A 72,089-nucleotide genomic window follows, 5' to 3' on the forward strand; every position below is an offset into this window, starting at 1 on the left:
CATGGGTCTCTACGAGCCAGAACTGACTCAACTGCAGCTAACAACGAAAAACAACAGTATATGATGCAAATTATTTTATTTTAAATGAAAAGAATAGGATATTCTGCACTTTATGCTTTTTTATTTTTCCTTACTAAGAACTCAGACAAAAACAGCACTTTACACAATATAAGGGAATTACAAGACACTTAATAGTGCTCATGAAGAACCTGTACATAGATCAAGAGACAGTTATTCAAACAGAACACGTGGGTACTGTGTGGTTTAAAGTCAGAAAGGTGTGCATCAGGGTTGTAACCTTTTACCATACCTATTCAATCTGTACGCTGAGCAAATAATCAGAGAAGCTGGACTATATGAAGAACGGGGCATCAGGATTGGAGGAAGACACATTAACAACCTGTGTTACGCAGATGACACAACCTTGTTTGCTGAAAGTGAAGAGGACTTGAAGCACTTACTGATGAAGATCAAAGACCACAGCCTTCAGTATGGATTGCACCTCAACACAAAGAAAAAAAATTCTCACAACTGGACCAACAAGCAGCATCACGATAAACAGAAAAGATTCAAGTTGTTGGGGATTTCATTTTACTTGGATCCACAATCAACAGCTATGGAAGCAGCAGTCAAGAAATCAAAATATGCATTGCACTGGGCAAATCTGCTGCAAAGGACCTCTTTAAAGTGTTGAAAAGCAAAGATGTCACCATGAAGACTAAGGTACATCTGATTGAAGTCATGGTGTTTTCAATTGCCTCATATGCATGCAAAAGCTGGACGATGAATAAGGAAGACTGAAGAAGAACTGATGCCTTTGAATTACGGTGTTGGTGAAGAATATTGAATATACCATGGATTGCCAAAAGAACGAACAAATCTGTCTTGGAAGAAGTACGACCAGAATGCTCCTTAGAAGCAAGGATGGTGAGATTTCATCTTACATATTTTGGACATGTTATCAGGAGGGATCAGTCCCTGGAGAAGAACATCATGCTTGGTAAAGGAGAGGGTCAGCAAAGAAGAGGAAGACTCTCAACAAGATGGACTGACACAGTGGCTACAATGGGCTCAAACATGGCAATAATTGTGAGGATGGCACAGGACTGGGCAGTATTTTGTTCTGTTGTACATGGGTCGCTATGAGTTGGAACTGACTCGATGGCAATGGGTTTGGCTTTTTTTTTTTTTGGTATGGTCAGATGATCTTTGACAAGGGCCCAAAGTCCATTAAATGGGGAAAAGGCAGTCTCTTTAATAGTGCTGGCAAAACTAGATGTCCATATGTAAATAATTAAAACAGGACCCATACCTCACACCATACACAAAAACTCACAATGGATCAAAGACCTAAATATAAAACATAAAACGATAAAGATCACAGAGGAAAAAATAAGGACAATACTAGGGGCCCTAATACACAGCATAAAGAGAATAGAAACCATAACTAACAATGGATAAACACCAGAAAAGAAACTAGATAACTGGGAGCTCCTAAAAATTAAAAACATCAAAAGCCTTCACCAAAAGAATAATAAGAGAACCTACAGACTGGGAAAAAAATTTTGGCTACAACGTATCCGACAAGAGTCTAATCTCTAAAATCTATAGAATACTTCAACATCTCCATAACAAAAAGACAAGCAATTCAGTTGAAAAATGGGCAAAGGATACGCACAGACACTTCGCCAAAGAAGACATTCAGGCAGCTAACAGACACATGAGGAAATGCTCATGATTGTTAGCCATTAGAGAAATGCAAGTCAAAACTAACACGAGATACCATCTCACCCCAGTGTTACTGGCACTAAAAACAACAACAACAAAAAAAAAACAAAGTAACAAACGTTGGCGAGGATGCGGCAAAACTGGAAGTCTTATGCACTGCTGTTGGGAATATAAAGTGGCACAACACTATGGAAAACAATACGGTACCTCCTTGGAAAGCTAGAAATAGAAATATCATATGATCCAGCAATCCTACTTCTAGGAATATATTCTAGAGAAACAACAGCCATTTCATGAATACATATATGCACACTCATGTTCACTGCATTATTCACAATAGCAAAAAGATGGAAACAACCTAAGTGCTCATCAACAGATGAACGTACAAACTATGGTACATACACACAATCGAATACTATGCAATAATAAAGAACAATGAATCCGAGAAACATCTCATGACATGGATGAATCTGGAGGGTATTATGCTGAGTAAAATAAGTCAATCACAAAAGGACAAATTCTATATGAGACCACTATTACAAAAACTCAAGAAAAAGTTTACCAGAAAACCCAAATCCGTTGCAGTTGATTCCGACTCATAGTGACCCTATAGGACAGAGTAGAACTGCCCCACAGGGTTTCCAAGGAGTGGCTGGGTGGATTACGAGAGAGGGAAAAGGTGGGGAGGGGAAATCACTAACTAGGTAGCTGACAAGTGTCAACTTTGGTGAAGGGAAAGATAACACACAATATAGGGAAAGTCAGCACAACTTGAGCAAGGCAAAACCATAGAAACTTCCTAGACACATCCAAACACGTTGAGGAACCAAATTACAGGGGTTAAGGGCTGGAGACCATGCTCTTGGGGGACATCTAGGTCAACTGGCATAACATAGTTCATAAAGAAAATGTTCTACATCCTACTTTGTTGAGTAGCATCTGGGGTCTTAAAAGTTTGTGAGTGGCCATCTAAGATACATCTATTGGTCCCATTCCCTCCGGAGCAAAGGAGAATGAAAAAAAAAAAACAAAGACATAAGAAAATATTAGTCCAAAGGACTAATGGACCACATGAACCACAGCCTCCACCAGCCTGAGCCAGAAGAACTAGATGGTACCCAGCGGCTACCACCACAACTGCTCTGATAGGAATCACAATAGGTCTCAGGTAGGGTGGGAGAAAAATGTAGAACAACATTTAAATTCACAAGAAAAGACCAGACTTAATAGGCTGAGAGAGACTAGAGGAACACCCAAGACAATGGTCCCTGGACACCCTGCTAATCCAGAACTGAAGCCACTCCTGAAGTCCACCTCTCAGCCAAAGACCAGACAGACCTGGAAAACAAACAACAACACACCTAAGGAACATGCTTCTTAGTTCAATCAAGTATAGGAGATCAAATGGGCAACACCTTCCTAAAAGCAAAGAGGAGAAGGCAGGAAGGGAAAGGAAACTCGATGAATGGTAATGGGGAACCCAGGATGGAAAGGGAAAGAGGGCAAGTGCTGACACATTGTGGGGATTGCAACCCACGTCACAAAACAATTTGTGTATAAATTTTTGAATGAGAGACTAATTTGTGCTATAAACTTTCACCTAAAACACAATAAAATTGAAAAACTTAACAAAAAAACTTCAAGAGCCTAACAGGATGGCTCTCCCTTCTGTCAGCAATTCTGAGATCTCTCCAGCCTCCTCCCGTGGAGAACATCCTTGCCACCCAGATCATCTGAAAACTTGACCAATGTAAAGGTTATCTAATGGCAGATTGTGACCCATTTGCAGATCATGAAATCCATGCAATGCGTTATGGCTGAGTTTTTCACTGTAAATGAATAAAATAGAAGCAGATTCACAAATGAAGCTAATGGAGCTTAAGCTCCAGGGGCCCTTACTTATATAGACCATTTCCAAGTCATAAGTATCTTGTTGTTAGTTCATTCCAGCTCACGGCCACCCCATGTGTACAGAGTAGAACTGCTCCATAGGGTTTTCAAAGCTGTGACCTTTCGGAAGTAGATTGCCAGGCCCATCTTCCAAAGTGCCTCTGAGTGGGTTCAAACTGCCAACCTTTTGGCTAACAGTCAAGTGCTTAACTGTTTGTGCTACCCGGGAGTACCGATAAATATCTTACTGTAACAGTTTTTTTATAAAAACATGACCATCCATATATGGAACACAAAAGGGATGTCCATCTCTTTCCATTCCAACTTCCCCTCCACCATTGTTGTCCTTTCCTGTAGGCTGGTATTGATGTAACCGTAGGCTTTTTAGGGAACTCAGGGTGCTCTGAAGGGAGAACAACATTAGTTTGGATTTAGTGAGATGTGTATGTGATTTGTTGTCAAATTTGAGAAAATATCTATTGAGTTCTTTCATGTATGGGGTGTTCGGAATTTGGGAGGATTTTCCACAAACTTCTGTTGGAGTATTTGCATACAACCAGTGCTAAGTGTCTTAACACATGTGAGCTCAACTAGTAATAATAATTTAAAAAAATAAACAAAATGCAAAACATAAAATAATAAGTATCAGTTCTGCTCCTGTCCAAGATAAAGAGTAATAGGGGATGGATTTACCCCCCTGCAGGAAACAACCCAACTGAACCAAATTAAAATAAAAACACGACATAGCAAAATGTGTGGAACACAGCTAAAACAATATTTACTCAAAAGACATCAAAGCAATGTCCATGTGAAGACCTGTACATGAATGTTCATTGCCGCTTTATTTGTAATAACCCAAACTGAAAACAAACAAAAAACCCCCCCGCCATCAAGTCAATTCTGACTCATAGCGACCCCATAAGGCAGAGTAGAACTGCCCTATAGAGTTTCCAAGGAGTGCCTGGTAGATTCGAACTGCTGACCTTTTGTTAGCAGCTGTAGCACTTAACCACTACAGCACCAGGGTTTCCGAAAACTGGAAACAGCCAACAGGTAAATGAATAAACTGTGGTATATCCAGATGATGAAATACTGCTCAGCAATAAAATAAATGAACTATTGATATACATGACATGGATAAATGTCAAAATAATTATGATTAAAAAGGTCAGAAAAACAGAGTACATGTTATGTGATCTCATTTATAGAAAATCATAGATAATTCAACCAAACCTATACTGCTAGGAAGCAGATCGCCGGTTACCTGGGAGGCGGGGCAGAGCAGATGGGAGACATCACAGACATCCGTGAGGAAACTTTTCCGGCTGACATATATGTTCATTATCTTGACTGTGGTGATGGTTTCAGGAGTGAAACCATTTATCAACATTTATCAAATTTTACACTTTAAATATGCATAGCTTATTGTATGTGAATTATACCTTAATAAAGCTGGTAACAAAAGTTTTGGAGAATTCTAACCTCTACCTAGAAATTCAAACCTAGACACATTATAGTGAAATGGCAGAACACTAAACTGGATAGACAACGTGAAAAGAAGCCCAAGAGAATAGGAATATCATCTACAAGGGAAACTCAATGAGACTTCCGGATGACTGTTCACGTGCAGCAATGGAAAACAGGAGATGTTAGAGTAATATCTTCAAAGTATTGAAAGCCTAATTGTCACTAAAGAATTGGGAACCTTCAAATCTTTCCGGGATGAAAGTGAACTCTTCCCCTTCCCTTTAAAACATATTATTGCTGCCAACCTGCCTGTGTGCCCTCCTTTCTTCCTTCATCAGATAGCCACTAGGTGGATTCATATGAGGTGGGCAGCCAGCCTGAGGGCGGAAGGCAGGCCCAAACAGGGCTGGGAGATTGGTTACGTGTAATAAGCACTCAAATGCTAGCTATCGTTACTATTGCTAGGTTTACTGGTGAGTTTATCCAGGCAACTATCACACTGAGGTGACCTAGTTAGCAGTGCCTGTGACAATCCCAGGAACCCTGGTGGTGTAGTGGTTAAGGACTATGGCTGCTAACCAAAATATCGGCAGTGTGAATCCACCAGGTGATCCTTGGAAACTCTATAGGGCAGTTGTACTCTGTCCTATAGGGTCACTATGAGTTGGAATCAACTTGATGGCAATGGAATTTGGGTTTTGGTGACAATCCCAGCAGCCCCCGCCCACCCCCCACAAAGCCATCACAGCAGCATAAAATTTACAACGTTCAAGGGACTCAGCATCGGTCTACAATCAGCTATGTGAACATTTTGATTCCTCCTCAAGCTTACTACGGACAACATAAATATTAAAATGCTCTAGGGTCTCTTGAAGTCCCTGAATGGAGCAAATGGTTAATATTCTTGGCTGCTAACCAAAAGGTTAAAGTTTACCTAGGAGGCACCACAGAAGACAGACCTGGTGATTTACTTCCAAAAGGTCACAGTCACGAAAACCCTAAGGAGCACAACCTTACTGGGGCATACACGGGGTCGCCGTAAGTCAGAACGGACCTGATGGGAACCGGTATGGATCTCTTATTGAGTAGCTGGATGAAAATCTAGGAATTATATACAAATATTCAGAATATTAATTGAAAATAAACTGGTTATTTGTCTCATCTGTGACAAGATTACTTTGCTATATGCACTTATTTACGAAACATTTTATAGGCACCTTCCCTTCGCAGAGCCCGGAAACACTCCGGGTCTAGTGGGCTAGACCATCGATGGATAAAATAGAAGGTGATGAGCTGAATGACAGGGGGTACGTCCAATGTACAATGGGAACACTTAGGAGGGGCAACTACCTTGGGCTGGGGTGAGGAATGTGTGAACAATGATCTGAAATGTTTCCTGGAGGGAATGATGCTAACCACAATGCGGGGTCTAAAATATTCAGCTGGGTTAAAGGCAGGTTTGTGTTACTGTCAGGTCCATGCACTGACCAAGGGACCCTACCACGGAGGATGGGAGCCATGGCCAAATTCCTGTTACAGCAGGGCTCCACCACGTTCTGAAGGTGTTTCTATGACAACGTGGGGAATCCTCTCGAGATAAAACCTTGGTATTAAGAATGCCTCCTGCACAACTTTCGCAAAGACAGAGCTGACATTTAGCCTCTGGCTGGGGAAAAATGGAGTCCTGGTGGCACAGTGGCTAAAAGCTCAGCTGCTAACCAAAGGGTCGGCAGTTCCAATCCACCAGCCACTCCTTGGAAACCCTATGAGGCAGTTCTACTCTGTCCATAGAGTTGCTATGAGTCAGAATCAACTCCACGGCTATGGGTTTTGGGGAAAAATATTAAACGCTGGAAGTATTGGTTTTGCCACCTCAGGTGTTCACCGTCCTGAGTGTGTGCCTACAACCAAGGAGGATGCAATGGCTATGCACCAATCTCAAACCTCAGAAAGCCTGTTCCTATTACGAAGAAAGGGCACATCGAGGTTTTTTTTAAACAGTATTTGATGGCAAGTGGAAGAGCAGGGTTAAAGCAGAAGGAAGATAAAAAGTTTATACCATTTGCTCCGTTGTATTCAAGAAATTTTCAACCAGAGGCTCCCAAGAAAGACCAGTTTAGGACACGGGAAAGGAGACAAAAGCAGGGAGGTGTAGACACAAACCCAAGGCAGGCGAATCGGTGCCCATCAACGGGGCACAGATCCTCAACTAGGAAATAAAACGTTTGTCAATTGCTAGGCTTTAATACCAGCGCAGGGGGCTTAAAAACCTGCTTCTGACGCGTTTACTCCCAGGACCATTTTTAAAACTACTAATTTGACCAGTGAAGAAAAAAAGTGGATAATTCAAGATTGCCACTTATCTGGTTTTAAGGATCATGTATTTGCTGTGACCAAACAACTGAAGTTTTCATACAAACAATTCTACAAGCAACCAGGAACTGTCGGGGTAAGTTACTCATCATGCCCAACTCTTCAGGGGCTGTTCGTATCACCCAAACGTCGTCGTTGTTGTTAGGTGCCGTCGAGCGGGCTCCGACTCATAGCGACCCGATGCACGACAGAATGAAACCCTGCCCGGTCCTGAGCCATGCTTACAGTCGTTGTTATGCTGGAGCTCACTGTGTCTGTCAGGTGTGTCAGTTTGTTGTACTGTGGGGGCTTGTGTGTTGCTGTGATGCTGGAAGCTATGCCACCGGTATTCAGGTACCAGCAGGGTCACCCGTGGAGGGCAGGTTTCAGCTGAGCTGCCAGACTAAGACAGACTAGGAAGAGGGACCGGGCAGTCCACTTCTGAAAACAATTAGCCAGTGAAAACCTTACGAATAGCAGCGGAACATTGTCTGATTACCCAAATAGAAGGGCTGTATCTTCACTTTCATAAATGTAAAAGCTATTAATCATTCTCAAATTCCAAAACCTATCAATGAAACCCTGACTCAAAACAAAATATAGTACAAATTTATTGACTCCGTTCATTCTTAGTCAAGATGTAAGCAGACAATAGAATTGTGATACAAATAAAGACTGGATTAACATTAGATAAATAGAAATCCTATTTTACTGTGAGTTTTCCATCCAAAAAAGTGATTTCGAAATAAAATTGAACAATGATTTATTCTAAGGCATATGACTACAAAATATACACAATTATAAAACCACTCTTTATTTATTTTTTTTTAAACAAACCAAAATACCAAGCTCATGGTCATCCAGTCGATTCCAACTCATAGGGACTCTGTAGGGCAAAGGAGAACTGCCCCTGAGGGTTTCCAAGGTTGTATTCTTTGTGGAAGCAGATTGCCGCATCTTTCTCCCTCAGGGCCGCCGGTGGGTTTGAGCTGCTGATCTTTTGGTTAGCAGCCAGATGCTCAACCAGTGAGCATGTATTCAGTGAAAAGTTCTGAAATAGTTTTGGATTAATACCCATGAGAAATTATCACCTTTTGAGAGTTAACCAAGTACAACTTTGTGAGAAATCTGGACAGCACTAATAAATGACAAACAGCACCAAATTTAATAATTTTAAAGATTTACAGTAAAATACTTTGGTTTCCAAAAGACTGCCTCTGAAAAGAATTTTTTAGAAACCTGACATTTATCCATCTTGTTCTCCAAAATCCAAACACTGGCTTTCAGTTTTTCTCCCGTCACGTGGAAATGCCCTAAGCCAGAGAACATCAGAAGCACTGAACAAGGATATTAAATAAAAATTCTGCAAACATCAAACTTCTTAAAGTGCTAAAGCCACAAAACAGAAAAATCTAGTTTTAAAATTTAAAAAAGCTTAGTAGCTAGCGTTAAAGAACACTTACGAAAGGATAGTTATCAGCATCATTTAAATCAGTAATGCTTTTCACAATTATTGCAAAATACACTGATGAGGCATTAGAAATTGACAAATTTGAGTTGTAGTCCAAAATTAGCTAGTTAGATACAATTTATAAAGAAACCTGTTATGAATGACACCTGCTAATTTCTGTAGTAATAAGTGTCAAATAATTTTACTTCCTTAAGTTCCAGATTATAGCTGTATGTACAAACCTCAATTTGAGAGAAACAGAGGCCACCTTGAGACCCGTTAATTCTGACGGCAGGTGGGTGAATGCCTCGCCTCCTGCTCACCCGACCACCCAGCCGGCCTGCAGAGGGAGCCACTCCATGCCTCTAGCAAAGACCACATCTTCTCCTTGTCTCTCCAGCAGCAATGGGGGCTTTGTGTGGATCAGATAAATGCTGGGGCAGAATTATAAAAAGAACAGATGTTAACAATCCATCCTGGGACAGAAAACCAAGAACTGCTTCATCTTCCCAGGAGTGCAGATAACATCACTGTGAATTCTTAGTTGTATATTCTGAGAAAATTACAATGTATATTAACTCTAGTTCTAAAGATGAACATTCTAGCAATCTGGAAGTACTTTTAGTATTAAAAATGCACAATATTTGTTATCTCCATTAGTGGCAGCACTGGGGTTGGCGTCACCCAGTGCGGTAACTCATGCTGTCACCCCCTGCAGGGTGATGGGGCCAGCTGGTGAAGACCCCTGCCATGGGCAGAGTGGCCCTGCCTTGCCCCCATCAGCTCCTCCCCTCATTAGCCAAAGAGGGACGCCCCTCTCCACCCAGTGGTGGGTGCTGTAGCCCGGCCACCCGCACCCTGGTGGGTGATGGGGGGGTGGTGGAGTTACTGCATTGGGTGACACCAACCCTAGTGACTGGTGGGTGACAGGGGGTGATGAGTTACCACGCTGGGTGACAGGCAACATCAACCCTAGTGACAACACTGCCTTGGCGGCCCCTCCCCTAGCAGCACCAGCCTGCCCACTGCTACTGTGGACCCTGGGGTCATTTTGGTGTCACCCCCTCTGATAGTGTCAGGGGTGCGGTTTGCACTCCCCCAGTGACACCACTGATCTCCACTGCTTACTCTGAGTGACCGATAAAAACGTAAGCATATCTTAATCTTATGTTACTCCCCCCCACCCCAAGTAAAGAAAGTGATTCAATAACAAGTTTTCAGAGTAACAAAGAATATATTAAAACATTTTACATTCTTTCCACAACTGCATTAAAAAAGCAGGCATCCTGAATACTTACAAGGAATAATGAGCTTTCTACATTTTCAAAAATTAATTACAATCAGAAAAAACATTTACAAGAATATCTTTACTAGCTAATTAAGGAGTTGCAACAATGAAAGGTCAATTTGTTTGACACCAAATATTTGCCTACTGACTGAGATAAACATTCTTTAAAAAACTGTTCGCTGAATACAGCAATTAACATGTCTTTCGTTATTTTACTTCTTAACGTTTAAAATAGTTACATGAGCAGAAGCATATTTTATTTTTTACCACCAAAATAAACTCTTTCAGCCTAGTGCTCTTAAGATACAGTATAAAAAGTAATAGAAAAACCAGAACTGCGTTACAAACGTTTTTGGTTCAAAATTTTATTTGAAATCTTATGTTCCTTGCCTAGACAAAAATGTGAACGAATAAGACAAAACACTTGTTACTTTTTTTAACCTAACAGATATGCCAAACCTATATTTAGATCAAAAATACTTTTTGCTGATTAACGATATTATTAAAAATTTTTCAAAAATGTAGCATAAAGCTTCAAGTCCTGGGATACTAAGTTTAAGTGCCAAGACACTGTGTATCACGAAGTACGACAGATACTCCGGTAAGTGAGGATTACTCTGAGGGAAGCTGTCTTCTTTTGAAGACGTGAAAGCTACCACAATGTTCCGAGTACGAAGTACCACGTTATCAGGGAACGCACCGAATGAACAATAATCCATCCAGACATTCCACAGAAAATCCTACGCTTTAGTTTTGTCTTTAAAATGCATAGATTTCTTCAAGAAAATATGAAGATGGCAATGACCGGTAACTGCAACTTCATTTTATTTTCCTTTCTCCATCAAATTTAAGTAGGAATGAAATAGGATATAATCACTCGAATATTTTGGGGTTTTTCAAATGAAAGAATAAAAGGTAAAATTTCATATAGTTTCTATAATGTACAAGGATTTCCTAAAAATCCTTAGGATTTCCTAAAAATGGTTGTTTCCATAAAAAATAATGATTTTCCTACCACTAGTATGGACTGTGGACGATGAGACAGATAGGTACAAGTCCTAGCTGGCCAGAGCACAAATAAAAGTACTCAGCAAATTACTTGTTAGCACAGTAGTTGCTTTTTGTTTGTTTGAAAGAACTTGTAAAAAAGATATAAAGTCAATCTGGAGTTTTAACCCACCTCTCTACCTTAAAAGGATTTTGTAGTTTCAACAATACTTCCACTTTTATATATCTACTCTACCCCTCTCCAAATGAAATAAAGATTTCCCTTTTTAAACACCCCATTGAGCTTTGGATAAAACCTACTGAAAAGTTTTTAATGGTGACTTACTCACAGTAGGAAGAAAAAAAGAAGCTCAAACCCTATGGACCAAAGTAAGTCACTAATACAAATTTGGGGACTCCTGATAGTATTTTAACACATATCTATGAACTAGTAAGCTGCGACTTAAAATTGAAGAATGGTTTCATCATTGACATTTTACCACTAGAAGTACTATCAAGAGGGGGAAAAAAATTCTAACAGAAATCATCACAGAAGACAAAGAGGCAGGAAGGTTTGGGTCTCGTCTCTACTGTTCTTGAAAAGCCTGTAGAAACTGCAGCATGCTGTTCCCCTCTGCTCTGCAGACTCGGTAAGTCAGTGGTGATTCGGAATTCCAGAGGTGCTGCACCGCCTCCGAGTGTTGGGGATCTAGGGAAATGCACGCTCCAATCTTTTCTGTCCAATGAATGCTGCTAAGTTCAAAATTAGCGTCATACACGACCTTGCATTTTTGTCTCAAGTCCACTCTGATTTTCAACTCATGACAGCCTACACTAGAGGAAACCCAAACCCTCAGTCACTAAATGCTAGTCCATATTTAAAGTGGGGTGCCACTGACACACAACCCAGCTCCGCAGTTTTATTACCATGCCTATCACTCCTGAAGCGGGTATCAACCGACTGTAGAGGCCTTCCATAACTCATCTTCTCATTTCCCAAGTCTTAGAGTCTGACCATCATTAACATATATTGAATGACTGAGAGCAAGTTTTTTTTTACTATTTTATAAACATTTAAGTATTACTATTGCTGATTTAAAATTCTCACAATATTTATACAAAAAAAGTTCTACGTGACCACAAAATACCAAGTATTTATCTTTATCAAGTGTCAGGATAACTTATTAAAGTTGAGGTTTCTCATTTTTTATTGCTAAAGTATTCTAGTGTCTAAATCTATACTGCCAGCTACCCACTTCTGCCTGATACGTTTTGGACTTATGAACATGGCTAAGCATTAACTAGAACTTCGGTGTCTGATATAATCAAAAGGAGAAATACTTTCACAGTATTTCCTAATTTCAAATCAGTTAGAAAAATCAAACAAAACCTCAATTAAAAGATTATACTGACACCATGGAATGAGGAACCATGCAAACCACCAAGGCTAATCAAATTTCAACATTAATGAAATCAAATCATTCTGTTACTGTAAGGCCCAGAACCACAATTTTTTTTAGTTTTCCACAAGTTGAGCCAGGATGTTACTATTATCAGTTTGTCTCAAACATAAATTCAAGCATAATTTCCAACCTTTATTATTCTTTTTCAAAAAATATTTTGTTTCTTTTGATGCATTTCACAACGCAGGTTATCTGGACACCAGCTCCCATTTCCTAACAGGTCAAGAGTGCCGGTCTTTCAATTGTGGGTTTGTTCATGACTCCAAAGGCTAAATGCAGTCTTAAATGTCCTATGGCAGAGCTTACACATAAACTGTCTTTTAAATGTGATCGCTGAGAGGGGCGGAGCGTGGTAAAAAAGGGTGTCTGACTCTTGGGGTGCAAACAATTTCTCCGTGGCGGGAGTCGGATTCTCAGACTGACCAGTTGGGCTGTCAGGCTCCAAGGGCTGGATCTTGGGGAGTGGGGGTGGAGGCGGCAGGGGAGGCGGGGAGGGAGAGTTTGTTGGCGCGGGGCCCACTTCGGATTCTTTATGCACCGAGTCCTCGGTGGCCTGAGACATGTGGGACTGGAAGTGGCTCCAGAGCCGGAAATTCGTGCGGAACGCTTTGTTGCAAACGTGGCAGATGAAAGGTTTCACAGAACACAGAAGCTCCTGGTGGCGCTCCAGCTGCTTGTGCACCGTGAACATCTTCCCACATTTCTCGCAGGGCCACAGGCCGGCGTCTTTGCTGGGACCTGCCTCTTTCGGGGCCACACTGGTCTCGGGCACCTCTTCCTCTGCCTCTTCCACTGGCTCCTCTTTGACTTGGATTTTCAGCTGCTTAGAAAGACTGAGGTCTTCCGGGAGGCAAGAGGAGTCTTCAGAATCAAAGTTAATTTGTTCAGAAGAATCGCTGAACCCATGGTCATCTTTCGCTGCGATCACATGGTTGACCTTAGCTGGCTCAGACTGAGGCTGTGGCCTTGCAGAGCTGGTGACCTCGCCGTTGTGGTCAAGAACAGGCAGAGAGAAGTTTTCCGCTGGTACCATGGTGTTCTGGTTGTGGACCTCGACTTGGTGCCGCCAGATGCTGAAGGAGGACTTGAAGGTGCGCATGCACTCCAGACAGGTCAGCTTCTTGTACTCACATTTGCCCTCGTGCTCCCGCTTTAGCTCGGGCGAGAAAAACCTAAGGCTGCAGTAAGGGCAAACGGTGGCATTTCTGCATAACCTCTCGTGGTTGCCTTGTTCTAGAAGAGAAGAGAGCTTAGCATTACAGAGGCGGCACTGGTAAACCTCCTTGCTTTCTACTGGGCTTTCAAGAGGGACATGCTCTTTTGGCTTAGTGCCTCTATTTACTCCAACGGGCTTTTCTCCCGGGTGCATTTTTATGTGCTGTTTAAACTGAGAGAGGAAACGGTAGGCTTTTCCACAGTAAGCGCAAATGTACGCTCCTTTGGCTCTTGATCTTAAGTTCCTCTTGATGACTTGTTGTGCTTGGGCACTAGCCTGTCCCTGAAAACCAGGCTTGCCACGCCTTAACTTAATCATAAGGGCCTTTTTAATTTCCCTCTCTCTCACTATGTCAATCAGCTTTCTTTGGAATTTTTCATCCAAAACGGCATGAGAGCTAGAGGCCGGGGACGGATTTTTCACTATGCCGTGCTGTGTCTGACAGTGTGTCCAGACTTTAAAGTTTGTGTGAAATCGCTTGTGACAGATGTCACAGGCATAGGGCTTTTCGGGGTTATGGTATATGTTAACGTGGCGGTGAAGGCCTGCTGTCGACCTAAAGATCTTAAGGCAATGTTTGCATTTAAATTTTTTGTTCGGTCTCGTTCCCTCCAACTCACCAAATTCATCTTTATTCAAGTCAGAATCTGGGAAGTCGGCCTGGAGGAGAGCGGGACCGGGGCCCTCCTCACAGTTATCTTCTGACACAGGAGCTCCGTGCTCATTTACCTTCAGCTTCTTGAACGGCAACCTTCGGTCGGCCTGGAACCTCCTCTTGGCTGGGAGTCTGCTCGCTTCCTTTGGGTCGTCTTCTGTTTTCAGAGAAAAGTCTCTGGTGACTGCTGACAGCGAGGCTGCTGCCGTGGCTGCCGCTGCGTCCCCCACGGTGACTCTGATGATGTCCGAAGGGTCTGAGAGTGGGCTGCTGGGCTCGGTTTTTACACAGACCTCTGTGACGGGTGAGGCGGCCTCCCTGTCTGTGGACTGTGAAGCACTGAAGGACCTAAGGCGAGGTGATGGTAGGACAGCAGTTCTGTCGTCCAGGGCTGCTTTCTCACTACCATCTTTTAAAGATGATTTTTGAGATAAAGCACAGAGGACATTCCCTGGTACATCATTAGACATGGAAGATGAGCCCTGGGAAGACTTCAAATCTATGGAGGGTGAATACATCGGAACCTGGCTATCCATCGACAGTGACCGTCTGAGAAGACTCTTGACGAGTGGGCCACTTCTGTCAATGTTTTGGTTTCCAGAACCGGGCCCGCTGGAGGGGATCACTAGTCCCAGTTTTGAGTAGTACAGTAAGTTTCTATCTTCGCCTTGACCGCCTCCTGTGTTAGTCTCTTTCAAGAGATAGGGTGCCTCTGACGAGCTATGCAGAGTCAAAACGGGAGGCCGTGGTTTCTTCAAAGCCAGCTCTATGGCTTTTCCTTTTGGAAGCTGACCACTCACACCTGGTTTATCGTCTGCAGCTTCTCGGTCTTGTGGGGGCTTTGAAGGCAATACTGCATTTCTTTTCACCAAACTGCTTCTACTAGGATCCTCCAAAGAGCCAGGATGCTCAAGAGACTTTGCATATCCCACTGAAGTATCTCTCGGCCAACTCTTCTCAGTGAGTGACAGACCGTGAAGCGGGTCAATCGGTTTGGAGACATGTGGCTTATTGGTACCGGTCTTGATGGCAATGCTAGGCAAGGGTCTGGAAGTATGGCTTACATCGGGAGGGTTTTGACTGACAGTTTTTCCTTGTGCTTCATTTCTACTTTGACAGACAATGACACTTCTCTTTTGGGAACTGTTTTCATCATCTTCTATAAAAACTTTTTTTCTACTGGGACATGTCAGGAAGGGGGCTTGAGGTGTTTTAGAAACAATGTTAGTCAGGAAGGAAATCCCCAGGCTATAGCCAAGTTCTTGCACCGCAGCCAGGCTGCTCTTCTCAACAAACAAAGAGGAAGAATAGATGTAGTTTAAAACATTATCAAAAGCATCTGGCTCGCAAAAGTCAAGCTGAAATACAGTTTGTGACTCGTTCTCCTTATTTGTGAATAAACTCTGGAAGTATTCACTGCTGGCGGCCAAGACGTTCTTATGAGCTCGAAACTTCTGGTCTCCAACGATCAGGAGCACATCACAGAGCTGGCCTTTGAGGCGCTCCTCGTTGAGGGCACTCAGGAGAGAGATGGCATGTGCTGGGTTGATATAATGCAGTAATCCCTCCATTGTCTGGGTTTCTCTGCAAGACAAATGCAGAACTAGGATAAGCAGTACAAGGAAAAGCTCCCCACGAGCCTGAGGGCCCCTCAAGGGCAGGGAACACCAGTTATCTTTACCTAAGTGCCAATACTTAGCAAAAGAGTAAGCAGACAGAAGGTCTGGGGATGAATAACCTTACTCAAATAACACTGAAAACAGAAAGGGTGCAGCCTCATGGCTTAAGTAGGTCCCCGATCATTAAAATCAAAGAATTTTAGGAGCTTAAGACTGTCACATTGGCAGGTGCACACCATCAAGAAGACTGCTAGAAGGTGGCAGGTATGCAGGGAAGCAATGCTCGAAAATAAAAGGTTTATTATACAGGGTCTTTATCCATTTGATGCTTGGTTCTACTCCTGACTAGTTCAGAGTACAAATTCAGAAATAACTATGAATTATCAAAACTCCTCAAGTCTAAAATTCTGAAAGAAATTCAGTTTTATTACTGCATATGCTTAAAAGTAACAGGAACTGCTAACGATGGGTTACAAAGTAGAGATCATGCCAGACCTTTAAAAATATATAAGAATTTGGAAACAGAAAAAGCATTTGGTAGTCACTACTGAGTGTTTAACACAGGGCTTCAAACCGGTTTGTTTGGGTTCGAACTCCTGCTGAGAATTTGCATTTCCACCCCAGATATACTGAATCAGAATTTACAGCGTAACAAGATCTCCAGGTGATTCTTACGTATAATAAACTTTGAGAACGTGTGATCTACTAGTGGTTTTCACAACTGGTCCCTAACCAGAGGTATCAGCATCGCCTGGGAACTTGTCAGACATCCAAGTTCTCAGCAGGGGTAGGAACCTGAAAGAACCCTGTTCAAAGACCTGGTTTAAAACAAAGGACAAAAATGTTAAAGAATAAAGTTTGTTTTCATTCTCAGGCTACACATCTCTGCAATCTTTTGCATACTATTTCTTACCAAATCACATTTTGAACCATAGCACAAAGGAAACTTTAGCCCAGATCTAAACTTAAGTACAGGCGGCCCCTGGCTTTGAATGTCCAACTTATGTACAAACCATAAAGCCTATTATATTAAAAATCTGAGGGACAGGCAATGGTTTGTAATAACAAATGGGCACTACTTTGTGACATGCATCTAAACATTATTGTTATCAGCGTGTTATTATGTTAAGGATGCTTTAGTGTGTCCTGAAGTGTTTAATGTTTTTATGCATACAGAGGTACACTCTATACCTCATACTAAGACAAACACTTGAAACATCTGACTGACTGACATTAGATAAGATTCGTATCTAACTGTTCCGACTTAGGTACAAATATGACTTAAAGACAGATTTAGGAATGGACCTCATTTGTAATCCAGGGACTGCCTGTATTACCAATTATAAATTAAGAGGTTTGAACTGAGATTTTACTAAAATTCTCTTCCAATGTAAAAGCAAGACAAGAAAGCCTAATGGCTGAACATGCAGGTCTGATGCTTGAGGTGACTGACATGGCAGCTCTACCCGATGAGCTGACTGTCCCTGGGCATGTCTGTTAGCTTCTCTGTGTGCCAGGTAGTGAGAAATGGGAGGAAGAGCTGTGCCCCTTGCAGGCTTGCTGCACAGATTAGATGCGCTAGTGATTGATACACAGTAAGCATTCAATGAACGTTGTGCTACTTGTTTTCAGAAGTCACAGTTTTCATAGGTATTTAATTTAGTGTCAAAGAAAAAGGGTATAATTAAGCCCTGGTGGCTCAGTGGTTAAGAGCTCAGCTGCTCACCAAAAGGTCGGCATTTCGAATCCACCAGCGACTCCTTGGAAGCCCTATGGAGCAGTTCTACTCTGTACTATAGGGTCGCTATGAGTCGGGATTGACTTGACAGCAATGGGCATGCACTCGACGAAGGTAAAACTATTTCATACAGAAACACCGCTTGCCTTTCCATATTTGACCCTTCTCTTCGGCTGCTCTGCAGCCCTGGGGGCGCAGTGTTTAAGAGCTTGGCTGCTAACCAAAACAGCAGTTCCACTGCCACCCCTTGGATACCCTCCGGGGCAGTTCTACTCTGTCCGACAGGATCTCAGTGAGTTGGAATCTACTCCACGGCAACCGGTTTGGTTTAGTTTAGGCTTCTTTACTGAAAAGGTCCCAAACTTCTGTCCCGCAACGTATCTTTGGTTTGATTTTCTAAGGCCACCTTTTCTTTAAAATATCGTTGTGACAGTCATTTTCAATATTAAAAGGAACTCACAGTAAGAATATCTGTGGCTACTTGATCATTCCCTCAAGGACAAGCTGTACATGAACTCGGCACCCAGGAAGCACATTTGTAGGTTCTCTTCCAGGTCAAGGGTCAGCCTTGCTGGTCAGCCCAGCATGCAGGCTTTTCAGAGGAGCCCACACAGGACAATTTGTTGGCCACCAGTGTGGCATGACCAGAAATGGCAGGCAGTACCTTCAGTATTATTCTGACTTCCCGTTAAGGCGTCGACTCTTAAGTTTAACAACCTTAGAGGCATGGCCTTGTATCTTGTCTTGGGATGAGGCCTTTTGCCTGTCCACAACTGCCTTGGTCAAGCTGTACCAGGTTTTTGTTTATTCTTGTCTACCACTTAATATCAAATGCTAAATTTTAATTCTTTTACTTGTGATTTCTTGATAAAGATATTTCCCCTTCCTTCTATCCTCAGTTAGCCATCCTACTTTCTCCCTTAATCCTATTACTCTTCCTACATCACCACACATCCATTCATGTGTAAAGGAACCCTTTTACGGAGGACAACAGAAAAATGAGCTTATATCAATACCACACGTGTGGGCTTGGCCACGCACTGAGCACTTTTCCAGTGCTAACAATTTTTGAGAAAGTTAGTTCCCATGTCTCCACGGGGAAAAGTGACAGAGAATCAAAGGTGTGGACAAGTATTTTTCCAAAGAGTTTCTTAAAATCAACTTCGAGGTTTGACACCAGCAAGTTAAATATAAATGAAACGGACTAGGATGGAGTAGAAGCCGTCAGAATGCATCAAATGCAGTCAGGCTGATGAGTTCTGTGAAACTTTTGTTTCAGTTATATACATACATATCCACACATGTAAGCGAGTACTGGGTCGGGATGTAAGATAAAGTATGTTCCTTCCTGTGCGTCAGGGTCAAAACGGCTTGAAAGCTAGTGCTCTAGGCTGATCAGCCTCCCTGGATGCCTCAGTCTCCCCCACTGTAAAGTAGCGATAATAGCAGCTACCACGTAACGCTGTGGTGAGCGTCAAATGAGATGATACTAATTGTTACCCTTTACTGAGCCCTTACAACACACTACAAACTGTCTCAGGCACTTTGCCTGTCATTCATTCATTTGACAAAACGGCATTTGAGAAGACCTGAAGGAGGTGAGAGAAGAGCCGTGGGGATCACTGAGGGACGAACATGACAAGCAGAGGAAGAGTCAGGTGGCAGCAGGGCTGGAGTGGAGAGCACTGGGGAATCACGGAAGCTGACAACAGAGAAGCAATGAGCAGCCAGACTCTTGGGCTGGGTGGACTACTGGAAGAACTAACTGCACTTTGTACTGAGTCAAACGGGCTGCCGTTGGAAGTCTTTGAGCAGAGGCATGACAATGACCTGAATTATGCATTAAAAGCATCACTCTGGCTATGCCGTTGAGAATGAACCATGGAGGCTGGGAGGGCAACAAGGTGTCTCCTACATAATCCAGGTAAGAATGATGGTGGCCTGAACCATGATGGTAGCAGTGAAGGTCAAGACAGAGTCATCAGGATTCTGAGGGATTGGCTGTAGTGGGTAAGAGAAAGAGGGGAATCAGGGATGCTCCAAGGATTCTGCCTGAACAACTGAAGAATGTAATTGTCCTTACTTGAGACGGAATATAATAAAAAATCCTAAGTTCACTTTTTTTTTTTTTTAAGGAGTTTTGACATTCTAAATACGCACAGTAACCTGTTCCTTAACATGCCTGTACCCAGGTGTCTTCCCTGTGTTTTCTCTATTCCTTTCTTGTGCTTCCTGGGATCCCTTCTCAAATAAATGACCTGTGTCTGAATCCTCGTTTCAGAGTCCGTTTTTAAGGGAGCCCCAAGTAAGACAGCAATGGAACTTAAAACCACAGGTACAGGATAAGGTACTGAATGAGGAGTAAACCAAGTGAGAGTTTCTATGTTTCTGAACATGAAGCAAATGCCATTTCAGGTACCACCTGCCTCCCAGCGCCAGACAGCAACATCTTCTTCCCTTGGATCGAAACAGTTTCCTTCTTTATACTCCACTCAAATTCCATAATCCCTATTATTTTAATAATTTATTTTTGTTGTTGAGAATACCGTAATATTTATGTGAATTAACACGCGCCTTCCACCTTTGTTTGCCAACTGCACCCTCCTCCTGCAAGGTATTTTCGTAAGTGCCACTATGCTAATTTTTTTTTTACATGTTGTTGGAAAAAAACTTAGGATAGCACACTTACAAAAATACCTCAAGGGGGCAGGCACGGCTGGCAAACAAAGGTCGAAGGGGTGCGTTATTTGCGTAAAAATATGGTATGTACCGCAGAACATACACCAATTCAACAATTTGCACACATACAATTCAGTGACACTGATTACATTCTTGGAGTTGTGCAAGCATTCTCACCCTCCTTTTCTCAGCTGTTCCTCCTCCATGAACATAAACTCACTGCTGCCTAAGTTTCCCATCTGATCTTTTGAGTGTCTGCTGTCAATTTGATCTCATATAGATAGAGTGCACAATGCTCAGACATTATTTACTAGTTAAGCTAAGCTACCGCTTAGTTTTAATAAGACTTCAGGAGATATTTTGGTTAAGGTTTAAAACATTATCCTAGGGCAGTATTTTCAGGGGTTCACCCAGCCTCTACGGCTCTAGAAAGTCTGGATTCCATGAGAATTTGAAATTCTGCCCTACATTTTTCCCCTTTTGGATGATCCCTATTTTTGCTCTAAGTAATTTCTTCCAATTTCTTGGCCCAGAGGCTTCTATAATGTTTGAATGAAAACATCTGGGAGTTGGGGAACAATATTTAAGTCACTTAGGGTTGAAGTGTAAGAGAAATACTCGTTGTCCCTGAAAATTATTTGGGGTTTAAAACTACTCATTTGACTATAATCTCAGTTTGGTGTCATCAGCGAGACTGCCTGCCTGAAAAGCGGCTGGGCATGTCCATGTTACTGATATACCACTGCAGAATCACCCTCAAGTATTTACTTTCCACCCGTTCACTGGAACACTAATAACTAGTATCTGAGTACTTGCTCCGCCACATACTATGTAAACATGTCTCATATATTAACTCAATACTGACAATAATCCTAGGAGGTATTATTATCCCTATTTTACAAGATGGGGAAACTGAGGCACAAACACTTGCTCAATGTCATACACATAATAAGCAGCACAGCGGGATTCAAACGCAGGTGGTTTGACTCCACAGGCTACCCCACACTCTCTCCAGTTGTCTCTTAATCCTCGTGTATCTTCTGAGCTAGCTATTGCCATCACTTCCGGTGAGTAGAGGAGCTGGGAGCCTATGCCCTGAGTCACTGTGCACCCATCTAGTATGTGCTGAAACTCTGCTTGGCTTGGAGGGTCTCAATCTCACAGGCATGGCCCTGCCTTAAGGAGCTTAAAGTCCCGCACAGGAACAGGATAAGGATTGGTCACCACAGCGCAGAATGCTTTTAAGTACTTGCAACCACAGGCACAGGACAGGGTGTATGCAGATGAAGGGCAGCAGATCCAGATGTGAGTAAGGGCAAGAACGGGACTTACCAGCAGATGCTTGATGACAAAGAAGGAACCAGGTAACATGGGGAGCGTCACAAAGAAGGGGGTGAAGGGCATTTCAAGAGAGAGGGCAGTATGTCCAACATCATAGACCAGACAGAGCAGAAAGTATCCCTGGGAACTGCAGGTGGTTTCACCTGGCTAGAGCAGAGGGTACATGCAAGGGAAGGGCAGACGGCAAGGCTGGAGGAGCAGGGGAGGCATAAGGGCCTTGGGGCTAAAATATGTCATTCAAGGATTATAAACAGGTGGTGACATCTTCCATTGGATCAATGCCCCAGCATAAAGGTGCTGGAGACACAGACGTCTACAGAGATGGGAGGTGACAGCATAAGAGCAGTGTGGGCGCCTCACCTTCAGGTTGAGGCCCTGGCCTTTACCCTTTAATTTGATCATTAAAATTTGAAAACAATGGTCCCCTTCCTGGTCTAGCTGAAAACAATTTCCATTTTGGACCTTTGTGTTCTGTTGAAAGATAGTGGGACACTGATTGAATTTAACAACTTAACTAAAAATACAAAATGCTATTTAGGGATGCAGGCAAAAGCAAAGATTGAATAGGCCCATAAAACAAAAGGAGACTAAAGGGGCACACCAGCCCTGGGGCAAGGAAGAGAAGGCAGGAGGGAACAGGAATGCTGGTAATGGGGAACCCAAGGTTCAGAAGGGAGAGTGCTGACATGTTGTGGGGTTGTTAACCAATGTCATAAAACAGTATGTGTACTGTTAAATGAGAAACTAGCTTGTTCTGTAAACCTTCATCTAAAGTGCAAAAAAAAAAAAAAAAGAATACAGGCAAAAGAGGGAAAAAAATCTCAACTGCTGAACATCATGAGATAATCCAGACAAACTATTTGTGGCTGGTGGATACGCAGACTGAATTCTCAAAATCTCCTGATTTTTCTGCTGCTCACTCCTCAGATAAGGCCAGCTTCGCGCTGAGGTAATTTATCCTCATTGAGTTTTGCTGGTCCAGATACAAAACATTTGCTGGCATGTAAAAATGTCCACGGTTCTTTTAATCATCATTGGATCAGGAGCTCCACTTGTGGGAGACAGTGCATAAGTTTGAAAGCTCTCATACGCAAACACGTGTGGCCCCGGCTCTGTCCTCATCCCCATGCTTTTGTCACTACTCAGCCCTCCTGACTCATCACTGCAGGAGCTCCTGCTACCACTTCAGTCACGTGGAAAAGCCTTGGCGCTCTTCAAAGTGGGTGAAATGTGGAGGAAGGGCTGCATCTGTGAACGGCTGGAACAGCTCAGAGGAAATCCCCCAGGAAACCCAGATTCTGAAAGAGGGCTGGTTTGCTTACCACTTGGATTCTTGCACACAAAGATCTTCCCAAATGCTGCCTGAATTGTTTCTATTTCATGTTGTTTCCTGAAATTTCAAAACGAAAGAGTTTTGATGGTTAACAATTCACAGAAGATGTGACAGCTCCGTGGAAAAGGCTTTTAGATCTACTTTTTTATCTCAGTCCTAGCTCTGCCACCTACTGGGTGTGTCACCTCGTAAACATCACAGGACCGTCCTAAGTACTAGCTTCCTCACCTGTTCAATGGGCCTAACACTACCCATCAACAGGACTTTCGTTAAGGACAAGACACAGTGTTTGCAAGCTATTTAGTGTACATAGCGCTTCCCATGTAGCAATGCCTTTTTTCCTGTCTCCCTTTCCTAAATGTGTGCAAAAGTCTGTTATATGCCCCATATCACAAGAGGAGCTCCTGATATGGAGATGAATAAGCTATGGCCGACTTTTTTTCCGGTAGTATACATTCTAGAGGTGGGGAAAGCCACATAAAATTAAAACAGTGTGAAGTATACAAAAAAATGCCACGAGAATACTGATTTCAGGAAGCCATTAATTTGGTCAGGGAGCTGGGGGGTGGGGGTGAGTGAATAGGGAGACATCAGAGAAGGTTTGAGATTCATCGTGCATTCAACTATGATAATAATACTGAAGGCTTCATTCTTAACAGCATATTCTAGAAACACTTATCTGATCTTGCTTAAAAACTATCGAAGCTCTAATTCCCTAGAATGGCTACAAAGCCCTTTACAGTCGGGCTCCAGCAAGTTATTTCATTATATCACTTCAAAAAGACTCCTCCCTCAGGTACCAAATGCTAATACTTTAGTATAAATTAATACAATGCAAACACTTTCTTCTTCATACCAATATTAGATCAATTAGTTGCCGGGAGTAAGATTTTGAGGGGATGGTTGGGAAGGTAGGCGATTTTTGAATACAGAACATTCTGGGAATAGAACCAGAGAAGAAGTCCAAGCACAGCATGTAAAATCCAGGCACTTGGGTAAAAGGGCACAAGGAGACAAACTGTGAGAAAAATGAAAATCTTCACACGTGGACCGATATACAACGTCCTGACGAAAGAAGAAACTGAAGTTGTCAATGACTTCATTCTAGGTGGGATCAACAACCAACATCCACGGAAGCTGCAGTGGAGAAATCAAATGATCTATCAGACTGAGAAAATCTGCTGCAAAAGACCTCATTCAAGTTTTAAAAAGGGAAGGTGTCATGCTGATGACTGAGGTGACCTGAGCCATGATCTTTTCAATCATGTGTGTCAGGGTTGTATCCTCTCACCATACTCATCCTAATCTGTATGCTGAACAAATAAGCCGAGAAGCCAGACTAGATGAAGAAGAACGCAGCGTCGGATGTGGAGGACGACTCATCAACAACCTGTGATACGCAGATGACACAGCTCTGCTTACTGAAAGTGAAGAGGATTTGAAGCACTTGCTAATGAAGATCAAATACTACAGCCCTCAGCGTGGATTACATCTCAACATAAGTAAAACAAAAAACCTCACAACTGACCGATAAGCAACATCATGATAAACGGAGAAAACAGTGAAGTTGTCAAGGATTTCATTTTACTTGGATCCGTCATCAATGCCCATGGAAGCAGCAGTCAAGAAATCAAACGACGCTTTGCACTGGGCAAATCTGCTGCGAGGGACCTCTTTAAAGTGTTAAAAAGCAAAGGGTCACCCATGGTGGACAGGTTTCAGCTGAACTTCCAGAATAAGACAGACTGGGAAGAAGGACCTGCCAGTCTACTTCTGAAAAAATTATCCAGTGAAAACCTTATGAATAGCAGCGGAATATTGTCTCTATATATAGTGAAGGAAGATGAGCCCCCCAGGTTGGAAAGCACTCCAAATACCACTGGGGAAGAGCTGCCTCCTCAAAGTAGAGTCGACCTTAATGACATAGATGGACTCAAGCTTTTCGGACCTTCATTTGCTGATGTGGCATGACTCAAAATGAGAAGAAATGGCTGCAAACATGCATTAACGATCGGAATGTGGACTGTATTAAGTATGAACCTAGGAAAATTGGAACTATCAAAAATGAAATGGAATGCATGAAGATTGATATACTAGGCATTAGTGAGCTGAAATGGACTGGTATTGGCCATTTTGAATCAGACAATCATATGGCCTACTATGACGGGTATGACAAATTGAAGAGGAATGGCGTCAAGTTCATCATCAAAAAGAACATCAGAAGATCAATCCTGAAGTACAACACTGTCAGTGATAGGATAATACCCACACGCCTAAACGAAGATCCATTAATATGACTATTCTTCAAATTTACACATCAACCACCAATCCAAAGGTGAGGAAACTGAAGATTTATACCAACTTCTACGGTCTGAAATTGCTCAATCATGCAGTCAGGGTGCACTGATAATTACTGGTGATTGGAATGCAAGAGGTGGAAACAAAGAAGGACTGGTAGTTGGAAAATACAGCCTTGGTGACAGAAACTTCTTCATTGTAAATACCTTTTTTCACTAACAAAAATGGAGACTACACAGGCGGACCTCACCAGATGGAACACACAGGAATCAAATTGACTACATCTGTTGAAAGAGACGATGGAAAAGCTCAACATCATCAGACAGAACAAGGCCAGGGGCTGACTGTGGAACAGACCATCAATTGCTCATATGGAGTTCAAGCTGAAGCTGAAGAAAATTAGAACAAGTCCACAATCGCCAAAGTATGACCTGGAATATATTCCACCTTAATTTAGAGACCATCTCAAGAATAGACTTGATTTATTAAACACTATTGACTGAAGACCAGAAGAGTTGTGGAATGACATCAAGTACATCATACAAGCAGCAGCAAGAGGTCATTAAAAAGGCAGAAAAGAAAGTGTAGTGTGACTAATTACTTTTGTGTGTGGCTTTTCTAGCCATAGTCTTGTAACTCCTACCCAAGTGACTGTGTTGTGTGATAGGGTACTTGTGGACTACCAACAGGATTGGTCAGTTTTGCCTTAAAACAGAGCCAATTCTAGAGCAGACTGGAGGAGCCCACCACCACCAAGGAAGGTGAGAACAACAAGAGGGACCCAGTTGCAGAAGATGGCGCGGTGGGCTTCCCAGCCCATGTAGAGAGAAAGCTGAGTGCCTTTGGGCAGAGACGGAGACCTGCAAGCACAGTTGGGGAGAGGCCGTCTTGATGAAAGAACTGTATCCTGAGTGTTTCTGAGCCTGACTTGTAACTGTTACTTCCTTTATAATAAACCCCATAATTGTGAGTATGGTCTTTGAGTTCTGTGTGGCCCCTGCAATGAACTACTGAATCCAGCAGAGAAGTAGAGAGTGCTGTTGGTTTCAGAATTAGTAAAGATGGGGGAAGAGGAGGCTTTCCTGGCCTCTGCCTCACGGGAGGCAGCCCTGCGCTATTGATCTTGGTTCTCCTTCCCCCTTGTGTGGTTGGAGAAGGTCAGACACTGCCCCCATGCCATCTGTACAGAAAGACAAGACTAAAGTGGATGTTAGAAGAGACTCTGAAACTAGCTCTTGAACGCAGAGTGGCTAAAGCGAAAGGCAGAAATGATGAAGTAAAAGAAATGAAGATTTCAAAGAGTAGTTCAAGAAGAGAAAGTATTACAACGAAATGTGCAAAGATGTAGAGTTAGAAAACCAAAAAAGAAGAACATGTTCAGCATTTCTCAAGCTGAAAAACTGAAAATTCAAGCCTTGAGTTGCAATTCTGAAGGATTCTACATGGAAAATATTAAATGACACAGGAAGCATCAAAAGAATATGGAAGGAATACACAGAGTCACTTTACCAAAAAGAATTGGTCGATGTCCAACCATTTCAAGAGGTAGCATATGATCAAGAACTCATGGTACTGAAGGAAGAGGTCCAAGCTACACTGAAGGCACTAACAAGAAACAAGGCTCCAGGAATTGACAGAATACCAACTGAGGTATTTTAACAAACGGATACAGTGCTGGAAGCGCTCACCCGTCTTATGCCAAGAAATTTGGAAGACAGTTTACTTGGCCAACCAATGGGAAGAGAACCATATTTGTGCCCATTCCAAAGAAAGGCGATCCAAAAGAATGTGGAAATTACTGAACAATATCATTAATATTACACACAAGTAAAATTTTGCTGAAGGTCATTCGAAAACAGTTGCAGCAGTACATCAAGGGAAATGTCAGAAGTTCAAACTGGATTCAGAAGAGGACGTGGAATGAGGGACACCATTGCTGATGTCAGATGGATCTTGGCTGAAAGCAGAGAATAACAGAAAGATGTTTACCTGTGTTTTATTGACTATGCAAAGACATTCGACCATGTGCATCATAACAAATTATGGATAACATTGCGAAGAATGGGAATTCCAGAACACTTAATTGTGATCATGTCTAACTTGTACACAGACCAAGAGGCAGTTATTTGCATAGAACAAGGGGATATTGTGTGGTTTAAAATCAGGGAAGGTGTGCGTCAGGGTTGTATCCTTTCACCATACCTATTCAATCTATATGCTGGGCAAATAATCCGAGAAGCTGGACTATATGAAGAAAAATGCGACATCAGGATCAGAGGAAGACTCTTGAACAACCTTCAATATGCAGATGATGCAACCTTGCTTGCTCAAAGCGAAGAGGGCCTGAAGTATTTACTGATGAAGATCAACGACTACAACCTTCAGTATGGATTACACCTCAACATAAAGAAAACAAAAATCCTCACAGCTGGACCAATAAACAACATCATGATAAATGGAGAAATGACTGAAGTTGTCAAGGATTTCATTTTATTTGGATCCACAATCAATGCCTATGGAAGCAGCAGTCAAGAAATCAGATGACACATTGCATTGGGCAAATCTGCTGCAAAAGCCCTCTCTGATGTGTTCAAAAGCAAAGATGTCACTTTGAGGACTGAGGTGCGCCTGACCCAAGCCAGGGTGTTTTCAATAATCACCTCATATGCACGTGAAAGCCGGACAATAAATAAATAAGACCGAAGAAGAATTAATGCCTTTGAATTGTGGTGTTGGTGAAGCACACGGAATATACCACAGACTGCCAGAAGAACAAACAAATCTGTCTTGAAGTACAGCCAGAAGGTTACTTAGAAGGGAGGATGGCAAGACTTCATCTCACATACTTTGGACATGTTATCAGGAGGAATCAGACCCTGGAGAAGGACATGATGGTTGGTAAAATATACAGCCAGTGAAAAAGAGGAAGACCCTCAACAAGGTGGACTGGCACAGTGGCTACAACAATGAGCTCAAGCCTAACAGTGACTGTGAGGATGGTGTAGGACCTGGCAACGTTTCGTTCTGTTGTACACGGAGTCTGTAGGGGTTGGAATCAACTTGACAGCATCTAATAACAACAATAAAGTGTTAAAATGCAAAGACATGACCTTGAGGACTAAGGTGCGCCTAACCCAAGCCATAACATTTTCAACTGCCTCAAATGCATGCAAAAGCTGGACAATGAATAAGGGAGACCAAAGAAAAATTGATGCATTTGAATTATGGTGATGGCAAAGAATACTAAATATACTAGAACTGCCAGAAGAACAAACAAATCTATCTGGGAAGAAGTACAGCCAGTATGTTCCTTAAAAGTGAGGATGGCGAGAGACTTCTTCTCATGTACTTTGAACGTATTACCAGGAGGGACCAGTCCCCGCAGAAGGGTATGCTCGGTAGAGGGTCAGCAAAGAAGAGGAAGACCCTTGACAAGATGGACTGATGCAGTGGCTGCAACAATGGGCTCAAACACAGCAACACTTGTGAGGATGGCACAGGACCAGGCAGTGTTTTGGTCTGTTCTACGTAGCGTCGTCGTAAGTCAGAACTTACTCGAAGCCACCTAACAATAACAATAACGTGCATGTGAAAGCTGGACAACGAAAAAGAAAGTCAGAACTGTGCAACTGAATTATACTGAATTGAACTGAAGAAGAATATTCAATATACTGTGGACTGCCAGAAGAAAAAACGAATTAGTTCCTGAAGAAATATAACCAGAATTCTCCATAGTAGTCAGGATGTTCACTTTGTGTTGCTTACTTTGAACAAGTCATCAGGAAACATCGATTGCTAGAAAACAGTATCATGGTTGGTAAAGTAGATGGTCAGCAAAAATGCAGGAAATCTGCAGTGAGAGGGACTGACGCAAGAGCCGCAGAAATGGGCTCACACATGCCAACGATCATGAAGATGGTGTAGGACTGGGCTCTGTTACACCTAAGGTCGCCGAGAGTCAGAGCTGACTTGATGGTAATTAACAAGAGATGAGCAAGGGGCCAAGAAAGGGAGATGGGAAGAGACCTAAATAACCTTATCTACTCCCAAATTTGGAGACTTTTAAAACACGGGCTGGAATCAGTTAAGCTACATAAAAAAATTAAATTGGCCCCATGACTAGCCTACACAATTTTTACTACCAGTTCTATAGGAAAATGTCTTGAATTCAAAACATTAAACTAAAATTTAACTATGGGCACATGACCCCTGTAACATGGAAGATTGCTCTTACCCCTATCTGACATCTCGCATTTATGGCAACAGTAGGAAAAAAAAAAAAAAAAAGCCCTACTATTTATTTTGGGCATTAACAATGGATGTCTGGCAGTAATGAACCCTGAGGTGTGAGGGAAGAGTCACGCTGGTAGCGACAGTTAAGGTTATGTGTCAAGGCCATGATTCTCAGTGGTTTGGCAGTTATGTAATGATGTAATCTGGTAGTTACATAATGAAGTAATTTGGCGGTTATGATATAGTTATCCTCCATTTTGTGATCTGATGTGGTCATCCTCCATTCCTGCATAACGACCTGGTCTTTGGAACCTAACCATGTTGGTAAGTGAGGAGTAGATATACAGTTCTAACCATGATGCTGGATAAAAAGAGAAATGCATGTATTACAAGGCAAATGCCGCCTAGTTTAAAAAATATCCAAAGCATCTACACTCGACTGACTTTGGACTGTAAACACACACACACACACACACACACACACACACACAATTTATCCACAAGCCCTCATCTCTGGATTTTGCCCTAACTCCATTTGATTTTACTATTAGATGATGGCGAGACTTAAGCTGGCTCTGAGTTTAGGTCTTATCATCTCATTAGATAACATCTAGAAATGACTAAACCGCCTCATTATCCCATCCTGCAAGAGTACGAACATTTCTACTTTGCATTCCTTTTCATTACATTTTCGGTCTCCATAGAAAGGGTTTGATTTTGGCTTAAGGGTGTATTCTTTGCCATATTCAGCTGAATCACTCTACTATAACATAGTTCAGGCTCTTAATTTGCACCTTAGTTAGCAGATCAGCCTCTGGTCAGACTTGCTGTTGGTTTTGGCCACCCAGTAGTCATCCCTCCTCCTCCTCGTAATCACCCCTTTACGGTGCTTTGGAAGAACATCCCGTGTCCTGCTGGGCACAGTCTGATGTGCTGCTCTCCCCTAGCTCAGGGGTAGGCATACAACCAGAGTCAAGCCAATTAAACACTTTCTCCATGGAATACTAGTCCTGAGAAAAATAAGGAGGGCAGTATACGAGTGGAGTTGATTCATCTTAGCAATGGCCTGAAAATGAGACCTGCCAGTGCCTGTGACATGGACTCCTGGAGTCACCCTGGCTTTTGTCTTCTCTAGCTCAATTCTTTAGCTTTCCCTTAAAACCTAAGAGCAACCCTTTACAATAAATTTCTCTTTACTATGCAAGCTGGTCGGCCAGCCAGTTTCTGTTCCTGGTTATCAAAGGACACTAACGTTTTTCCAAGTGGTATTCATTCTTCCTGTTGTACCTTCCAAATCCATCCTTCACGCAGTGGCTAGACCTGTGCTTCCTAAAACAAAGCTTGGATCATCCATCCAGCATACGCACTAAGTACTGCTACTATTCATTCACCTTATTTATTGAGCTCCTATTGTGTGCCAAGCATGGTGACTTGTCTCTGAGATACATGGGTGCACAAAACAGGTAAGGTCTCCACTTTCTAGTGAGGCAAGTCAGATGATAAACAAGGAAACAAATAAAGATAATTCAGACTGTGCTAAGTGCTATGATGGAAATAATTAGGGTGCTGTGGCTGGGTGGAGTAACTGGAGGTTTTGAAAGGATGGTCAGAAAATGCCTTGATCTGATATTTTAATTGAGACCTAAATGAAAAGAGCCAGCCTCGACCCCTGTTTAAAAAAAGAAAAGTCATGGGTTCTCCATTCAGCAAAAATTTAAAAACATGGACACCAGGGGCTCTCTAAAATTTAGTTTCAAACTACTTTTAATTTTTTTTTCCTTAGTTATTATTCCTTTGGGATAGCTTTTTGCTTCAGTTTCTTTGTCTCGGGGACAGACACAACCAGCACAACTTGCTTCTGGTCATTCTATTACCCAATCTGCAATGTCCTAGATCTCATCTAACCCCCTTCCTAGATGCCACTCATCTGAACATTATTCATCTTTTAAAGCTCCTCCAGGAAGCCTTCCTTGACTACTTCAGTTTCTAATGAGCAAGCCCCTCCTTTCAACTCCTGCATTACAAACAGCCTATACCATTTATGTAGTGTTTACTCACCGACTTAGACTCGTTGCCATCTATGTCTCTCCAATAAGACTGCAAGCTCCTTAATGGCTGAGAATCTATTTATCATCTCTTAACACTCTTCACAATGCCTAACATGGGATCTTGCACAACCATAAATATCTGCCGAGCTCCTGTGCTGACACTCCACTTAGATACGAAGGAACAGAAATCACGCCTTTTGTTTTCCTAAAGCAAGGCTGGTCACATCACTGCTTGGCTTTAAAACACTGTATTAGGTTTTTCTATTACTTTCAAGATGAAATCCAAACTGTGCACACTGGCACATACGACTCTTCACATTCTGGCTGCAATTCATCTTTCCACCCTTACTGGGCACTCCCTACCATCTACCCTACAAACTTGCACACCGTTTCCACCACCTGAAATATCTTTCTTACTTCTTTTCTTGGCCAACTTCTACTGAAAGATCCAGCTCGAATGTCACCTCCTCTACAGAGCTTTTGTTACTCGGCACCCCCTGGCCCGCCAGCAGCTGAGCCCTTTAACTACCCCAGTACTTCATCCTTCTGCAGTAACAACATGACAATTCTGATTGATCTGCCTTCACGTCTATCTCCCTCACGAGGCTCCTTGCAAACAAAACGCTTGTCTTCTCATCTATGTATCCTCAGTGCTCAGCACAGGCGTGGCAAGTATCTACTGAAAAAAAAAAAAAATTTTTTTTTTTTGAACCAGGGAATAAACGGCAAGCTTGAGGAGATTCAAGACCCTGATTTGCTCATCTTTGTTTCCCCGGGGTCTGTCACAGAGCATTGCACGTGGCAGCTTCCTTCACTTTTCCCATGAGATCTGAAGGCTCTCTCGCTACTTGATGATGACTCCCAAATCTGTATGTCATGAGGCTTCTGGGCCTTCCAGTCTCTATATACCTACCGAAGAGTTCATCACAGTGTATACCACATACTTAAAAACCCACATGCCCAGTGTGGTGGCTATAATCCACATCCTCACCCCCTCTCCCTGTATCTGTTTGTCCTCACACATTCGGCATTTAGTTTGGTGTGCTGCTAACAACCTGGCCTCCTAAACCAGAAATTTCTTCTCTTTCCTTTATATCTGATCACCATGAACTGTCAATCCTAGCTCTTAAGCGGTTCTAAACTCTGTTCTCCCCATCTCCATGGCTTTGGGGCCAACAAAAATTGTCCCTTCAACTACCTCCTTCTCCTCCAGAGACTCCTCTCAATAACTTAAAACCTCTTTAGCTATTTTTAGTTTTTCCTGGGTAGCATCTGCTATGAGATAATATTGTAAGTTACTTGAAAGCAGGGGTTAGATCTTTTTCAACTTTTATTTCCACAGAATGAAGCACACTGTATAGTCAATGAATAGTGTTAAAAAGAATTAAACAAAAAAGTCATCTTAAATAACAAATGCCCCAAATTTCTACTGTCTTTTTAATACCAATATTTAGGGTCACTGAAATGTAAACTTAATGCCTATGAGTCATTAGACATGGACAACGGATTTACTTCAAATACCAGTGGGAAAAATTTTCTAAAAATATTTTTTCACAGAGTATTCTTTCTAAAATGGGTTAACCCACTTTCTTGGCTTCTTAAACAAGGTATGCACGATGTGATGACTCCGAGTCATGATTATGAACAATCACTGGACTATGCTGTAATACACTGAGGCTCTCAGATGTTAGAGCTCAACAGAGCTGTCAGCTCTTGTACTAAAAATCCCCCAGTTGCTGTATTACGCATGGTCTAATTTCATCCGTCATTTCCCACTGTTAGGCAATCCTCTCGCTGCACCTGTCCCCAGAACTGCCCCGTCCCAATGTGCTGTGTATGTAGTATTCCGCAGAACCATAGAGCCCCTAGGACTTAAACGTATGACCTTTTGTAGATGGGCTACTGAACCTGTTCCAGATAAATGAAGTCTGGGTGATAAGAAAACCAACTACAAGATCATGAAGGACTCCAGCACAAGTCTTTCCGCGGGGCTCTCTGTAACAGGTGCACAGGCTGGTCTTGACCCACTCCCCTTCCCCTACGCCTCCAGCCCCAGATTCCCGACGTAGGTCTTCTCTGATGGGGAAAGCATTCACAGCCAAGCAGGAAAGCTTTTGGCCCGTGGAGGTTGCTGTGCTCTGCGGTAAGCGGTGAAAATCAGGGAGAAAAGGTCTTCAAGGGATTCTGGATGGAAATGAACGTGCTTCGATGTCCAGACGCCCGGCTGATGGCGCCGGGGAGACAGTCGGGCCAGGGGCGGGGAAAAGAAAGTCAACTTTGGGCACTGGCCTGTCATGCCGGCACTGGTCTCCCGCCGCCAGGTCTAGTGGGCCGAGGCGGGGAACGAGGTGGGCCGAGGAGGGGACTGGGTCGGGGACGGCGGCACAAGCCGCCGCAGGTGTGGGGTCCCTCCGCCACCCGCGGCTAGCGCGCACCTCGCGGCCCGGGCCGGCGCTAGCGGACCTCCCCACCAGCCCGGAACGAGAGCACGCGCCCCTCGCGAGACGGCATTTCAACCGCTCCACGCAAAGGGCGTGCGCCTGGCCCAGGTGCGTCCGCTACCCCAGCGGCAACCTGCCCGGGAGAGGAGCGGAACCCAGTGAGGGAACAGAGCGTGCTCAGTAACGTGGGCGAGGCCAAGTACGGGCACGAAGCATGCGCAGTGTGAAGGCACAATCGGCTACGTGGGAGCTCAGGGCATGCTCGGTGAGAGCCAAGCCCTGGCGCACGCGCAGAAGCGCCCAGAGACCGCAGCCCGTTGGTGGACAGAAAAAAAGAGGAGAGAAATCACCTCAGAGTTACGTCAGGAAAGGCCGCGTTTTGCGGGGACGCTGTAGCCTACTGCGGGGACCCGCAGTTCTCACAGAGCGAGGGGCATGACAGTTACTTACCGATCTCCAGCCCCGAGGCAGACGCAGGGCCCCCTTCCGCTCACACTCGGCTCGCGCGCGCCGCAGCCGCCGCTGCCGCTGTGATTCCATCCATCTTGAATTTGACGTCATCCCACACCAGGGATGAGGTCATCGCAGGCAGCGCTCGTCACGTGCGCAGCGCTGTGATTGGCCGCCCGGAGCCGCGGGGCGGGGGCGCGGGGCGCCAGGGAGGTGCGAGACGCCGGGGGCCGGGACTAGGGCGGGCCTGACGCGAGCCGCGCGTCGGGGCGGCTCTGGGCGCCTCCGCGTCAGCCTTGTGCCCTGTCGGGAAGCGGGCGGTCCCGGGCCCGGTCCCCTGCGGTGTCCGAGCCGGTCTAACGGTCAGTGGGCGGCGGGGAGGGGCCGCCGCCGGGAGCGCCTCCCGGTGAGGACGGACCCCGCCGCCGCCAGGAGCCGGACGCGCTTGTCCCCAGGTCGAATCAGCCTGTTGGCGGAGCCCACAGTGGCTCTGTCTGGTGATCGCCGCCGTCCCTTCACTCATGTTCCTCCTCCCTTCGGCCGGGTGGCGGCAGGTGGCCAGTCCTGAGCTTACAGTCTGTGGGGTTGCGTGCGCCTCGGCGGGCAGGTGGGCAGGCGGCGCGGGACCCCTGGAAGGATGATTCATTCTCATGGAAAACCAGGCAGAGGGCCTTGAGCAACAGGACCTGGGAGTCGGGCGACACCGAGCCCAGGTGGCCCTGCGACGTTCCTTCAGGGGTCTCCTCCAGCGCGGGGACGACCTGCGTGGGAAGGGCGCAGGATCTGGAGTTTGCTGAGAGCCGGTCTCGGCAGGGTCCATTTCCTCATTCCTAAAATGAATCTTTGAGACCCTGGTGGCGTAGTGGTTAAATGCTACAGCTGCTAACCAGAAGGTCGGCATTTCGAATCCACCAGGCGCTCCTCGGTAGCTCTGTAGGGCAGTTCTCTGTTCTGTAGGGTCGCTATGAGACGGAATCGACTCGAGGGCAACGGGTTCGGTTTTTTAGTTTAAAATGAACTGATCACAGAGGACTGCTTGATAGTTGGAGGAAACAGGGCTTCCAGGTTCATTCTGCTTGAACAGGTTTGGATGTGGCTGCCCTTGTTATCAACTCCATATAACAGCTACTTATAAACTACGTTTTCACAAACACCTTTTTAAAAATAGGTTTTGAGTTAAATGATTAGTATGCCGTTATTTTCCATAATACCCATTCTTATTTGATATCTTTTAAACTTTTTGTTAGTCTGGTTGTACGCATATTACAACTCCAACTTGAATTAGAAAATTAACTCACTTTCTTTCAAAACCAGAAAATTGGTATAACAAATGCCAAACGGTAAACACCAACACTAAAGAAAGGGGTTCTGTATCTTAGACAATCCAAATAAACCCAAAACCAGACCTTTGCAACTCATGGCAAACCCATGTGTTACTGAGCAGAACTGCTCCATAGGGTTTTCTTGGCTTCCCTTAAGATTACAGCCAAGAAAACCCTATGGAACAGTTCTACTCTGTAATACATGGGGTGGCCATGAGTTGGAATGGCAACTAACAACAACAACCACCTTAACAGAAGCAGATTGCCAGGCCTTTCTTTCATGATACCGCTTGGCAGTTAGACTAGCGAAAACCATTTGCTCCACCTAGGGACCTGATAATTCTAGAACAGACAATTTCTGGATTTTAAATCAGCATTGTTTCATACTTCTCAAATTCAAAGACATGAAAAACTTTTGTTCCAAAATATGTAGCTTTACTATCAATTGTTTTAGCTTCACTAATTTCAAGAGGATCCTTAATTTTAAATGAAGAAGCCTCACCCCCAAATTTTCTCCTGCAACTATTTAAAAATGTCTAAGAGTGTTTATGTTTTGAACTGAATGGTGGTAAAGCAAAAAGTGGCTTTGTGCTAAAAAGAAGGCATAAGGAAACTAAGTCTTTCAAAGAAAGGTCTTTGTGTATTAGGATCCCCAGTGATCAGGCTGGAGTTCTGGGTGGTGCAGACAGTTAACGTGCTCAGCTGCTGACAGAAAGGTTGGGGGTTTGGATGAAAAGCCTGCTGATGTACTTCTAAAAAATCAGCCACTGAAAACCCTATGGAGCACAGTCCTACTCTGACACACAGGGGTTGACGTGAGTCCAGGTCAGTTAGGCTGGGTGAGCACGTACTATTATTATTCCCATTTTACAGGAGAGAAAACCACTATTGAGCTGTGTTGCAAGAGCCAGAGCTAGAAGCTAGGTTTTCTCATTCTTACTGTTGCCAGTACCAGTTAGTGTCATTTCTGACTCATGGTGACCCCATGAGAGTCAGAATAGAGCTGTGCTCCATAGGGCTTTCAAGGCTGTGACCTTTTGGAAGTAGCTCGCCAGGCCTTTCTTCCGAGGTGCCTGTGAGTAGACTTGAACCTCCGACCAGTTGGTCTGTTAACTGTTTGTACCACCCAGGGTATATGCTATACCGTATGCCCAAAGTAATCTGTCTTAACCCTGCATCCCTTTTCTATTTTTTTCAAGCTTCCTCAAAAAGGTACACATTGGTTGTCTCTGCTTTAAGCTCAGTGATCAGGCTTTTTGCCCTCACCATTTCACTGGAATTAACTAAACCTAACTGCCAAGTCCAGCAGAAATCTTTCCATCGTTATTTCATCTGACCTCTTTGGTTCGTGACACTCTTTACCAATTCCTTCCTGAAACTTAGTTGCTTCAGTGACTGGATTTTCTACATCTTCTCTAACTGCTCATTCTCAGCCTCCTGTCTGGACTCCCCCTGCCCTTGCCCATCCCCTGGCTGTGGGATTTCTCCAGGGTTCTGACCTCGACTCTTGTTTTTCGTGTTACTGTCTCCTCGGGCAGCTTTATCCATCCCTGGCACATTAGCCAGTTGCCTGAGCCAGGAACCTGGGCACGCTCCTCCGCTCCTCCCTCACTGCCATTTTTAACCTTTCACCAAGTCCTGTGCATGCAACCTCCTAAATATTTAACTGATAATGTAACCTCTTTCCACCCTCAACAGCTTCTTAACTGCTCTCTTGGCCTCCAGCTTTTCCCCTTTAACCCACCCTTCCATTGCAGTCATCGTACCTTTTTAAACAGTGAATGGTATCACGACACTTCCTTGTTTCACCTTTCAGTGGTCGCCATCACTAGTAGGATGAAGTTCAGACACCTTAAGGTGCTCCTACAAGAACCTAATGACCGGGGACATTCGGTTGTACTTTGTGAGATCAGATGTGTCTCTGGTTTGAACTGTCTTGAGCCTTCAATAAATCTCCTTGCTTTTATTTAAGAAAAAAAAAAAAAAGAGCCCAATGACCTGGCCCACCTCTAACCCCATCTCTCCCTCTACCCCCACACGGACACACCCGCCCCCACACGGACACACCCGTCTTCTCCAAACAATTCAGCCTTTCTCTTGCGTGTGAGTCTTCATGTGTGTTGTCCCTTCTGCCTGAGGGTCATGCGTGTGTCCTGTTTTCCCTTGATGGTTCCATCGTGCTGGTAGAAGCTTGGGGCCCTGGTGGCTGCAGTGGTTAAGAGCAGGGCTCCTAACCAAAAGGTCGGCAGTTCGAATTGATAGAATTGGAAACCCTATGGGGCAGTTCCAGTCCTATAGGATCACTGTGAGTCAGAATCAACTCAATGGCAACAGGTTTGTTTTTTGGTTTTGGTCGAAGCTCTTGTGTTACTTCCTCCAGAATCCCCCTTCCTACCCCTTTCCCTCCTTGCTCCCCTGACTGTCACCTCCCACCCTTATTCTGGGTTTGATACTCCACCTCTGTGCTCCCATAATACCATGTATTGCTTTTATTAGTACCGCTTGTGTATATACTATTGCGTTTGCCTGCCAGTACCCTCCCATCTGCCCAACAGGCGTCTTATTCATCTCTGCCTCCCCAGTGCCTAGTGTAGTGCCTGGCTGGTAGTAGGAGCTCAACATTTTTATGGAGTGTTATCCATACATGGTTGCGTCCCAGACAGGATCTCGAGCTCCACATACACATTTATTTATACAAAATTCACATTAGTTATATAGCCAGCGTCCTACTTAGGCATCATCTGAATAACCCACAATTATGCACAGCGAGCCCATAGCTGGGCTTCCTATCTGATTTTTGTCTTACCTTAAACCTGTCTTTCTTGTCTATCCCTGTCCCATTTGATTAATGGTGTGTCTTCTGCCCTGATACCCAAGCCAGAAACTTGATGGGTATTTTAGAGTCTCTCTGTCAGTTTCTGCATTCGGCTGGTCATTAAGTCCTATCAATTGGCATTTTACATGTCACTGAAATCTGTCCTTATCACCTCCACTTCACTGCTCCTGGCCTCCAGCATCTCTGGCCAATTGGTGTTGCCACCCAACCAAGTTCCTGCCTCAATTTTACTTCCTTGGCTTCCCAAGCCAATCCACTCTTGCATCAAATTTATCTTTCTAAAAGCAAATCTGGGTGAGTTGCTTGGCTACTGAAAGCCCTTCAGTGACTTCCAGCTGTGTGCAGCCTCAGTGCTGAGCCAGCTAACAGAGTGGCTCAGAGTGGCCTGATCCCTACCCATCTCACAGCCCCTGCTCCCCACCTTCACCATCTGTCTGTGTACAGCTGAGACAGGTGCATCCCTGGATGCCCTTTTCCTGTTTCGATTTCTCTTTCGAGAATCAGACCGAGGCCTCTTGCCTCTGTGCTTCAGTTGTCCTACTGTGCTATCTATTACTGGCTGCTTGCCAATCAGTTTCACTGCTGCTTTGCATGCTCCTTAGGTGCAGACTTAGAGCGATTGACTGCTTGCTGAAAGGTCGGTGGTTCAAAACTACCAGCGGCTCCTCGGGAGAAAGATGTGGCAGCCTGCTTCCGTAGAGATTGACAGCCTTGGAAACCCTATGGGGTCACTATGAGTTGGAATCGACTCAGTGGCAGTGGGTTTGGTTTGTGGGTTTTGCGCAGACACCATGTAACCTATGTATTCCCAGAACTTTGGGTCTTAGTTATCTAGTGCTGCTATAACACAAATACCACAAGTGGATGGCTGTAACAAAGAGAAATTTACTCCCTCTCAGGCTAGTAGGCTAGAAGTCCAAATTCAGGGAGTCGGCTCCAGGGGAAGGATTTCTGTCTTTGTCAGCTCTGGAGGAAGGTCCTTGTCATCAATCTTCCCCTGGTCTAGGAACTTCTCAGTGAAGGAATCTTGGGTCCAAAGGACACGCTCTGCTCCCAGCATTTCTTTCTTGGCAGTATGAGGTCCCCATGTCTCTCTGCTGCTTTTCTCTTTTATATCTCAATCTTAATCTTGTAGATTGAGTCCTACCTCATTGACATAACTGCCACTAATCCCATGTCATTAACGTCATAGAGATAGGATTTACAACACAGGAAAATTACATCAGGTGACAAAATGGTGAATAATCACACAATGCTAGCCAAATTGATAAACATATTTTTAGGAGACACAACTCAATCCATGACAGGCCATTGTTAGGGCTATGCCCAGGGTCATCTGCTCCTGAAGGCCAGAGTCTTCCCTCAGAAACTGTTATATTGGTATCAGATTCTGTGGTACCGGTAATGTAACTTGTAGCAAACATTCAGAACACAGTCCTTTCCGTAAGATGGAGGAGGAAGGTATAAATGGATTTAAAATCATGAGCGTCTGCATGTTCAGAAATGTGAAGCTTTAATCAGCTATGATTCTCTTAACTATCCTTTTCATTAAAAAAAAAAATATTCTTTTATATTTTTGGTAAAAGCTTACACAACAAATTAGGTTCCCATTTGACAATTTCTACCCAAATCGTTCAGCGACATTACTTACATTTTCTACAATCTATCAACATTCTCTTTAATTGCGTTCTGGTTGTCTGGTTTCCAGTACTCTAGTTTCTCTGCCCCTTTATCGTCTCGTCTTTGCTTTTGAGTAATTGTTGCCCTTTAGTCTCGTATAGGTGGTTTTTTAGTGGAGCACCATGCTCACGGATAATATCCTTTATTTTATGTGCCAGTCTGTATTTTGCTAAAAGGTGAGCTCAGGATAGTTTTAGTTCATGTTGTAAAGAGTGTCTCAGGGCAGTAGTCTCAGGGAGTCCTCTAGTCTCAACTGGTTCAGTAAGTCTGGACTTTTTAAGAATTTGAGTTTTGTTCTGTGTTTTTCTCCTGTTCTATCAGGGTTCATCTCTTGTGGCCGTGATCAGAATGGTTGTAGCCGTAGCTGGGCACCATCTAGTTCTTCTGATCTCAAGGGTAGATGAGGCCATAGTTCATGCAGGCTATTAGCCCTCTAGACCAGTTTCTTCTCTGAGACTTTGCTTTCCTTCTTTCTCTTTAGCTCTCTATGAGTAGAGAGCGATGTTGTATCTTACACCATCCTTTTCATTTTGAACACAAATATGGACATCCATATTTTCCCAACCTCTTTCTTCTCATTGCCACTCCCTTGGTCCTTGCTGTCGTCACCTTAAAGTCCAAAAACACCTCAAAGTCTTTTAGTTCAGCAAACAAATGCCACTGATGGTAATTTGATCACATCAGCTCCTCCACACTGGTTTCCAGCGATGCTTTTGCCTTAAGCAAAGTTGGCAGAGGACTTTGTGTGAGTAAGAACAGCAGTAGTTGTGGCTATTTGATTATAAACTTTGTGTCCAATAAGACAATGGATTTAGATGGAATTTCTTGTGTGTTATTTCAAAGTTGCTATCATGAAAGGAGGTGAGGGCTATAATTCCTTTAAAATTACTCCTGGAAATGGGGACCACCCAGTCAAGGAGAGAGTGTTGACATGTTGCAGGGTTGACAACTAAGGTCACAAAACAATTTGTGTATTGTTTAATGAGAAGCTAATTTTCTCTGTAAACTTTCACCTAAAGCACAATTAAAAAAAAAAAAAAAAAAGAAGAAGAAGAAGAAAGAAAGAAAAGGAAAAAAAAATCTGCTCCATGGGATTCCTTTGGTAAAGGTAAATAGATTCTGCACCCTTGAGGCTGTGGCCTTGGGGTGAGGAATGACAGCTACTGTTTATGTGCCTTCAGCTGTGATCTAATGCATACCACTCCTTTACACACCAGGAAGGTGGGGCTTCCAGAGGTAGGAAGTGGGCAAGTCAGGTTGGGACCAAGTGTGACAGCAAAGTCCATGGCCTTTCAAATATATTGAGCCGCTCTGAAAGTATTTCAGAAGTGCCTGGTAGAACGTGTTCACTGGAACTCTCTGTCTTATTTATTTACTTTCCCTAATGGATGGGATGAACCCAGAGCACAGAGCTTTGGTTAGATGATTTGGGAAGGGAGAAAGGTGTGTATAGGTGAGAATTAGCTGGAAGGAAGCAGGAAGCAGAGAGATTCGTACTCCAAGGTCTGTTTGATCCATGTAGTAGTTGGTGAGCTATGTATAAGGTCTGAGGTGTGGAGGCCTATAGGATGGGTCCATCTGTTTGCCTCCCCTCTCTCTATCCCTCCCTGTCTTCAGCATTATTGAGGATGTATGTGCCTGGCTTGGCCCCAGACTTTAGGACTGTAGAGATGAACAATAGCTAGGCCCTTCCCTCAAGGAACTGGCATTCTCTCCAGGAAAATAGACATGAACTGTCAATACAAGTGGTAAAAGTCACTGGACACAGGAGTGCCAGGGCTGTGGGGCATGGCCAAGGGGAGGCAGTTGCACCTGTCCCAGAGACCCACACACGAGAGGGCCTGAGGCTGGAAATGGTTATGCCTGGGCTTTGTCCTCTTGGAGCTTAGCGCTCCCTGGGCCCGGGATGATGAAGCTGAGCTCCAGAAGCAATCAGTAACCCCTTCCCCATACAATGGCCACAAATCAAGGCCGTCAGGTTTTGCCCTGACTAGGGTGTCTTTTTTTTTTTTTTTTAGGGTGTCAGGCAGATTCCTGGGCAGGCATGAGGGAGCTGGCAGTTGCTGTTCTGGATTTATAGACTGAGACTTCAGACTGCAGAGCAAGCCATGAGCTCACCACAGGGCAGTAATCTGCCAGGCCCTTTTCCAACAGCAGCTTGTGCTGTGTCCAGAAAGGGGAAATGGTGTTTCTTTACCCTGGTATTTCAAAACAGCTGAGCATGTTTCTTCAGTCTGCAGCTCAAGCTGACAAAATATATATGATCCTAAAGTTTTTTTAAAAAAGACCAGAGATGTGGCTGCTTTGACTTGTTTTCCCCCTCAGGGACTTTAGAGTTTTACTCCTTTTAGTAAGAGTCAGCCTTGTTGACTCTGGTCCAGGATGAGTTGCTTTATTGAAGAAAAAAATATGAATGTGCATTTAAATTTGACTTTAAAACTGCTTATTACAGTTAGGAAACCCTGGTGGAATAGTGGTTAAGAGTTCGGCTGCTAACCAAAAGATTGGCAGTTCAAATCCACCAGGTGCTCCTTGGAAACCCTATGGGGCAGTTCTACTCTGTCCTACAGGGTGGCTATGAGTAGGAATGGACTTGACAGCAGTGGGCTTTGGTTTATTACACTCAGTCATCTCAAGATTGATTTCCATGTTTGGCATGTTTTATGTTATAAATTTGACACATTTAAGTATCTTAATAAATATTTTCCCCTACATTTGTCTTAAAACATTGATTTTAGAACTAGACTTGATAAAACGTTATAGAACTTATACTTGAAGTTTGCTTACAAGGCACTCAAGAAAAAAAAAAAACTGGGTCAAATGATTTAATCTGGTTTCTCCATTAGAGAGCAGCTTCCCCCACCCTTTAAATGTGACTCAATTGATTTGGTACACTGTCTGGCCCTCTGATATCTGTGAAATGACTACTTCTAAAAATAGATGCCCTGTTCCTTTTATGTGTTATGATTCTTTCTGAGGTAGGCAAATTATTTTTAATGCCCTAACACTTTGAAAATTGTTAGGTGGTGATGACCAAAGACCAAGAGCCACGATGATGTCATCGAGGTTTTACCAAGTCTACACATTTAATTCATTTTACACATTGTTATCTTCAATACCGTCTAGACTTTTCAAGTAATGCTGCGAAACATTTCCAAGAATTTTGGCTTAAAAAAAGTCAATGAAATTTAAAAAATAAAAGAGGTGATTGGAATATGTGATAGGGAGGTAAGGGTGGAAAATGTTTGGGTATCCCCCCAAAATCTGATTTCCTTTGTATATTTTGTTTTCCCCTTGCAATCAATGCACTGAAATGATTACTGGATTTGATTGTGATGGCATGGCCATCAAGATAATATTGCTCTTAGTTGCCACCAAGTTGATTCTGACTCATGGCGACCCCATGTGCGCAGAGTAGAACTGCTCCATATAGGGTTTACAAGGCTGTGACCTTTTGGAAGCAGATCACCAGGCCCGTCTTCCCAAGTGCCTCTGGGTGGGTTCAAACCACCAATCTTTTAGCTAGTGGTCAAGAGCTTAACCGTTTGCACCACCCAGGGACTCCCTAAGATAATACTACCACTATGTTACCAGCGGTGTAACAATTTTCTAAAACTAAGCCCTGTGTTCTTTTTCTCAGTGCTTAAAGTTAGCTCATCAGAATCCTGTATTAAAATGAAAAACCTCTCCTAATGCTGCAGGAAGGGGGCCATACTGCTATCACTCTCTTTTACTGAGTGCCCTATCCTGAGTCCAGGAATCAAAAAAAAAGTCTAAATGGCAACCAAGACAATTTTGCTACGGTAAAAAAACACCATTTGTTTTAGCAAGAATGAACAGTTTCAGAATAGCATTGCTCAGATATTTTAAGTGGGACCAAGTATGTAAAGAGAGAATAGATGAGCAAAAATTTGACCAATGATTCATCACCAAATATAAAAAATATCATAGAGCAAAGATGAGCCATTGTGAAGAACATTCACGAAGACTAAAATACCTTCAAGTCTGAGAATTGGTATTAATCATATTGTAAATGAAGAAACTTCATGCGGTGACTGAGAAACCGTGGTTTAACTCTGAAATCCAGAAAGATGAACAAGGAAAGTGCCACTAGTCACTGTGAATGAAAAACACGAGCATATAGCTATAGTAATTGTGAAAGGTGTGGCTAGTCTGGCTGAGACATAGCCACAGAAATATATATGGTGTCTGTCTGTTTTATTCAAGGTGTTCATCCAGAGACAGAATATATGATATTGAGAGCGTGGCGTTGGAGACTCTCAGTCTTGGGTTCAAGTGCCAGTTCTTCAACTTTACTTGAAGAACTACTTTTCAACTGAAAGGCATCCAGAGAAAAATCATCAGATCTTGAATCAGTGCACCCTCAAGATGGATGTGGTCCACAATTTAATATCACGTAGGAGTATGTAGCCAGTTGCATAGGGTGCAATTGAATCAGCATGTAAACAGCCTGGGAAGATGCAGAGTCTGAGATTAGAAGATAACGTTGCAAATTAATGAAAGAGGTCATAAGATAAAGACAGAATTACTCATGCGATATGACTTATGTGGTAATAAATTAATAGACCTAATTTGCTCAGAGTGTTATATTTCACATTTGAAAATAATTGGGACAGTCTAAAAGCCAGGAAAAGTGAAAACTGGTATTTTCCGGAAAATTCAAAGAAACTCCATATTAGTTAAAAAATTCCACAGTAGTTTAAAAATAGAGCTTTAAGTTCCTAATTAAAGAAGTCTTAAATTCTGGTCAAGGTAGGAACTTTCAAAATGTGTCTGAGCAAAGTCACAGCAACGACACCATTGCAGGATCTGACCTGGAGGTTACCAGCGTAGTCAGAGCATCAGGGAGAGCTGAGCCACTTTGACTCGTACTGTCTTGGAGTTAAGAGACTCATACCAGCCTGTGGAATGAATGCAATCAGCGGCACTGAAACTAAACATGCTTTAATGCATTACCAAGTTAACTCTGACAGCCATTCACCTAACAATCTCAAAATTACTTTTGGTAGTGAAAATCATTACTGAATTATAGGCAGAATCCAAAAATTGATCGTAGAGTCGTAATGATGGGTAAACAAACGTAGAGTCCCTGGTAATTATGAAATTCTGAATGAACTTCCAGAGTTTTGCAATACATTAATGACCCAAGAGATTTTACACTGAAAAACTAGAACTCTATAGATTAGATTTTACAGTCCATGAGCCTGTCCTTACAGTTGTCCTTTATTTAGGGCACGTGATGTGTGGGTGTAGCATTGTCTTATCTCCAGGGCAGGTGACCTGACAAACTCTAGCCCATCTTTCAAAGGCCATGGTCAGGTATTACCTGCTTTGAGGTGCCTTCTCGGATCCTCTCAACCATAGTACCGCTGTGATGGTTAATGTTATGTGTCAACATGGCTAGGCTACCCTTCCCAGTAGTTTGGGCAAACACTAGTGTAGTTGCTGTTCTGTAATGCAATGCAATGCAACGCAATCAACTTCCATAATGTAATCTGATGTAATCAATTAGTTGAAAAGTGAGTTTCCTTAGGGTGTGTTCTGCCTCCGGACTATAAATAGATATTTTGGTAGAACTGTCTCTCTTCACTCTGTACTCTCCTCATTACCAGACCTATGGATCTTAGGGCCCAGGCTGCAGGAGTCTCCAGCCTGGTGCCTGATTTTGGCCCTGCTAGCCCCCACAATCACATGAGCCAGTTCTTTGTAGTAAATCTAATTCATTATCTCTCTCTCTATATATATATATAAAATATAGGGGTAGATAGATAAACGGTGTCTTAGGCTGGGTTCTCTAGAGAAGCAAAACCAGTAAAGAGATTTATGTTAAGGAAAGGGCTCAAGTGGTTGTAGAGGCTGGAACATCCCAAGTCTGTGGATCAGTCTAGAGGCTTCTCCTGATTCATGAAGCCCCAGGGGCTGCCAAACCCAAGACTGACAGGTCAGACAGCAGGGCGCTTGATCACAGGCTGTCCTAGTTATCTAGTGCTGCTATAACAAATACCACAAGTGGATGGCTTTAAACAGAGTGAGAGTTATTTTCTCACAGTCTGGTAGGCTAGAAGTACAAATTCAGGTCGTCAGCTTCAGGGGATGTCTTTCTCTCTCTGATGGCTCTGGAGAAAGGCCCTTCTCATCAATCTTCCCCTGGACTAGGAGCTTCTCAGCACAGGAACCTTGGGTCCAAAGGACACCATCTTCTTCTGGCACTGCTTTCTTGGTGGTATGAATTCCCCAACTCTCTGCTTGTTTCCCTTTCCTTTTATCTCTTGTAAGATAAACGGTGATGCAGGCCATACCCCAGGGAAACATCATTTACGTTGAATCAGGGATGTGACCTGAGTAAGGGTGTTACATCCAACCCTAATCCTCTTTAACATAATCTAATCTTGCCTCACTAACCATAGGCAGAGATTAGGATTCACCACACATAGGAAAATTACATTAATCACAAAATGGAGGACAACCGCACAATACTGGAAATCATGGCCTAACCAAGTTGACACATACTTTTGGGGGGCACAATTCAATCCATGACAGGCTGTGAAGACTGATGAACCCCAAGGTCAGCAGGTAAGCTGCTAGTTCATGTTCCAAGAACCAGAGATCAGATGAACAGGAGCCAACTGCAGGATCCAGTGTGAGCAAAATCTTAGGAGCTTTGCCAGAAAGTCCACCTATATTGGATGCAGACCACACCCCCAAGGTAACTCCCTTTCAACAGACTGGCTACTCACAGCAGATCCCATCATGGAGGTGGTCACATTATACCAAATCTCATCATGGAGATGATCACATCACTATTAAAAAACTCCGGTGCCGTTGAGTAGTCGATTCCCTGCCAAATTACATCTTAATTGCCAAACCACTGAGAATCATGGCCCAGACAAGTTGACACACAACCCAAGTGGTCACAGATGGATGTCACTGGTTCTGTTCATCTAGAGAGCCCTGACCTAGACAGGGGCCTTTGTGTAGGCTGTTCTGAATGCTCTTCGTTTTTGGTCATCTCATGTTTGGTTGCTTCTTGCACTCCGGACTTATCCTGCCCAGGGTATTATTCTCTTCATTGCACTTACCAATACCTGATGCATTGTTGCTTATTTGTTTACTGCCAGTCATCCCACCAGAATTTAAGTTCCATGTCATAGGATAGTGCCTGGCATGTGGTAGGTGCTCAGTGAAAATTATTGTGGGAGTGGGGGAGGAAGTTCTTGATGTAAGGAATGGGATGTGCAAAGACAAGGGGACCAAGGTGACACTCTAAACCTGGAGCCCAGGGCAGTGAGGGGTGAGGCTGGACCAGCAGGGGCCTCTGTATACATGTGTCTAGGTCTGGACTTCACTTGGGTGACAAGGACACAGCATGGGGTTTGAAGATTGGGAGAGACATGTTCAGCTTTACAGTCTGGGTAGCCTGTGGAGGGTGGAAAGAGAAGAAAGAGGTTAGAAGCTGGGTCTTCTGCAATATTTGCAATGAAAAATGAAAAGATTCTTAAATAAGACAGCAGTAATGGTAATGGACACAGATATCTAAGAGGGAGATTCCAGAAGATCTGTGACTCAATTTGGAGGTTGGGGAAGAAGGGAGGAGCTGGAACAACTCATAGTTTCAGGCTTGGGAGCTGGATGTACTCAAGAACCCAACTCCAAGATAACTGTTTCCTCAACCTCTACTTCACTTTCTTCATGCCCTTGTCCAGACTGTTGGCTCCACTTAGAACACTGTCCTCATAGCCTACCATTCCTGGCTGTTGAAACTGCCCTGACTCAGTAATAATCCCAGATTAACTTCCAAATTTATATAGCATATCTCATCCAATAAATAGCTTGTGTCTAACATGAGAACAATGAATGAGGAAGACCAAGAAAGAATTGATGCCTTTGAATTATGGTGTTGGTGAAGAATATTGAATATACCATGAAATGACAGAAGAACAAACAAATCTCTCTTGGAAGAAGTACAGCCAGAATGCTCCTTAGGAGTGAGGATGGCCATACTTTGTCTCACATACACTGGACATGTTATCAGGAGGGACCAGTCCCTGGAAAAGGACATCATGCTTGGTAAAGTGGAGGGTCACCGAAAGAGAGGAAGACACTCAATGAGATGGATTGACGCAGTGGCTGTAACAATGGGCTTAAACATAGCAACAATGTGAGGATGGTGCAGAGCTGGGCAGTGTTTCATTCTGTTGTGCATGGGGTCACTATGAGTCAGAACCGACTCAATGGCACCTAACGACAACAACAAAATGGGAAGGATTTGATTATATTGCACATCACTAAGAAAGGATTACTCACCTGTTGGTTGTACTCTCCAAACCCATTATTGAGGCGCAAAGGACACCATGGTCTTGGGAGACAGCTTTCCAGAGCATGTGATTTGAATGGTGAAACCAGTGCTTCATGGGAAATTGGCTTTTTAAGTAGGGAGGTGATGGGAGTGAATATATGAAGTTACAACCATCCTAGGAATCAGGGAGGTGTGGTGAATTGAGGTGTGCACCTGTCTTTATCGGGAAATACACAATGCCTGGTGACAGCCCTGTGTTTGGGGTAAGATGCGGTCTGGGGACAAGAGCACCAAGCCAGGTGGTACAAAAAGGGGTGCAGCAGGGCCAGGCCAGGTGACCAGGTAGCAATGGCAGTTAAGGCCCAGAGCTTTGGAGGGGAAGCAGACAAAGTTACCAGGAGTCAGCTCTGAATCCCCAGGATTCAGAGCTGGCTCATCAAGCAGGATTCACAGGGCTGGAGGAGATCCTTTGGGTCAGCAGCCATTGGGTGACAAGGGACTCAGGGACAGCGTAGGATGAAGCCTCACACTGCCATTTTCTATAGGCTGACGGCAGTGACATTGTGCAGTGGAGGAAAGGTGAAGTCACAATAGGTACACCAGGGCCTGGCTGAGTAGGGGAGGGGTGTGCTGTTGCCGGGCAGCACCACCAATACGAGCTGGGATTCCTGCATGTGGACGCTCATATCCTTGAGCTGGGGGGTCCCAAAGCCACATGGGATGGCCACAGCTTGGACCTATGGTCAGAAGTTTGACTTTCAGCATCTCCACAAGGACTTGGGAAGCCTCTGGGTTTGACAGAAGCTGGTCTCCAGGACTCCCTAGGTTCAGAGGAGGCAGGGAAGGGGCTGGGAAGAGAGAATCAGGGCAGACTCCACGGGAGAAGTAGTCTTGGAACAGAACTAAAAGAGTGGGTGACATTTAAACATGGGAGGTAGGAGCATCCTATCATCGATGCCACCCTAACAAGGCCCACTAGGCTGTGGCTGATCTAGCTCAGGCTCTACGTTAGTCATCTAGTGCTGCTATAACAGAAATACCACAAATGGATAGTTTTAACAAAGAGAAGTTTATTCTGTCACAGTCCAGTAGGCTAGAAGTCCGAATTCAGGACGCCAGCTCCAGGGGAAGGCTCTCTCTCTGTCAGCTTTGGAGGAAGGTCCTTGTCATCAGTCTTCCCTTGGTCTGGGAGAATCTCAGTGCAGGAACCTCAGCTCCAAACAATGCTTTCTGCTCCCAGTGCTGCTTTCTTGGTGGTATGAGGTCCTCATGTCTCTCTGCTCATACCTCTTTTTTATATCTCAGAAGAGATTGGCTAAGATGCTATCTAATCTTGTAGACCTCATCAGTATAACTGTCACTAATCCATTGTATTACATCATAGTGATAGGATTTACAACACATAGGGAAATCACATCAGAAGATAAAATGGTAGACAGTCAATCATACAAGGGGATCATGACCTAGCCAAGTTGACACATATTTTAGGGGGACACAATTCAATCCATGACAGGCTCCTTCCCACCAACACACCACAGGCAGGCCAAGTTATCACCAGGTGGAGCTACTTGGGGCTTCCCTTTGCTACTTGCACATCTTCCCTTTCCTTGACTCTATTCTACTTGAAATGATGATGTTCTTCGATTTTATCTGCTTAGCCTCACTCCTATTCATCCTTCAAGACTCAAAGTGGGTGCCACCTCCTCTGGGGAGCCTTTCAGGACCTCCACAAGCAGAGCTAAGGAGCATTTCCTCTGTTGTTCCATTGAGATTCATGTACATTTCTGGCATGCTACTTATCACTGATGCAATTATAGGTAGCAGCTTACCTATCTCTCCTAACCTCTTCCTTCTGTTTGCAACCCAAGGTTTAGCACATAGAGATGCTTCAGGGTCATTGATTGAATAGATGAGGGAGGAAGAGTGAGGAGGAGTTGTGGCAGATGAGGATGGACAGAAAGATTGGATCCCTGATGGAGGGCATACTTGGATTGGAGTGGGTTTGACAGAGTTTGAATTTAGTTTGGGAGACAGCATTAAGCTACTGATCATTTTGGGCCAGGGCTGACAGGGCTGGGGGGTGTCTGGCCACATCCTCAGAGGTATAGAATCTAACATTAGTCTGGCCACATGCGCAAGGCATCTGAGGGTAGGCCCAGGAGGACGCTGTTGAGGCCAGAAAAGGTCTGCTTCCTGTAGCCCCTCCTGCTGGCTGGTGGCATTCCTGAAGACACAGCACTCCTAGGGTATGTTTGAGCCCTGTTGTGGCTTCAGTTGCCTGACCCCCAAAACTAAGCCCTAACCCCCAGTGTTGGAGTGATGCTGGAAGGGAGGGGCTTGGATAGGGTGGGAGATAACAGTGAAGAGAGGATGGATCGACTGAGTGTGTTATAGTCATGTCTGAACCGAAATTTTTTATGGTTCGCTATGGGGACTGGCCCATAGTAGGTGCTCAGCAATATTTGCTGAATGAATGAATTCACGCTCCCCTGAACATTTCTGAGCCCTAGCAATGCGCTGTGTAGCAAACTGTATCATTAGGAACTACCTTGGAGCATAGGAAGAAAACCCCAGCACTAAGAAAGCTTCCAGATACAGAGACCAAAAATGATCCAAGAAGAAGTCTGTACCCAGAGCAGTGCTGAGGAGCTCCTCGCATTTCCCCAAGACCGAGGGACCCCAGAGCTGTCTGCTCCATGGACACATGCAGTGAGGAGGCCCATCAGGTCCAACCTGGGGGCCTGGTACTGGCAGAGAGCAGGAAAGACTGTTCTGCTTCCTGTAGCCCTCCCTGCTGGCTGGTGGCAGCCCTGAAGACACACCACTCCTGAGGGCGTTTGAGCCCTGTTGTAGGTTGAGTTGTGTGCCCCCTAAAAATGCATTCAAGTCCTAACCCCTGGTATCAGGAAGTATGACTGTATTCGGAAATAAGGTCTTTGCAGATGTAATCACTTTCAGGTGGAGTAGATGTGTTTTAGTCCAACATGACTGGTATCCCTATAAGGAGAGAGATTTGGAAACTTAGGGAAGACGCATGGAAGGAGGCCATTGGAGGATGGAGCCAGATTGGAGTGATGCTGCCACTAGTCAAGGAACACCAAGAGTTGCCAGCAACCACCAGAAGCTAGCATTCCTTGACTTGTGTCTTCACATGGCCTCCTTCTTTGTGTCTCCTCTGTTCCCAAATTTCTCTCCTTATAGGGACACCAGGCATTGGATTTAGGGCTCACTCTAATCCTATTTAACCTTATCGTAACTTTGATTACATCTGCAGAGACCAATTTCCAATTAACGTCCATTCACAGGTACCGGGGCTCGGGACTTGAACATATCTTCTTGGGGAACAAAATTCAACCCGGAATACAACCTCTCAAGAAAACTTCTAAAAATCGTGGGTGAGGTATTTTCACTTCAAGAGCTTTAAATAACAGATTTAACAAGATGTATTTCATGACTAAGCCTTGGGTAACAATGCAAGCCTGTGTTCAGTAGGTACCTGAGTGTCTGTCATCACTACGGGATGGATTCTTAACAGTTGGGAAGAGTTAAGGAATCAAAGCGTTATGTGTGTGAAATTTTTATATTTTGACTCTATGGGATTCATTCACTCATCTGTCCATTCTATAAATATTTGTTGCATTCCTTTATATTCTAGGATCTGCCAGCGATGCAATGGAGTACAAGGCCATGGTCTTCACCCTAAATCATCCCCTTAGAATCGATGGTCTGCATCAAGCAGTGGGATGCTCTTTTCCCCTATGTCTCACCCACACTTTCCACCTAATTATTATTATTAAGAACTGGCTTGAACTCTTGCTAGCTTCCTTCTCCTCCACGTCTCCCTCTGAAAATCAGGGTGGCTTTCCTCACCCTTACCCTGCCTGTGATATGTACTCCCAGAAGCAAGGTGCTCATTGACTATGGGCTTCTATATGGGTTTTGCTCAAATCTGCTGCAGAATAACTCTTAAAGGTGTTAAAAAGCAGAGATGTCACTTTTAAGGATTAGGGTATGCCTGCCCCAGGCCATGGTATTTTCAATTGTATCAGATGCATATGAAAGCTTGACAATGAGTAAAGAAGACCAAAGAAGAATTGATACCTTTGAATTACGGTGTTGGCAAAGAATATTGAATATACCATAGACTGCCAGAAAAACACAAATCTGTCTTGGAAGAAGTACACCCGGAATGCTCGTTAGAAGCAAGGGTGGTGAGACTTCATCCTACATACTTTGGACATGTTATCAGGAGGGACCAGTCCTTGGAGAAGTACATCATTCTTGGTAGAGTACAACCCATTGCCTTCGAGTTGGCTCCGACTCATAGCGACCTTGCAGAACATAGTAAAACTGCCCTATAGGGTTTCCAAGGACTGGCTGGTGGATTCAAACTGCCGACGTTTTGGTTAGCAGCCGACCTCTTTAACCACTATGTCAGAAGACCCTCAATAAGATAGATTGGCACAGTGGCTGCAGCAATGGGCTCTAACATAAAATGATTATGAGGATGGCGCAGGACCCAGTGATGTTTTGTTCTGTTGTACATAGGGTTGCTATGAATCGGAACTGACTCGGATGGCACCTAACAACTACAATAATGGGTTTTGCTCAGGGCTGGAGCTGGCAGAGATCCCACGGTTATTGATCCAGTTCTGGGAAGACCAGAAGAGCCATTCTCAACATTTTTCTTAGGACATATTGCACCAAGGGTGGTTCTACGAGCTACTCATGGCCATGGAGAGACCCAGATTTTGACAAAATTAAAAAGCATCCTGAAGGAAAAAATGAAATCAACCACTAAAAAATCTCAATCAAGTACCATTTTATAAGAAAAATAATGAACATAGCTAATCCAATTTTTAATCTACTTCTATTTTAAAAGTGAGTTAGGTTTTTATAAGCCTCCAGTTCCAAGTAAAACTAATAATGAGAGAACGAGAACAAATAAAACTTAGTATTAAAAGCAACGCATGGATTTCAGACTTTAAGATACACACATACACGTACAGCTGAGTCATTTGAGGGTAAGTTGCATACATCATGACTCTTGCCCCTAAATCCTTCAGTGTAAATTTCCTGAAAATAAGAATATTCTCTCACATAACCAATGGGTCAGATCTTGATGGAACAGATCCGTAGAAAGCTCCCATCCCGTAGGAGGAGGTATTTTTCCTCTTCACCATCTGATCAATCATTCACAAGCTATATTTTGCCCCTGCCTACCTCTTCCAGGGCCTTGCTCTAGTTCCCATTATGCGTCTCTGGCCTCTGACGGTAGGGTGATCTCTTTTGAGACTGAGATGCTGCAGAGCTGCCCTGTACTGTGCACTGCATAAAGGCTCCAGGCAAAGAAGGGTTTGGATGCTCTCTGAGCTGAATCTACCCAGGTGGGCACTTTATGAATTGAATTGCGTAGCACATAAAGATATGTTGATGCTCTAAACCCTGGCATGTGTGGATGTGATCCTGTTTGGGTCTTTGAGAGTCTGTGAGGATTTCATCAATTAATAGGTCTTACTGGAGTAGGATGGGGCTAACTCCATGAGTGGAGTCCTTATAAAAGAGGAGAAAAGTAGAGACACACATCCAAAGGGAAGATGGCCATGTACAGACAGAAGTAGAGATTGGAGCTGCAAGCCCAAGAACGCCAAGGATTACTGGATTTCCAGAAGCTGGGAGAGAAGCATGGAACAGACTCTCCTTCAGAGCTTCAGAAGGGATCAACATGGCTGACACTCTGAATTTAGACTTCTGGCTACAGAACAGTGAGACAATGAACTTTAAGTCACCTGATTTGCGGTACTTTTTCGCTGCAGCCCTACGAAACTAGTCCAGGCACCTTTTGCTAATCCTCACAGAGGCGTCATGTAGGCCAGGCATGGTCCCTAAACAGAAGTGTTTGAGAGATGGGAGTGATCTATTGTGTCCAAGTTTGCTGAGTCAAGAACGAGGCATGGATCACTACACTCAGCAGCAAGGATGTTCCTGGTGATCCTGAGATCTGTTTTGGTGGGTGTTGGAGGTAACAGCCTGATTAAAATTGGTTCAAAAAATACAAGGAAAGACATCAAAAGGGACAGCAAAAATGTATGTCAGTGGAGCTGATGAGAGGTGACTGATCAGAGAAAATGTGATTGTGTTCAGACAGTATGTGAAGGTCAAGGGTGGTGGTGTTTTGCATATGGGAGAGTTTCTACATGTGGGTTGTATATTAGCTTCCTAGGGAGCCCTGGTGGCATAGTGGTTAAGAGCTCAACTGGTAACCAAAAGGTCTAGCAGTTCAAATCCACCAGCCACTCCTTGGAAACCCTATGGGGAAGTTCTACTCTGTCCTATAGGATCACTATGAGCTGGAATGGACCTGATGGCAAAGAGTTTAGGGCTGCGGTAACAAAGTACCAGAAGGTGGATGGTTTGTAAGAACAGAAATTTATTGTCTCAGTCCTGGATGCTAGAATCCCAAATCAGGGTGTTGACGTATTGAATTCTTCTGAGGGATCCGAGGGAGAATGTGTTGCATGCATTCTCCTAGTTTCTGGTGGTTGCCCACTATTTTTTTTGTCTTATAGAGGCATCGCTTCAATATCTCTGCCTCTGTCTTTACATGGTCATCTTCCCTCTGTGTCTGTCTGTCTCTGTCTCTTTTTTCTCTTTTATGTGGATGCCACTCATGTTGGATTAGGACTCACCCTACTCCATAATGACCTTATGTTAACTTAACTGATAACAAGTTCAAGGATCCCGTTTCTTCACTTGGTCACATTCACAGGTAGGGCTTCAACATATCTCTTCTTTGGAAGACACAATTTAATCCATAACAGGTGATAATTTATAAGTTAAACGAGACACAAAAATTACTTGTAACTGTACTGTGCATCTATAAGCTCCATCTATGTGAGCCATTATTATCATAACCACACTAGCAGAAGGGTTCACAGTTGCATTCTTGCTTATGTGTAGCAGTGATGTAAAGGCATTAGGCAAGCCTTCTTCACTTCTCCATATCTCTTGCTTATGGCCAAATTGTGGGGTTGAAATCTTTCCTTTGGCCACCAGGCATTAGATGTGGCTTTTAGTTTTGAAGACAGAACCATTTGTTCTTCAAGAACTGGTCTAGTATGAATCGGGGAAAGCAGGGATCCTAGAACTGGCAGAGGTGGACAGCCTGGGAACTCTGGTCATCTGACAGCCAGACTGAGAAGCAATGATAGGACAGAATTCTGGTCTGCCTGATTTCTGGAAATAATGAAGACTCCAGGGGAGGCAAAACCAAAGCTGAGCCCCACAACTGAAGAGGAGACTGAGGCTCATGGGACAGGAGTCAGTCCATGTTGCATGACGTTTTAGCTAAGAGTTCAACTATTTGTCATATATAATCGATTCACTTGTTTTTTCAAGTCTTTGCTGAAAGAGGGACCACAGGAAGCATCTGACTATAGCGTCTTGGACCACTTCAACTATTTTGATAAACCACAGAGTATGTGGATCATGGACTTCTTTCCTCTCTCCGCCTTCATCACCTCTTTACTTACGTGCATATGTGATGTGACCATAAACTCTGAAAAGCAGATAGTAGTATTTTACAGTTTTACAGATCGAAGATGTTGTTGATGGAGTTATATATATTCCACCTATGATTCCAGACTTGATGGACACCCTGTATAATGTGATATGTAATGGATGACTATCAGTCTTAGAATAAATACAACCAGAATGATCTTTAAAAACAAGGTGGCCACTTCGGCTCACTTACTTTGGACATATCATCAGGAAAGACTAATCACTAGAAAAGGACATCATGTTTGGTAAAGTAGAGGGTCGGCAAAAATGAGGAAGACCTTCAATGAGATGTATTGACACAGTAGCCTCAACAATGGGCTCCAACATAACAAACATTCTGGGGATGGCACAGAACCAGGCAACACTTGCTTCTGTTATAGCTGAGGTTGCCATGAGTTGGAGCCAACTTGATGGCAAATAACAACAACGCTTGACTCCGTGGGATAGTTTCATGTCTTTATTCATCGTGAAATATCTTTATCATTTTAAATATTCAGCATTTAAAAACAAAACAAAATCCTTTTGGGAAAATGCTGAACAAAATTTAAAATTCTCATGGAATCCAGACTTTCTGGAGCCATAGAGGCTGGATGGATCCCCAAAACTATCTCCTGAAATAATCTTTAAGCCTTAAACCGGAAATACCCCTGGAGTCTTCTTTAAACCAAACGATAAAAAAAAAAAAAAGATAGTTTAGCTTAATTAGTAAAGAATGTCAGCCTTAAGCATTGTGCTTCATTCAGAATTATCTATAAGGGATCAAACTGACAACAACTTGAAAGATTAGATAAGTTTAGGGGACAGTGAGTTTACGTTAATGGGGGAGGAACAATTCAGAATAGGAGGGTGAGGATGGCTGTACAACTTGAAGAGTGTAATCAATGTCACTGAATTGTGCAGGTAGAAACTGATGAATTAGGGTATGTTCTGCTGTGTGTATTCTCAAAAACAACAAAAAGTAAAATAAATTTTAAAAGCCCTTTTTATATAATAATTGTCTAAACTTAAAAGACCCAGCAGTGTTATCAGTGTCACCAAAACCTAGATGGTATTTTTATTCAGTGCTCACATTGGCTTCTTGACTTCTTTCCAGCCCTGTAAGCTGTCTTTTCTAGGGCCCTACTGTAGTTCTCTGTTCTGTGTCTCTAGCCTTTCGCTATGGAATGATCCTTCTGCCTGTGATGAGACAGAGCTGCCTTGTACTGTGGTGCAGTCTGAGCACTGCATAAACGCTCCGGTGTAAGGGCACCTCATGCTTTCCTTACGGGCTGGAGCCCATGGAGGCACACCTACCCACAGGGGCACTATTATAGATTGAATTGTGTCCCTTCCAAAAGATATGTTGCATGTGATCTCATTTAAGACAGGGTTTTTGATGATCTTATAAGTACTACCAGGTCTTACTATAGTAAAACCAACCCAAACTCATTGCTGTCGAGTTGATTCCAACTCATAGTAACCCTATAGGACAGACTAGAACTGCCCCATAGGGTTTCCAAGGCTATAATCACTAATCATTACAGAAGCAGACCGCCACATCTTTCTCTTGCAGAGCAGCTCTCCTTTCGGTTAGCAGCCAAGTGCTTAACCATTATGCCATCAAGCCTCCTTCTTATGTAGTAGGGTACATCTAATCCAATGTGAGTGGTGTCATTATAAAAGACGGGAGACAGAGAAAGGACTTCATGTGATGCCGTGGCTGCAAGCCAAGGAACGCCTGAGGCTACCAAAAGCTGGGAGAGAGGCATGGAACAGGTGCTTCTTCAGAGCCTCAGAGGAACTCAGCACACCAACATCCTGAATTTGGACTCCCAGCCTCCATAACTGTGAGAATAAATTTCTGTAATTTTAAGCCACCCTGTTTGTGGTGGAGCCCTGGTGGCGCAGTGGTTAAGAGTTATGGCTGCTAACTAAAAAGTCAGCTGTTTGAATCTACTAGCTGCTCCTTGGAAACCCTATGGAGTAGTTTTACTCTGTCCTGTAGGGTCACTATGAGTCAGAATCGACTGACAGCCACACGTTTGGTTTTTGGTTTTCTGTTTGTGGTACTTTGTGGCAGAAACCCTAGGAACAAATGTAGGTGTCTTTTCCTGATCCTCACAAAGGTATAATGCAGGCCAGGTGTAGTCCCTAAAGAGAAACTTTGTAGAAGGTGGGAGTGATCCATGTGTCTAATGCTGTGGAGTCAGGAAAGAGGAAGACTGGGAATTCCATGTAGCCACAGGGATGCAACTGGTAACCTTGAGATCTATTTTGGTGGAGTAGTGGAGGTGAAAGACTGATTAAAATAGGTTCAAAAATACAAAGAAAGTGATTAGGAGCAGCAAAAATATATGGTGGTGATGCTGGTGGGTGGGAGAAGAGATGAGACAAAGAAAACGTGGTAGAGTTCAGACAGTGCATGAGGATCAATGGTGTATTGAACATGTCGAAGAGATTCTAAGTGTGGGGTGATATATCATTTTCCTAGGGCCGCTGTAACAAAGTACCATAAGTTGGGTGGATTGTTAGAACAAAAATGTATTTTTTCATAGTTCAGGAGGCTGGGAATCCAGACCTGGGTATTGGTGTGTTGATTCCTTCTGAGGCATTTAGGGAGAATCTGTCCCATGCCTCTCTCCCAGTTTCTGGTAGCTCCAGGTGTTCCTTGGCTTGCAACTACAGTGTCTTAAGGCATCCTTCCTCTCTTTCCTTGTCTCTGGACACTAGTTGTCTTAGGCTGGGTTCTCTAGAGAAGCAAAACCACTAAAGTGTATAAATATATACATGGAGAGAGATTTATGTAAAGGAAATGGCTCACGCGGTTGTAGTAGCTGGAACATCCCAAGTCCGTGGGTCAGGCTTCTTCTGACGCGTGTAGCCACAGGGGCTGGCAATCCCAAGATCTGCAAGTCAGAGAGCAGAGCTCTTGCTCACAGGCTGTGAAGACTGACGAATCCCGAAGATTGGCAGGCAAGATCACAGGCGAGTTGCTAGATCAAGTCCCAAGAACCAGAGATCAGATGAACAGGAGCCAGCTTCAGGATCCAGAATGAGCAAAAGCTCACAAGCCTTGCCAGAACATCCACTTATAGTCAATGCAGGCCACACGCCCAAGGAAACTCCCTTTCAGCTGATTGGCTACTCACAGCAGATCCCATCGTGGAGGTGACCACACAATATCAAATCCTATCACGGAAGTGATCACACCATCAAATGACTATCAAATCGTTGAGGATCACATCCCAGCCAAGTTGACACACAACCTTAACCATTACACTAGTCATACAGGATTAAGACCCTGTCTTAGGGTTCTCTAGAAAAACAGAACCAGTGAAGTACGTGTGCTTGTGTGTAGATAGAGAGCGAGAGAGAACAAGATTTACTTCGAGGAATCAGCTTACGAGATTGCGGGCCCTAAATCCAAATCCGCAGGTTAGGTGATAGGCTGGAGACTCCTGCAGGCTGTGCCTCATGCTCCCTAGGTTAGGTGTAAGGATGAGATGAGGGTTCTGCCAAATATCTATTTATAACCTGGAGGCAGAACACACCCTAGGCATACTCCCTTTTTCCTTTTAAGGACTTCAACAGATGGATTGATTACCTTACATTTAATTACACTATGGAAAGTAATTACATTATATTACATTAGATAAGGTAATCACATTACATTAGATTTCATTATGGAAGGTAACCTACTTTCTCTAAGGCCATCTGATTTAATCACATGTAAGGATTTTTTTTTTTTTAAGGACTCCATAACCACATACTTTGCAACAACAACCAGACTTGTGTTTGGCCAGGCAGCTGGGATCCATAGCTCAGCCATGTTGACACATAAAATTAACCATCACAAAGGAGGAGAGTGCTGCCACATTGCAGGGAGAGCAACTAGGGTCACATAACAATGTGTGTATAAATTTTTGTAGGAGAAACTAACTTAAGCTATAAACTTTCACTTAAAGCACCATACCAAAAAAAAAAAAAAAAACACCATCACAGACACACCCCACTCCAGTATGGCCTTACATAATAACTAACACCATCTTCAAAGACCGTATTATCAACGTCACATTCACAGGCAGGACTTTAACTTTTTGTTTGGGGGGGGGGTACAAAATCAATCCATACCAGGTACTTATTTTTAATTTAAACAACACAAAATAGAGCACTTGTAACTGGACTTGGTACCCACAAGCTCTCCATCACTGAGACAATATTGGTATAAATACCCTAACAGAAGTGGTCACAGGCCCATTCTTTCTTCAGTGCAACAGAGAGCAAGAAGACTTCAGGCTCAGGGCCTTGGAGGGGAAGCAGACACAACAAGCAGGAGCCAGGTTCTGGAATCTTGGGGCTCAGAGCTGACTCCTCAAGCCTGATCAACAGCATGTGGGTATGTACACATATATGCACATGTATATGCACAAATGAGTCATTTAAGGGTAAACTGAGTCATGACTCTTATCCCTAGATCCTTCAGAGCTAATGTCATGAAAAGAAAAATAATTTCTCACATCACCACTGGGTCAAGTCCCAACAGAGCAGCGTGGTAGAGAACCCTGTCCCACTGGAAGAGGTGTTGCTGTTTTTCCCCATCTGATCATTCTTTATGAGCTGTGCTCAGCTCTGCCTACCTTTTCCTCCGGGTCTCACTTTAGTTTCCCGTTTTGTACCTCTGGCTTCTTCCGATATGATGAGCCCTCCTCAGTCTGTGATGATGCAGAACTGACCTGTACTGTGGTGCAGCCTGTGCGTGGCACCATGGTTCCAGGCTGATGGGGCAGTCTTAGCTATGACCGTGGCTAGATGCCACGGGGCTGCACCCACCCTGAGGAGTGCTGTTACAGATTGAATTATGTCCCCAGAAAAGTTATGTTGAAACTCTAACCTGTGCTACCTGGGAATATGACCTTGTTTGAAAACAGGATCTTTGAGGGTATTATCAGTTGACATGAGGTCTTACTAATTTAGGGTCTAATCCAATGTGGTGGTCCCCAGGTGGCACAAATAGTTTACACTCAGCTGCTAACATAAAGTGCGGGACTGCCTTTAGGATTCTCATCCAGGCTGCCTAGGCCGAGGCCTTGGGCTCACAGCACTCTCTGATAGGGAGGTTGGGAACTGGGTCTTTCTTTTTCTCTCTCAGTCCCTTCTCTCTGTCAGAGAAGTCTTTCTCTCTGTTCTGAACCCACAGTAATTTTCTCTGTCTCTAAGACTATTTAATTGTTCTAAAATAATCTTGTGGTTAGTGGGGGAAAAAAATGTTCTTTCTGGTCATGCATCCATGGTCACTGGTTGCCACACTGTTTGAATTTGAACAAAGCTTGGCAACAGGATGGTCAGCCCAGGTGCGGCTATACAAAGGCCCTTTCCTCTTACCCCTTGTTATGGATTGAATTGTGCCCCCCAAAAATGTGCGTCGCACTGGCTAATGTCAATTTTTGAGAGCTATAGCCCACACTTTTTATCATGGCTCATCACATAAAGGTTAGCCATTCAAAACCACCCAGCAGTACTGTGGAAGAAAGGCCTGGCAATCTGCTCCTGTTAAGATTACAGTCAAGAAAACCCTATAGGACAGTTCTACTCTGTAACATGTAGGGTCTCTATGAGTCAGAATCGACTCAAAAGCAACTAACAACAACAATCCAACCTGAGAGCTGTCCTTATAAAAAAGGAGAGGAGACACAGAGACAGGAAGATGGCAGAAGGATACCATATAACACTATAGCTGCAAACCAAGGAGTACCCAGTGCTACCTGAAGCGGGGGAGAACATGGAACAGATTCTCCCTCAGAGCCTCAGAAAGAATCAGCTTGGCCCACACCCCGATCTTGGACTCCCAGCCTCTAGAACTGTGAGACAGCTCATTCTGTAATTGTAAGCCACTCTGTTTGTAGCACTGAGTTACAGCAGCCCTAGGAAATGAATGCTGGCGCCCTTTCCTAATCCTCAGTCTTAGTCACCTAGTGCTTCTATGACAGAAATACCACAAGTGGATGGCTTTAACAAAGAGAAATTTATTTCTTCACACTCACAGTAAAGTAGGCTAAAAGTCCAAATTCAGGGTGTCAGCTCCAGGGGAAGGCCTCCTCATCGATCTTCCCCCAGACTAGGAGCTTTTCTGCACAGGAACCACAGATCCAAAGGACATGCAGTGCTCCTGGCACTGCTTTCTTGGTGGTATGAGGTCCCACTGTCTCTCTGCTCGCTTCTTTTATATCTCAAGAGATTGCCTCCAAGACACAATCCAATCCTACATGCTGAGTTCTGCCTCACTAACAAAACTGCCGCCCATCCTCCTTCATCAACATCATAGAGGCAGGATTTACAACATATAGGAAAATCACACAATACTGGGAATCATGGCCCAGCCAAATCGATACACATATTTTTGGGGGAACATAATTCAATCCATGACACTCACAAAGGGGTCTTGTTGGCCAGGAGCAGTCTTTAAACAGAAGTGTTGTACAAGGTGGCAGTGATACATCGGGTCAGAATTTGTCAATTCAAGAATGAGGAAGACTGAGAATTAATTACCGAGTTTAGGAAGAGGGACTGCTGTGGTGTCCCTGAGATCTGTTTTGGTGAAGTGTTGGAGGTAACAGTCTGATGAAAACTGGTTCAACAATGTAAGGAAAGGAATTAGGGACAGCAAAATTATTTTGTGGTGGTGGAGGTGGTGGTGGGGGGGGAAGGAATAGAGGAAACATGATGGGGTCCAGGCAGTACGTGAGGCCACAGGTGTTACTTTATATATGGGAGAGGTTCTACGTGCTGGGTGATGTATTAGTTTTCTAGGGCTGGCATAACAAAATTCTGCGAATTGGATGATTTATAAGAACAGGAATTTATTGTCTTATAGATCTGGAGGTAGAAGTCCTAATCAGGGTGTTGGCAGTGTTGATTCCTTCTGAAGTTCTGAGGTGGAATATGTTCCTAGCTTCTGGTTGCTCTAGGCATTCTTCAGCGTGTAGCTACAGTGACACATGGTGTCCTCTGCCATCTCCCTATCTCTGTGTCTCGTTGCCTTTTTTATACAGACACCAGGCTTAGGGGATTAGGACCCACTCTATTCCAACATGACCTCTTCATTGACAACATCTTCAAAGACAACATCTTCCAAACAGGTTCACATTCACAGGTAGGACCTCAACTTATCTTTTGGTGGGGACAAAATTCAGTCCAGCATAGATGACTATTTTAAAATTAAACAACACATGACAAAGCACTATTAACTGTTCTTGGCACGTATAAAATCTCCATAAATGTGAACCATTATTATTATGATAATACTAGCTGAAGGATTCCCAGTTCCATTCTTGCTTATCTGCAGCAGAGTCATAGAAGCATTACTGAAGTTTTCTTCACCACTCCTGGTCTCTAGCTGCTGGAAAAAGTATGGCAGTCTCATTTTTCCTTTTGCTTTCAGGCTTCTGATGTGGCTTTAACTTTAAAGAGAGAAACATTTGCTCATCCAGAACAGGTCTAGGTAAGAACTGGGTGAGGAAGAGACCCTAGAACTGGCAGAGGTGGATAGCCTGGGAACTCTGGCCATCTGACAGGCAGGCTGAGAGGGATGGTAGGAGAGAATTCTGGTCTAGCATTTTCAGGAGAGAAAGAGTGTAGAGGAGACAAAAGCAAAGCCCAGTGCTGCAACTGAAGAGGAGACCAAGACTCACTGGATGGGAGGCACTCCACATTGTTGAGCGATGTTTTTAGTGGAGGTCAAATATTGTGAGAAAACACATATACTATGAGGATCATTATGGATAACTTTACAAAGAATGGAAGTTCCAGAACACTTAATTGTGCTCACGCGAAATCTGTACATGGATTGAGGGGCAGTCTCTGGAACATAACAAAGGGATACTACATGGTTTAAAATTGGGAACAGTGTGCGACAGGGTTGTATCCTTTTACCTTACTTAGTCAATCTGTATGTTGAGCAAATAATCCAAGAAGCCAGTATATATGAAGAAAAATGCAGCATCAGGATTGGAGGAAGACTCACGACCAACCTGTGATATGCAGATGACACAACCTTGCTTGCTGAAAATCAAGGCAACTTGAAGCACTTACTGATGGTAAAGACCGTAGCCTTCAGTATGTATTACATCTGAACATGTAGAAGACAAAAATCATCATGACTGGACTGATAGCCAACATCATGATACATGGAGAAGAAATTGAAGTGCTCGAGGATTTTGTTCCACTTGGATCAACAATCTATATCCACGGAAGCAGCAGTCAAGAAATCAAATGATGTTTTGGGCAAATCTGCTGCAAAAGACTTCCTCAAAGTTTTAAAAAGCAAAGATGTCATGTTGATGACTAAGGTGCTCCTGATCCAAGCTATGGACTATTTAATCACCTCATACGTATGTGAAAGCTGGACAAGAAAAAAGGAAGACAAAAGAATTGATGTGTTCCAGCTGTGGTGGTGGCAAAGGATATTGACTTTACCATGGACTGCTAGAAGAATGAACAAATAAATCAGCCTTAGAAGAAATACAACCAGAATGCTCCTCAGAAGTGAGGTTGGTGAGACTTCGACTCGCTTACTGTGGACACATCACCAGGAGAGACCAGTCGCTAGAAAAGGACATCATGTTTGGTAAAGTAGAGGGTTAGCGAAGATGAGGGAAACCCTCCATGAGATAGATTTACGCAATAGCCGCAAAAATGGACTCCTGCATTCTAAAGATCATAAAGATAGCACAGAACTGGGCAGTATTTCCTTCTGTTCCTCATAAAATAACAATGAGTCAGATCCATCACGCACCAGACGGCAACATGTAGCTCATGGATTTCTTCTCTTTTCTTTCTACCTCCCTCACCATGTTTTTAGCCTGGTATATGGGGTGATCTTGGGGTGATCATAAACTCGGAAAACATACATAATATTATTTTATGATTTTATAGATCAAAGTGTTATGTATATCCAACCTGTATTTCCATATTTGATGGACGCCTGTATAATGGGTTGGGTAATACCTGATTAAAGGAGTAGTTCTGCATCCTTATTCAACCTGAAATATTTTTTACCATTTTAAATGTGCAGGATTAAAAAAATAAACCCTTATCTTATAATAATTGACTAAGCTCTAAAGAGACAGCAGTATTACTCATTGTCACTGAAACCCAGATGGTATTTTTACTCTATGCTCATATTGACTTCTACAGGGAGGGCCCTTACCAGGGTTTCCTGTTCTATGTCTCTGGCCTTTTGCTCTTGGTCGATCCCTCCACAGACTGTGATGCTGCAGACCTGTTGTATGGTCTGCGTGCTGCATAAAAGTTCCAGGTGAAGGTGGGAGACCTTACTCTGCTCCTGGGATGATGTCCACAGGGCTGTACCTGACCAGAGGGATGCTGTTATGGATGGAATTATGTGCCCCAAAATGGTATGTTGAAGACTTAACTGTGGTACCTGTGAACATGACTGTGTTTGGAAATAAGGTCATTGAGGATGTTATCAGTTAACATGAGGTCTCATTGGAGTAGGATGGGTCTAATCCTATATTAGTTGTGTCTTTTTACAAGAAGGGACACAGAAACAGGGAGATGGAGGAAGGACACCATGTAGTGCTGCAGCTACAGGCCCAGGAACACCCGGGCCTACCAGAAGCATGGAAAGAGGTATGGAACAGATTACCCCTCAGAGCCCTCAGAAGGAATCAACCCAGCCAGCACTCTAAATTTGGACTCCCAGGCTCCAACACTCTGAGAATAAAATTCTGAAGTTTCAAGGCATGCTGTTTGTGTGCTTTGTTATGGCAGGCCATACAAGTGCCTTTTCCTAGTCCTCACAAAGGTGTCATGTAGGCCGGGAGTGGGCCCTAAACAAGTGTTGTACAAGGTTGGTGTGATAATTGTGTCCAAATTTGTGAAAGTTAGGAAGACAAGAATTGATAACTGTGTTTGGCAACAAGGATATCATTGGTGACCTTAAGGTCTGTTTTGGTGGAAGCAGGGAGGTGACAGCTTGATTAAAATTGATTTAAAAATGCAAGGAAAGGAATTCGAGACAGCAAAAACATACAGTGGTGGTGCCGGTGAGTAGGGGGACTGGACAGAGAAAAGTGATGTGAAAGTCAAGGTCGTTGTTACGTTGTACACAGGGGAGAGATTCTACGTGCTCAGGGACACATTCATTTGCAGTTCTACTCTGTCCTATAGGGTCGCTATGAGTCGGAATCGACTCGACGGCAGTGGGTTGGGTGGGTTTGGCCATACCAAAGTATCAGAAATTAGGTGGTATATAAGAACAGAAATTTATTGTCTCATAGTTCAGGAGGCCTCTAGTCCAAATTTGGGTATCTGCATCTTGATTCCTTTGAGTCTCCGAGGAAGATTCTGTTCTATTCCTCTCTCCCAGCTTTTGATACCTCCAGGCTTTCCTTGGCTTGTAGCAGCATCACCACATGGTGTCCTATCTCTGTCTCTCTGTCTGTGTATATGTTCTTCTCATGAAGGATTATCATGAAGGATTGGGCCCCTGTTTGAGTCACGGTTCTCTGGAGAAATAGATCCAGTCACGTGATATATGTTACGTGCCATCTTTGTCTATATATATACAGAGAGAGAGAGGGAGAGAGAAAAGAGAAGAGAGAGATTTACTTCAAGGAATTGGCCCACTTGATTTCAGGGAGCTGTCAAATCCAGAATCTGTGGTGATTCCTGCAGGATTTCATCTCAAGCTCCCTGGGTCAGGTGACAGCAAGACTAAGGTGAAGACTCTGCCAAGATATCTGTTTATAGTCTGGAGGCAGAACATACCCTAGGGAAATTCTTTTTTGTCTTTAAGGCCAGATGGATTGATTACCTTACATTATCCAAAGGGCCGGCAGTTCAAGTCCACCAGGCACTCCTTGGAAACTACATGGGGCAGTTCTACTCTGTCCTATAGGGTTGCTATGAGTCGGAATCGACTCGATGGCACTGAGTTTTTGGTTTTTATCTTACATTATGGAAAATAATTACATTAGATGTAAGGATTCATTATGGAAGGTAATTTGCTTTACACAAGACCAACTGATTTAACCCTACTTCATGGAGCCCTGGTGGCTCAGTGGTTAAGTGCTCAGCTGCTGACCAAAAGGTTGATGATTTGAACCGATGAGGCTCTCCAAGGAAGAAAGATGTGGCAGTCTGCTTCTGTAAAGGTTTGCAGCTTGGAAACCCTATGGGGGCTACTCTGTCCTACAGGGTTGCTATGAGTTGGGATTGATTCAATGGCAATGGGTTTGGTTTTGGGTTTTTTGAGTCACATAGGATTAGTACCCACCCCATTCCAGAATGACCTCTTGTTAAATTAATTGATAACATCTTCAAAGACCCTATTTCCAAATAGGGTCACATTCTTAGGTATGACTTCATTTTATCTTTTTTGGGGTGAGGGCACAATTCAATCCATAACAGGTGATTATTTTTAAATGAAACAACACATGAAAATGAATTTGTAACTGTTCTTGGCACACATGAACCCTCTATAAATGTGAGCCATCTTTATCATAACCACACTAGCAGAAAGGTTCACAATTTCATCCTTGCCGATGTGTAGCCGAGATTTATAGGTGCTGGGTAGGCCTTCCTCATCACTTCTTGTCTCTTGCTCACGGGAAATGTGGTACTGTCTTTTCTTTGGCCTCCAGGCTTGGAATCTGTCTTTTGGCTTTAAGGAGAGAAATGTTTGTTCCTTCAGAACTGGTCTTGGTATGAAATGAGGAGGCAGAGACTTTAGAACTGGATAGCATGCGAACTCTGATCATCTGACAGGTAGGCTGAGATGTACAGTGGGAGAGAATTCTGACTTCAAGAAACAAAGGAGCCTCCAGATGAGGCAAAAACCAAGCACATTACTGCAGCTGAAGAGAAGACCAAGGCTCACAAGGACATGAGCACAGGTGTAACCTGTACATGGATCAAGGCAGTTGTTTGAACAGAACAAGGGGGTACTTTCTGCTTCAAAATAGGAAAAGGTATGGCAGAGTTGTATCCTTTCACCTTACTTATTCAATCTGTATATTAAGCAAATAATCCAAGAAGCTGGGCTATACAAAGAAGAACATGGCGTCAGCATTGCAGGAAGCCTCATTAACAACCTCTGATATGTAAATGATGCAGCCTTACTGGCTGAAAATGAAGATGACTTGAAGCACTTACTGATAAATGCCAAAGACTACAGCTTCCAGTGTGGATTACTTCTGAACATAAAATACAAAACAAAAATCCTCACTACTGGACCAATAAACAACAACATGATAATGAAGAAGAAATTGAAGCTGTCAAGGATTTCATTCTACTTGGATCAACAATCAAGGTCCATGGAAGCAGCAGTCAAGAAATCAAATGGAATATTTCATTGGGCAAACCTGCTGTGAAAGACCTCTTAAATATTTTAAAAAGCAAAGATGTCATTTTGATAACTAAGATACGCCTGACTAAAGCTATAGGCTATGGTCTATTTAATCCCTTCACGTGTGTGTGGAAGCTAGACAATGAAAAAGGAAAACAGAAGAAGAATTGATGTGTTTGAGCTGTGGTGTTGGCGAAGAATATTGAATATACCAATGACTGCCAGAAAAATGAATGAATCTATTTCAGTAGAGTACAACCAGAATGTTTCTCAGAATTGAGGATGACAAGACTTCAACTTCCTTAGTTTGGACATGTCATAAGGAAAGACCAGTTACTAGAAAAGGCCAACATGTTTGGCAAAATGGAGGGTCAGCAAAAATGAGGTAAACCCTCAATGAGAAGGATTGACGTAAGAACGGACACAAACGTAACAACAATCAAGAAGATGGCACAGGACTGACAGGGTAACGCTTTGTTCTGTTATATGTAAGGTCACCATGAGTCAGAACCAACTTTTTGGCAACTAACAACAACAACAACAACATGTGGATCATGGACTTCTTCTATCTCTCCACCTTCCTCATTATGTTTTTTAGCTTGGTATGTGGGGTGATCATAAACTCTTAAACCACAGATAATATTATTTTATAGTTTTCCAGGTTGAAGATGTTCTTGATGGTGTTATCTATATTCAACCTATGTTTCCAGACTTGATGGACACTGTGTGTAATGCATAACCAGAGGGAAGAGTTTTGTCTCTTTATTCATTATGAAATATCTTTACCATTTTAAATTGTGCAGAATTAAAAAAAATCCCCTCACATAAAAATTGCCTCAGCTCAGAAGAGCCATCAGTATTACTCATTGTCACCGAAACCCAGATGGTATTTTTATTTTTATTCCGTGCTCGAATTGCTTCCTTATTTCTTTCCAGTCCCCATAAGCTCCTTAAAATTTCCATTTATCAGGTCAGCTTGCTCTTTAGTCCACCTGAAACAGCAGGACATACATTTTTCTCAGTCTCTTCCGAATTGGGATAGATTTTTAAAAAAGTGTTATACATATGCGTGTGTGCTAGTTTTAAGAAGAGAAAAAAGGGGGGGGGGCACTCTTCAAATACTCTTATTATAGCTCATATTTTACTAACAACTTGCAGGTGGCTGAGGGAAGCCACAGGAAGCAGACACTATCTCTGGATACACGGGGCCAGGGCTGCAGGTCTTAGCCTCCTCTATGGGCAGGATGCTTCCATGGAGCAAGGTGGGCATGGGATCCCACCCCTGGATTAGAAGGGGGTAGTTGCAGCCCACAAGCTTGGTTATCACATCAGTTCCTCTCTTATGAACTTTATGGTCCCCTTGGCTCCCACCAAACCATCCCAGGACTTTGGAGATGAAAAGGAACATGGAGGTCTTGCAGTTCAATTCATCACTTCCCAGGTGAGGTGCCCAGCTCACACAGGGCAGGGAGGGCATTAGAATGAGAACTCAGATCTTCCACTCCAAGGCTCTTTATTCCAAGGGTGGGAATGCCCAGGGCGGGCCCTGTGCTTGTGTCATCTTCTCAGGCAGCCATGGGGAAGTCACTTTCTGTCCAGCCTGGACATTTCGGAAAGTCCTCTCTGTGGGAGGGTGAACTTGGGTGGGAAGAGGCTGCGGAGCCAGGTCTCCAGGAGGGATAAGTCCTCATCTTGGGTTGGCTTTTCCTTTGTGGCCCTCTCCCAGCCCCAGACCTTTCCTCAGACACTGGTTCTGGTGGTAGCAGTCCCCGGAGTCGTGGGAGCATAGAACATTCTTCCTCCTTCCTAAAATGTGGCTTCTGTTCTAATAAGTTCTTTGAAGGTGAGACATGTCCTGGATCTATAAACTTGGGGGTTCGCATACTGGGGTTACTTTGCATAAAGAGTGCAAACAAGATCTGGTCACACTGCAGCAGACATGGGCCTGCAGCTCATTGAAAGCCTTAAGGAGAAGCTGAAATTCAAGGTTCATTAAGGAGCCCTGGTAGTGCAATGGTTAAGTGCTCAGCTGCTATCCAAAAAGTTGATGGTTCAAACTCACCCTGCAGCTCCTTGGGAAAAAGGTGCGATCTGTTCCCCCAAAAAAATTCAGCCTAGAAAACCGTATGGGGCAGTTCCGCTCTGTCACATGGGGTCGCTATGTGTCGGAATCAACTCGATGGCACCCAACAACAACAGTAAACTTATTTCAGGATAGATGGTCCAAAGCGGGAAGTCTTGCATTGATCTAGGAGAGTGACGGTTCCCCCCAAATTAGGCCATTTGTTTTCTCCGAAATATCAAAAGCGTGGTAGAGGGACCCATCCCCTTTGAAGTATTGAAGCTCCATTTATAACAACTTTTCAGGGCCTCACTCACTTGGTGAACCTCAGCCTAACACCCTTCATAGTACAACTGAATGAAGGTGCAGGAATCCAAATAGGTTAGAAAAAGGACGTGAGCACCATTTGTTGTTGTTCGTTGCCATGGAGGCGGTTTTGACTCATGATGACTCCATGTGTGCAGAGTAGAGCTGTGACCTTTCAGAAGCAGATCGCCAGGCCTGACCTCCAAGGAACCCCTGGGTGGGTTTGAACTACCAACCTTTGGTTAGTAGTGCAGTGCTTAACCGATTGTGCCGCCCAGGACTCTAAACTTTCTTCTGGCAGTGTAGGGTGGGAGAACCATTGAGGGAAACGGCCCTGGTGAACACAGATAAATGGGGCGTCCTACACGTTTCTGTACCTATGACTCTACTTTCTCTTGGTCTATGATGACATGGAAGTCCTGGACAAACTCCTTTATCAGGGACTCTGAAGCACCCCCACTCATCCCTCAAAGAAAGTTCTTTATCACTCACAGAAAGTTCTTTGAAAGCCACGTCTGCCACATACCATTCCAAATAGTACATGGAGCTGCTATTAGTGAATGCAACGAATAACTATTTCCTTTCATTTGGCTTTAGCTTGCTTTTAATCCATGTTCAAATTCCCATGCGTTTTCCAGTAAAATGAGTGACCTTGGGAGTCAGTTGTCGCCTGAAAGAATAGGTGGTGAAGCAAGGGTGAGAACTGGGCCAGACAAGACCCGAGGTGGTCCAGGGTCTAGGGTCCAGGGCTTTCTGCCAATGACTTCTTGTCACCCCCCAGCATTTGTAGTCCAGTGGGCTGAGGAGAACCTGCTGGTGTTCTGGCCCATCAGCAGTGCTGTTCTCTGAGGTCACAGTGCAGACTCACTGCAGGGGAAAACGTGGAATCTGGACCTGTTACAGATAGAAGTGGACACATGGCCGCAAATATGGGCAGAACAGAGAGCCTACTGGTTTCTCAATAAGTGTTGTTGATTGATTGAA

General features: G+C 43.7%; 1 protein-coding gene across 3 annotated transcripts; it reads right to left on the minus strand.

Annotated features, from left to right (window-relative positions):
- Positions 1 to 8,162: 8,162 nt before the first annotated feature.
- Positions 8,163 to 34,782, minus strand: ZBTB21 (zinc finger and BTB domain containing 21). Of its 3 annotated transcripts, XM_049874928.1 has the most exons (4): positions 34,677 to 34,782; positions 23,196 to 23,263; positions 14,462 to 16,080; positions 8,163 to 13,858 (listed from the first exon to the last, which is right to left on the minus strand). In XM_049874928.1, exons 3-4 carry the CDS (start codon positions 16,065 to 16,067, stop codon positions 12,864 to 12,866), a joined length of 2,601 nt encoding a protein of 866 aa, XP_049730885.1. In that variant the 5' UTR covers positions 16,068 to 16,080; positions 23,196 to 23,263; positions 34,677 to 34,782; the 3' UTR covers positions 8,163 to 12,863. The 3 variants fall into 3 exon arrangements, with proteins under 3 accessions (XP_049730885.1, XP_049730883.1, XP_049730884.1); XM_049874926.1 differs by having other exon boundaries at positions 8,163 to 16,080; XM_049874927.1 differs by lacking the exon at positions 23,196 to 23,263 and having other exon boundaries at positions 8,163 to 16,080.
- Positions 34,783 to 72,089: the final 37,307 nt, after the last annotated feature.

Source organism: Elephas maximus, chromosome 2, assembly GCF_024166365.1.
Source record: "Elephas maximus indicus isolate mEleMax1 chromosome 2, mEleMax1 primary haplotype, whole genome shotgun sequence".
Classification (NCBI taxonomy): Eukaryota; Metazoa; Chordata; class Mammalia; order Proboscidea; family Elephantidae; genus Elephas; species Elephas maximus.

What these genes read in the sequence shown, in the direction of transcription:
- ZBTB21 (XM_049874927.1), bottom strand. Translation starts at nt 16,067, where the DNA reads ATGGAGGGATTACTGCATTATATCAACCCAGCACATGCCATCTCTCTC.